The sequence below is a fragment of the Carassius auratus genome, chromosome 29, assembly GCF_003368295.1.
Source record: "Carassius auratus strain Wakin chromosome 29, ASM336829v1, whole genome shotgun sequence".
Classification (NCBI taxonomy): domain Eukaryota; kingdom Metazoa; phylum Chordata; class Actinopteri; order Cypriniformes; family Cyprinidae; genus Carassius; species Carassius auratus.
In genome coordinates this window covers 22,598,326-22,670,414 of record NC_039271.1, presented here as the reverse complement: position 1 = coordinate 22,670,414, position 72,089 = coordinate 22,598,326, and the positions used below count along the sequence as shown (strand labels likewise).

At 37.4% G+C, this 72,089-nt stretch overlaps 2 protein-coding genes and 1 long non-coding RNA gene across 6 annotated transcripts in view; 1 reads left to right on the top strand and 2 right to left on the bottom strand.

Moving 5' to 3' along the window:
• LOC113048419 (zinc finger protein 239-like) overlaps nt 1-10,179 on the top strand; it is a 10,198-nt gene extending 19 nt beyond the window's left edge. Inside the window, exons 1-3 of the mRNA XM_026210217.1 lie at nt 1-219; nt 7,571-7,768; nt 8,660-10,179. The exon at nt 1-219 is cut by the window's left edge and continues 19 nt beyond it. Of these exons, the coding sequence (XP_026066002.1) occupies nt 7,624-7,768; nt 8,660-9,507 (993 nt within the window). The 5' untranslated portion in view covers nt 1-219; nt 7,571-7,623 and the 3' untranslated portion in view covers nt 9,508-10,179. The remainder of the gene's footprint in view (nt 220-7,570; nt 7,769-8,659) is intronic.
• Nucleotides 10,180-36,314: 26,135 nt separating this feature from the next.
• LOC113048435 (uncharacterized) lies at nt 36,315-37,362 on the bottom strand. Its single transcript, XR_003276481.1, has 3 exons — nt 37,184-37,362; nt 37,047-37,106; nt 36,315-36,611 (listed from the first exon to the last, which is right to left on the bottom strand). It is a non-coding gene; the product is annotated as an uncharacterized LOC113048435 (long non-coding RNA).
• A 2,133-nt stretch (nt 37,363-39,495) lies between these two features.
• Nucleotides 39,496-67,297, bottom strand: LOC113048392 (NACHT, LRR and PYD domains-containing protein 3). Of its 4 annotated transcripts, none has more exons than XM_026210177.1 (10): nt 67,187-67,297; nt 65,346-65,519; nt 63,323-63,496; nt 51,347-53,215; nt 50,138-50,311; nt 44,832-45,002; nt 41,561-41,734; nt 40,852-41,025; nt 40,729-40,775; nt 39,496-40,634 (listed from the first exon to the last, which is right to left on the bottom strand). In XM_026210177.1, exons 2-10 carry the CDS (start codon nt 65,498-65,500, stop codon nt 40,066-40,068), a joined length of 3,507 nt encoding a protein of 1,168 aa, XP_026065962.1. In that variant the 5' UTR covers nt 65,501-65,519; nt 67,187-67,297; the 3' UTR covers nt 39,496-40,065. The 4 variants fall into 4 exon arrangements, with proteins under 4 accessions (XP_026065962.1, XP_026065963.1, XP_026065964.1 ...); XM_026210180.1 differs by having other exon boundaries at nt 40,373-40,634; nt 40,729-40,770; XM_026210178.1 differs by lacking the exon at nt 44,832-45,002.
• Between the last annotated feature and the right edge of the window lie 4,792 nt (nt 67,298-72,089).

Here is a 72,089-nt window from a genome sequence, read left to right as displayed (position 1 = left end):
CTCAAGCTCTACAGCTGCAGGCTTGGATTCAGTGAGAGCTGAGTAAATACCTCTTCATGAAGCCAAACACTCAGGAACTATCGCAATGTAAATGCCTTGCCACAAAACAATGGGCTTCAATATCCTCACGAAGCCAAACACTCATCATTTTCAGGAGGAACCGTGAACAAAGAGTCCTCAAGCTTTCGGACGCAGCCGCAGAGAGTCTTCTGAGGAGAGGTGAGCTGGTCTCTCATATTTAAACAACTGTAAAACACTTCACACAGTATTTTTGCGACATTAAACGAGTTTGTTTCTGTCATCTTTTCATCGAGTAAGCGGTTTATGCGTTTTCTGACTTAGACATTTAGCAGCAGGCAGTAAGTAGGTTTATGTGAGGAAACATGTCAAGTTAATTAAGAATTGACCGAGTTTATGTTTTTGTATGTTCGTGTAAATGATTGTTTCAATGTATGCAGTGATAATGTTCCTGATATTCTGCAAAATCCAGTGCAAAAACCATAAGCAGTGCCCAATCATTGTTTTAAATTATTTTAATTATTACAAGGTCGTAGGAAATGCAAAATGAAAACAACATTTGGGCAATTTTTTACATTTAAAAGCAAATTTCAACTGTGAGACGGTCCTTTAGGCATCATGTGGGTTTATAATAAGTCAAAGCATTCTCGGGGGTAAATATACAACTATGCACCTTGGCAGTAGTCATGGGCAAAAATATCAGTTTCATGGTATCCCACTATTGCAGGTAGCCTACAGCTCTAAAATGTGTTATTTTAAAATGTCTTGGGGAAAAAAAAAACTTCTATTTTGATCAGCAGTATTTGTAAAAAAAAATAATTCTGTTAATTCCCCCCCCCCCCCCCCCCTAAAATATCTACTGATTTGTGGACTTTTTGCAGCTTTTTTGATGTGGATGATTTGTTGCTAAAGCTACTGCTACCCTGAAAAGAAGAAAAATAAAGAAAGACATGTTAATTAAACCTAATTCAGTTTAATTTTTATTTATCTTTTAATTAAAGTACTCTTGCAAATACTTGTTTTGAGTATAAATATGTGTATAATTACATGTACCTCATTGGTGTAATTTAGTAATAGCCCAAATTGAAGCAAAAAAGGTATTTTTTTTTTTTTTTTAAACAAACTTAGTGAAGGTACACTAAATAAATATCAGTGCCGGCACTCTATAAATGTGAGAGATATTAAAGCCTTTTTTTTTTACCTTCTGCCAAAACAGATTATTTACAATTTCAGCTACTAAAATAGTTTTGTTTTGTATGAAATGGCAAAGTGATTATATTTTGTATCATTATTTTATTACATTTACATTTAATCATTTAGCAGATGCTTTTATCCAAAGCGACTTACAAATGAGAACAATAGACGGAGTCAGGTCAACAAGACAACAACAACAGAATACAAGTGCCATGACAAGTCTCAGTTAGTGTAGTACAGAACGCATAGCCAGGTGTATATAAATTTATTATTTTTTTTTATTAAATGAAAAAGACGGCACCACAAGGCGTCGTTCACTTGCAGAACGCAAACTTCTGGAGGGCACATAGGATTTAACCAGTGAGTTTAGGTAAGTTGGTGCCGTGCCAGTGGTCGTCTTGTAGGCAAGCATCAGTACCTTGAATTTGATGCGAGCAGCTACTGGTAGCCAGTGTAACCTGATGAGGAGAGGAGTAACATGAGCTTTTTTTGGCTCATTGAAGACAACCCTCGCTGCTGCATTCTGGATCAATTGCAGAGGCTTGACAGTACATGCAGGAAAGCCCACCAGGAGAGCATTACAATAGTCCAGTCTGGAGAGAACAAGAGCTTGGACAAGAAGTTGGGTTGCTTGCTCTGACAGGAAGGGTCTAATCTTCCTAATGTTGTATAAGGCAAACCTGCAGGACCGGGTCGTTGTAGCAATGTGGTCTGTGAAGCTTAACTGATGATCCATCACAACTCCTAGGTTTCTGGCTGTCCTCGAAGGAGTTATGGTTGACGAGCCCAGCTGTATAGAGAAGTTGTGATTAATCAATGGGTTAGCTGGAATCACCAGGAGTTCAGTCTTTGTAAGGTTAAGTTGAGTGGCCACTTTTGAAGCCAGATTGGTTGCTGTCCAGGAGGTTGTTCTGTACAAGGAACATATAAAGGTGGTTGAACACAGCCCGCTCAAGTGTCTTTGCAATGAATGGAAGGGATACCAGTCTGTAGTTTTCAAGAAGCGCTGGACTTAGAGATGGTTTCTTGAGCAGTGGGCTTACCCGAGCCTGCTTGAATGCTAAGGGAAATGTTCCAGATTGAAGAGAGGAGTTGATAATGTGAGTAAGGGAAGGTATGACTGAAGAGGAGATCGCTTGAAGGAGGTGAGTGGGGATAGGATCAAGTGGACAAGTAGTAGGATGATTGGACAGGAGAATTTTGGAGACGTCCATCTCTGAGAGTGGGGAGAAGGAGGATAAAGAGTGTGCATCAGTCATTGTGAAGTTTTCCTCAGTCTGTGGTGTGGAGAATTGTTCACTGATGGATCTTGTCTTATTTGTGAAGAAAGCTGCAAAGTCATCCGCTGTAAGAGTCGATGGACTCTTACAGCGGAGAAATGTTTATATAATTTTTATTCATTAAATATACGTTTTAGTTGATCAATTTAGCCTTATAAATGTGCGTTGTAAGACGCATACCCAATCGTTTGTGTGGAGGTGGAAACTGAAGCATGCTTTACGGACATAGAGGCATCAGTGAGATCACTTGTATTTGTAAACATTTTAAAATACGCTGTAATTTTTGCTCATAAAGGTAAGAATAATTCAGCATTCAGATCTGTTAAGGATCAACTTTTATTTGTGTGCACTCACAATAGCAACAAAATGTTGTGCTTTTATAAAATACAGAAAAAAAAACTAAACAAAAATAAAACTGAATGCTTTCTGCAATTTTGGTTTTGAGCAGGAGCGCTTCTGATAAACCGAAACTCAGATTGCCTCACTGACTTGACAAACATGTCATCTATAGAAAGCTTTAAATTATTACTCTAAAATGAAATTATCATTATAAAATCTGTAAAGATGCATTTCATTTAGAGTTTCCAATCAGGCATTATTACATATTATATATATATTAATACATTATTATTATTATTATTATTAGGTTATTTTATTATTAAATTATAATTTATGTACAATGCAATAATTTGGCCTTCACCTGACATAATATTGAACAAAGTTTGCTTTGTTGCTTGTGGGCTTGACTTTGTTTAAAACAGAAATATTTATTTAGATTTCTTTTTTATTTATAGAAATTTACCAACCCACCCCTCTGAACTTTTTTGGGGGCGCTATTTTCCACTAATACACTGCTGCTCGCATGCTCTGATGATAACAGCTTTGTAAGACTATGAGCCCTATCATACACCCAGCACAATGCGACGCAAGGCACAGCGCAAGTGTGTTTGCTAGTTTCAATCCGGCCCCGTTCGCATTTTTCCATCCAGCGCCATGTTGTTTAATTAGCAAATGCATTTTTGTGCATTCATTTGTGCGCCCATGGGGGTGCTGATCTAAAAAAGAGGTGTGTTCAGGTTATTTTAAGGACATAAATATAAAAATTTAATGATGGATAGTCATTGCGTGTATTAGAATTAGGCTTGCTACTTATTTGATTTGATTACTTATAATGATGAATAAAATTGGCTAATTAACTGAACAGTCGTGCCAATACAGACACACCTATCTTAACTCATTGCGCGGAGCTATTTAAAAGCCTGTACTGCTACTTGATCCCACACCTTCTTCACTTCAGGAAGCTTTGGTGGATTCCTGCTTGTCCCGTGGATGATCTACTTGCGTGCTTTAACTACGAGCATGAGCAGATCGGTTTCTTAACTTGAGAAGCATATTAACTTTGCTGTCAACAAATTCCGCCATGTAAATAGTGATCTGCCATGGCGCGAGCGCATCTTGCTCTTAAAGGGAATGGGAGATGACACACTTATTGGTTTATTGAACGTTACGCCCATACTTAAGAGAATAGGAACAACCCATTCAAAAAATGTGCCCCGGCGCACAGACTGGTTTTCCATTCTTCAAAATAGCAAAAGTGGATTTGGACATGCCCTGAGTGCACCTGCACAGTGCGCTTTACACTTTACGTTTTGATCGTTAAAATAGGACCCTCTGTTATTAGGAAAATTTGTAATAAGTAAAATCTGATCTGATTGCTATATTTTGATGTATTTTTCTGTTTAATTTTGTTACTTTCAATAAAACTTATTAAATTTGGATTTTTTTTTTTTAATTCAGTATCATTTAAAATTGAGTAAAATTTAAAACTCTTACAAAAGTACTTGGTAAAATTTAACATGATAATTTTTAACAAAGCATTTTCGGTCTTCAGCAAAGTGCATCCAGACTGTTTTCACTGCATCCCTAAAAATGATTTACAAAAATACAACACTATTTGTGAAGCCCAATTTTTACTTCTGAGTCGAACCTACACCGTAGCTAGAACCTAAGCTCGTAGTACGCATCGCCCATGCCGCAGTCTGACATGCACCTCTCCAAAAATCTAACAGTATGTCAATTCTACACGGACAGCAGGTGCTGTGATTGGTCCACCATGATACGCTTCTTCTTTGGCTTTTTTCATGGTACTACAGGTTACACAAGCAACATGCCCGTTGACACTGCAGACTAGTGTTTGCATGTGTACTGCACGTCGATGCTGACAATGACACACAAGTCAGTCCCTCCAGGAAAACGCGGATTATTTTTGTGATTTTGCGGCAGGTTTTCTTAAAAAATGTGATGGAATATGCAGGATATTTTTGCAATCTTATTCGATGAAATTGCGGGAACTTGCAAAAACTGCGGTTTGATGAAAAAGAGAAAAAAAGGTGACCCCCCCCCCCCCAACACCCTGTTCTCACTAGTCTACTACCTTACTGTAATGAGTCATTTCTTATGACTATCTATGATAAGCAAGCATACTAAATCACAGAATATTTAAGTAGGGATGCACCGAAATTAAATTCTTGGCCGAAGCCGAATAATAATGAAATGCTTGGCCGAAGGCCGAATACCGAACGCAGTGTTTAGCATTTTTTCCATTTATTTTGCCAATCTGTCACCTTTTTCAGTCCTTCTGAGTTTGCAGGTATGGACATGAGATGCAGCACTAAACAGTATCTCACTGTTGGTGCGTGTGCATGGAGCAGACAAGTACCTGCAGAATAGTTGGAAATTTTGTTGCAGTTTTCTGACAGTTGCTCATTTCAAAACGAACAATGTCTTCAAGATAATGAAATGGTTGAAACCCAGTGTAGGCCTACTATTTTACTACACTGAAAATAGTTAAATTTTCACAAAATACATATAAAATATAGGTAGTAACACTTTACAATGTTTGTTAACATTATTGCATTAACTAACAATGAGCAATACATTTGTTATGGTATTTATTAATCTTCGTTAATGTAAGATAATAAAAAAATATTTAGTTCATGTTAGTATAAGTGCATTAACAATTTTAACAAATAGGCCTACCACTTTTGATACTTTTTAATTCAGAAATTACAAATGTGATACTTTATTTTAATACTGTATTAGTAAATGTTAACATTAAGATTAATGAATGCTTTTAATAAGGGTTTTTCATTGTTAATGTTAAAAATAGAAACTACTTATAAAGTGTTACCATAATCCAAAATATAAATAAAATCTTAAATTAATTTCCCATACAAGGAGCCACTTCCCCCTTGTTGCTTTTTTTTCTTTTCTTTTTTTTTTTTTTTTTTGATGACGCGTCACGCATGCGGCGGACGGCGGTGCGACACTAGTGGCTGGTGTTGCCAGATTGGGTGTTTTTTCGCTACATATTAAGACCCGTTTACGGTGTGTTTTAGCCGGGTTTTCGCCTGGAAAGCTCTATAGAAATCTGGCACCCTATTGAACGAAGTTAACCTGAGAGAGCGTGCCGTTCACAGACACCAGAATGAACAAGTTGACAGTAACGTTCATCAGGCATTAATACAGCACGTTCAGTTCACGTTCGCCCAAAATATGAACGAGTTCATTCATGAACTATCGTTCAATGAATGCTTTCAGGCACAACACTGCCTATCTAACTGTTGAGCGGTCGAGCTTGTCCTCTGTCTTGTAAATGGGTTATTCTCTTGGAGGATCTCATCGAACATGTCAGACAGCGAGACTATGCGCGGCTCATCTGTAGTACGAGCCCGTTTACTCTCTGCTCTCTGTTTTCATCTACTGCGCTGTGCATCACCTGACCATCTCCATCACCTAGCGGCTTTCCCAAATCCAGAACAATGTCTGCAAACGGCCATTTTTGTCTCTTTATCTGACACTTTTTAAAGTGCTTCCACACCGCTGACAAGTTTGCTGCAGAAAGCGCGCGCCTCTCACTCTATGTGGGTTATTTGATTGCGTCATTAAAAACGTCATTGTTCGGCAACATTTATTCGGCCTTTTTACTTATTCGGCCGAACAACGAAAGTGTTTTTTTGGCTATTTTCGGCCGAATAATTTCGGTTGCCGAACATTCGATGCATCCCTATATTTAAGTTCTCATTCTGTTTTATTTCAGACCTTAATTAACACATGGCTCAAACTTGCAATACATTAAGTCAAACAAGTTCTGTAGCTTTACAAAAGGAATATTCAACAGCTTTTGTAAAAATAAATACAAATAAAATATACACACAAATATACAAATGCTGTTTTACAGGAATTGCAAAGTGCAATCTCTTACTGCAACGTAAACTATTTTACATACTAGTAATATACTTACAACTGTAAGGTTTTGGTACTATTCTGTAACAAAAAAGTACAATCTTACAACTGTTGAGGTGCATCAACTTCTGAATGAAACCACAACAGTCCACTGTGAAAATGAAAGTTAACTGCGTAGCCTTTAACACTGGCCTATCATTCGCCATCCTCATCCCTCTCTCAAAATAATTTGCCCCCACTGTCATGTAACACACCAGGTAACTGCTTCGCGTGGTCTTTGGCGCTTATTTTTGTTGGCAGATGAGAATGATTTGCGTCCTACACCGCGCGGTTCGCAGATGATGTTCACGTCGCGCAATTACGTCACTTCATAAGGTTCCCATTGGGAAATAATGGCGATTTACTTGTGTGAAGTAAACGTAACATTTTTCAAATTTCTGCTAAGATATATGTGACTTTTTTGCAACGAAAATTATTATGAAATCATGCTACCTCCGCAAATTTTGCTTCCTGAAATCGGCAATTTATGCGGCGAAAGTGCGCCGTATTTGAAAAAATGCGACCCCCGCATAAATATGCGGCCCTTGGCTGATTATGCATTAAATCACGCAATCGCTTAATCGCTTTTTCTGGAGGGACTGACAAGTATAAATAAAAACTGATGCATAGCCTATGGCATAAAGGCTACAGCGTAGGTCCAACACAGAAGTATAAATCAGCCTTAAGGAACTGGTAATTTAAAGATAGAATTTGGAGTGTGTAAATTTAAATCTAAAAATGTAAATGTGTAAATTAGTTTATAATAATAAGTAAACTGTTGTTTTTCCACACAGAAATTCATGTTCAGTGTAGCTCATCCCACAACAGTCACGCTATTCACCAATAAATGCTGGAATATTCCCATCAGTTTACAAGTGAAAAGGAACATCAAATCGTCAAGAAGACCGAGTTCATTAAAGAAGACCGAGAGAAGATGAGAGATTCAGAACCCTGCAGAATCAAACACACTGAAGATACTGGAGAACAAACAGGTAGGTGTTTATTTTTAAAAAAAATTATAAAATAGTTTCAGTAAAGACATTTATAACTAAAAATAAAAAGTCACAGACTCATCATTTTGATAAGCTTCTGCAGTGTCACAACATTTATTCCTGTACTGTGAGTTGCATAAATTTCAGGATCTTGTATTGGTGATGGGAGAGTCAGACCGCTGTTCAAAGTCTTCTACAGCCCAAAGATTCTCATGAGTGAAGTGACATACAGCCAAGTATGGTGACCCATTACTCAGAATTCATGCTCTGCATTTAACCCATCCAAAGTGCACACAAACACAACCTGAACACACACACTGTGAACACACCCGGAGCAGTGGATAGCCATTAACGCTGTGGGTTCGGTGCCTTTCTCAAGGGCACCTCAGTTGTGGTATTGCCAGCCCAAGACTCGAACCCACAACCTTAGGGTTAGGAGTCAAACTCTCTAACCAATAGGCCACAGCTTCCCAATCATTGGGTTAAAGGTCTGACTCTGGACTCTGTGGTGGCCAGTCCATGTGTGAAAATGTTTCATGCTCTATGAACCACTATTTCACAATTTGAGCTCGATGAATGCTGGCATTGTCATCTTGGAACATGCCCGTGCCATCAGGGAAGAAAGAATAATTGATGGAATAACCTGGTCATTCAGTATATTCAGGTAGTCTGACCTCATTGTTTGGGCACATAACATAATCATTCATGCAGTAGAAATTCAGTGGGAGGATCTTAACTATTTTCCTTATTTAAATCCAGGTGTGACTTTTTTTTTTTTTTTTGGTGGTGGTGGGGTGACGGGCAGTGTATCTATATATTGGGGTTCATTTTTATTTCCTTTCATATTTCTCTGTTTTGTGACTAATTAAAAATAAACCAATTTCATTACAGAGTTAAAAGAAGAAAATGTGGAGGATGAAGAATTGAATGAAGTTGAGGAGAGAAATCATGTCAAAAGTAGAGAAGGACCTTTGAGTGGCTCTCAAACTAAATGGAAAAGTTTAAAGAAAAGAACGAAGAAATCTTTCACCTGCACTCAGTGTGGAAAGAGTCTGACAAACAAAACAAGTCTTGAGCGTCATATAAGAGTTCATACTGGAGAGAAACCGTACACTTGTGATCAGTGTGGGAAGAATTTCACACAATTATCACACCTCAAAGTTCACATGAACATTCACACTGGAGAAAAACTGCACACATGTGATCAATGCAGCAAAACATTTTTTAGACTTTCAAACCTAAAGGAACACCTGAGAGTTCATACAAAGAACAGGCCACATTCATGTCATTTGTGTGGAAAGAGTTTTTCTTTTCTACAAAATTTGAAAATACACCAGAAAATACATACTGGTGTGAGAGAGTACATGTGCTTTGAGTGTGAAAAGACTTTTACTACATCGGACGGTTTAAAACTGCATGAAAGGATCCACACCGGAGAGAAACCTTACAAGTGTTCACGCTGTGACAAGAGATTCATTCATTCAGGACATCTGAAAGCACATGAGAGGATCCACACTGGAGAGAAACCCTACAAGTGTTCACACTGCAGCAAGGGATTCAGTCAGTCAGCAACTATGAAAGCACATGAAAGGATCCACACTGGAGAGAAACCTTATCAATGCACTGCATGTGGGAAGCGTTTCATTCAATCATCTGGTCTACACAGACATAGAAAAAATAATCACAGTAAAGGACAATTTATACTTCTGGGTCGAGCCTACACCATAGGCTATGTGTAGTATGGCATAGTCTGGTGTGCGCCTAACAGCGCGTCAAGTCTACACGGACCGCAAGTGGTGTGATTGGTTTGCTAGAACCCCGCTGCCTGAGTTTTGTGTATTTTTATGTGCACTTTAATACATTTTAATGTTATACCTTCTTATATAAATTAAAACAAAGCAAAGAACGAGTACCTTATCATGTATTATACTACATATACTAGCTGCATTTCCACTGTCGGACCAAAAGAGGGCATGCTAGTGTGTGCCAGAGACAGTTGCGTTTCCACTGTCACTTCCTGTGCTTTATCGTGCCACATCGGTGTTTCCTCGGGGCCAAAGGCCTGGGTTTTTTGGCCCGACCAAAACCTAGGGCCAAAGTGGACCAGCTGGGACTAGAGGAGTTGTGATGATCTCCACATCTAGTGTTTGAAATAACTTGATCTGATGTGGATTATAATCACCATAGAAGGCAGAAATATTTGTAAGTGATGCAAAAGATTATGCACATGGCTTGAATGTTACCATAGTAAACATGGTAAATTCAACCACTTGAAGAAATGAGACTTCAGCTTCTTACTCTCTATCACAATTGTGTATTTATCATATTTATCGTATTTAACATTTTATAGGTCATAAGTCTTGCCTTGAAAATTTAGCATTGTGTGTGTATAATATATATATATATATATATATATATATATATATATATATATATATATGTGTATATATATATTATTAGGGGTGACACGGTTCAACTTGTTCACTGTTCGGCTTGTTTTAGAGTCATGGTTTCGGTACAGTTCAGTATGTGCTATGTTTATGGAAAAACTACTTTCTAATTAAAAAAGTTTATTTATAGAGCACATTTCATACATAATAGTAATTCAAAGTACTTAACATAAAAGAAAGTAAAATAACTATTAAGAAAAATAACAAAAACTTTGGAAATTATTATTTAAAAATAATTTAAAACCATTAAAAATAGAAAATGATTTTACATTAAATACAGTGAATATGTAAAATACAGTGCAATCAGTTCAGACATCGCACAGTGCTCATTCAATGAATGCACAGCTAAACGGATGAGTTTTAAGTCTAGATTTAAATGTAACTAGTGTTTTAGCACATCTGACCTCTTCTGGAAGCTGATTCCAACTGCGGGTGGCATAGTTACTAAAGTAAAGTTGCATAAGTTTTTAGGTACAGAAATTGAATGAAGTAATCAAATGTAAAACAGCATTGCATGTTGGACTGTATGAATTCAAGCTTGTTCTTTATTAAAGTAACAAAAGCTTTTTAACCAAGAGCAGTGAGTGATTTCTATTTTGTTTCTGTATGACTAATATAAAGATATAGCAGGCCTACGTTCAGCCGGCTTTGTCTGCTGTAGGATACTTAAGACGAGCATTTTGATATAATTTTTGTCTAAATGTGTCCATTTAAACAATACTTCAGAGAGAGCTTATATTTGTGTGAGTTCTGAGGCGTGTGTTTGCGGCTTTGGATGAGCCCATGCACAAATCTTCTCACTGTGTTCTGGCTCTTAAATGTTTAAACTGAGAAAGCTTAAATGAGTTTAGTTTAAACATATTAACTTGTGTTGTACAGGTCTCATCTGTGAGCGTGCGATATCAGCACACGGGTGTTGACGGAATAAACCCTTACGAAAAATAACCATGGTTTTATTATAGTAAAACTGTAGTAACCCATGGTTTTTTGGCGTGTTAACTACCATTTGTATAACCACAGATTTACTACAAATACCATGGTTAAACTATGGTTAATTTAGCAAAACCATGGTTAATTTGTGGTTACCATGGTTTAACCATATTAACCATGTTTTTTTGGTTTTATTTGTAGTAAAACCATGGTTAATTTTCATAAGGGAATGACTGCTCATATTCCAACATTCATTGAGGCATTCACATTGAACAAGAGTGCATGGTTTGTCCAGGGTTTTTTTTTTTTTTTTCTCTCATCAATGATGTTATAATGTCTGGGAAGCCACAATGTGCATGCATCAACAGAAACATATGTTAGCTGAACCTTGTTTGTTTTACTATTTATAGCGAACCATATTACAGATGTTTTGTCAGATTTAAGTTGAACCGCGGTCCCAGCAGGTGCCGATCCAAACAGTTTTTTTTTTCAGCTCATATATATATATAATGCGAGACTCTTTTATCGGGCAATAAAAAAAATATCGCCGTTAATCTATTCTCAAAGTTGGGTTGGGAGCTGGGTCTATACTAAACAAGCCTTGATGAATTTCACCTTGATATTTTATATAACCGACTGGTTGAGGCCAGCCTAATGGACAGCGACACTGAACCGAGCTCTCTTCTGCAAAGTTCTCCTCAAAGTCCCTCCTGCACTTGAACGAACAAATACAAATCACAATTTGAAACAAACAACAAGATGTGAAAGAGCCCAATTCAGTACTCGCGGTGTTCTGGTGTTAAGGGCTCATGCAGAGAAAGGCGTCTCCAGACGCTAAAAATAAGCGTTTTCAAGTGTTTTGATCAAAACACTTGAACATCGAATTTGCTTATTTTTGCTCTAGTGCCGACAAATACATACGAAATACGTCAAAATATCCACCTTGGAAATTATGCTTTGGAAAAAATATTTCCCAGATAGTAAATTATTATTTTTTTTATTTCATTATAGAGAAATATTAACAACATAATTGTATAATTCATTGTAATATATTAAAATCCATTTCTGATACTAATACGTTCGTTTAATAATTCCTGAATAATCTTGTTCATAAAGAAATAAGCCATTTTTGTGTTTGATCAGTTACCTGTGTTGTCAGTGCGCAGCAGACACACCCACCTACATGATTTAAATATATCGCTTATCCTGTCCCAAAAGACCGTAAACACTGCAGATAACATCTGAAGTAAACATTACTTTATTACACATAACATAAAAACGAGTCGCGTTTGACTGATCAGCTTCAAATCGAGATATTTTAGGACAGCGGTTTGAATGTAACTCAATGGTGCTCTCTGCTGGTAGGGATTAGTAAGATGGCGGATCGAACACTTCCGGTGGCTTCACTTCCTGTTGGCAGTTTAGAACGTGATGAGCGATCCAGTTATATATATATATATATATATATATATATATATAGATCAGTGGATGTGTATTATGCGTTCATCGTCTCTTAAAGTGGCCGCGCCTAATTTAGCTACTGGCTGCTGTAATGTTAATGCAAGAAAATGAAAATCACTCACTGCTCTTGACTACTTTGTAGTTTTAACAGTCAAACCAAAAATTATTCAGACACCAGATATATTTTTTGATATATATAGCAAAACTGTAATAATGTGAGAAATGTTGAAGGTGTCTGAATAAATGTAGGTTTGATTTTATATACCATTTTTACATTGAAGACTATCCAGTGCTTTTTTACATTTAATTATTTATTTTCTGTACCTTGACACCTACAAACTTGAGGAAACCTTAAACATTGTGTAAATAGCACAAACAAATAAAAATAAACGAACATACAAATTAGACAATTTCAAACAGGACCCACTGGTACAACCTTCACCGGGTCCCCGCTTGTGCAATGTGGAATTAGTTTACAGCTTTTTCAAGCAGTTTGTGATGCATATATAATATATATATATATTAGTATAATAATATTTTTTGTTTGGGAGCTTTAATAAAAATATAGAAATTATAATTCTTTCTAAATGTGACGTATATAATTTTTTAATTGATTTAACATAGGCTACTTTGGCTACAAATAAACAGTAATAGCAGGCTTATTATCATAATACTTTATTTCTGTGTGACTAATTTTCAATTCGGATAAATTATTTTCAATGTATCACTTATAGTAAAACATTGATGCTTTTGTATTTAAATATACTTAAAAAAGCATGTAAACAAACGCGTGCTTTAATCATCTTCGTTTTGTGATTGCGCTAGTTCCAGTGACTTTCTACTTATTAGGTTTCTGGGAGATTGAAAAAAATGCAAATTTCTCATGTTCCGTTGTTGTCTCCTTGTGCTGTCTGCTTATGCAGTTTTAAATAATGATTTAATGATTTGATGTTAATTTGCTGCCATCACTGCTATAATGCTTCTCTAATGAGCCGCTTCTTCAGCTTTTGTCATGGTACTGCAAGTCGCACCAGCAACATGCCGTGGACACTGTAGACTAGCAGTTTGCATGTGTACTGCACGTCGGCAAGGACAGCGATGTAGAAGTATACATGAAAAACTGATGCATAGCCTACGGCGTATGTCCAGCACAGAAGTATAGTCAGCTTTAAGTATATCATCTTCAGATCCAGCACTTTCACACATATTTATTATACACATATATTTATTTTTGAGGGCAACATTGTGCATTATAACCAATCACAGAGAAAATGCAGAACTTACAGTTTTAGACTGAAGTCTTGGAGCGCTGTTTCTTTGCAGTAGGTGGACAACCAGAATGCATATTAACGCTGCAAGGCCACGGCGTTAACTGCAAGTCAGTTGCATGTTAAAGTTTTTTTCAAAACTACCGCCAAGTGGCGTAAATGGACAGTTTGCAAACTGACTGGAATTATATTTTGTTTTTTAAACGGATCAAATAATGAAATAAAGCTAAAATAACTAAATAATATAACATTATAACATCCTTAAAAATCATTAGAAATTTCATTTTTAGAAAGTTAATTTCAAAACATGAGTCCTTTAGGCTGCAGCACAAAGCATCAAAAATGTGTGCTCACTGATACCAGAAACATAATTATTTCAGTATGTTTGAAATTTTATGTTCATAACGAAGTCTATATTAAAATGAAAAAGGAAAATAAAATAATTGTAAAGTTTCAAAGTGGCTAGGGGTATGTTTGAAATGTTATGTTCAATACGAAGCCTATAGTAAAATGATAAAATAAAATAACTGGAAAGTTTCAAAGTGGCTAAGGGTATTGTGTGCTATAATTTCCTGTTTGGCTATAGCTAAATATGTTTAACAAAATAATATATAAAAATGATTAATACAGATGAGTATTCTGCAGTTTGCTAAGTTTTTTACCAAATTTTTTTAGAGCGTGCCTATTTTTCACTAAGCAACCAGTAGTGTGACTGAATTCCGTCCAGCAGGAGAGGGTTAGAGGATAGTTCTGTATATCTTCATTTTGGGGCTTAAAATAAATGTGTGAATCTCTTGCTCTTTCATATTGAGAATATCCTGGAGTAATTCATTTACTCAAACAACTGCTGTGAAGAGAGAACTGAAGATGAACTCGAGCAGAGCAGCTTGTGTTGTACTAACTGTTCTATGTGGACTCAGAGGGCTGCGCGGCACTCTGTATAGACCCCTTCACAGTTGACGTCACAGGAAAATTTGAAGTGCGCATATCAGGGTCAGAACGTTCAATCGTGTGTTAACATTAACCAGATATTTTGTGAAAATACCAACTTGTTAAGTCGTGGACTGTACAAATCGCACCAATTGTGGAGTCAAGTTTTTCAGGATTCCTGCTGGATCTCAACCTTCTCAAAAAAATAGACGACATCTGTGGCTGCAAGCTATTAAATGGGCCAATTGGGACAATGCTACGATTAAAGAGGCTTGTATTTGTAGTGCTCACTTCATATCAGGTAAGTCATTCTTTATCAACTCTTTCTGTTAGATTAAACTCCAAAGCCTGGATTGCATGAACCGTTTTCTGTACGCTAGCCTATAATGTTAAGCTATGCTTATTAATAGTTTTTTTATGTCATGGATCTGTGTCATGTTACAGACGCAGCCAGCCGCAGGCTAGCGCTAACTGTATGTGGTTGTACTGCATTATATCACTCAGGTAGGTGTAGCTGATATTGTCAGCTGTAGCCACACGATAAAACTGTTGTCATGTGACAAATTTCAGCCTTTCACACTGATGAGGTTGTACTTTATTCTTCAGTCTGTGAAATGTGTCCTCACTTTTAACCTGTAATTCTTGTGGTGAGAGTTCCTTGAGTTTTCCATCAAATAAAGCAGTCAAGGGCTTGGGTAAGTTTAAGTGATCCTCTGTATCAGTATCGGATGCTGTGTCTGTATCACTATTTTCTAAACTTGTACTGCAGCACCAGGGGCTATAATCTGCAACTCTTTGATGTCATCATCTGTCAACACTGTGAAAGAAAACTAGGCAATTTTAACGCTATGGGACATTAACAACAGTATTGTCACATTTCCACTACTTTTTTTGTTCGTGTCTATCGCTCCTTCAGTTTGTATAATAATATATCATTTTAAATGGTTTTTATAATCTAGATCCTCTTAATTCCAGAATTACACAGTCATGGTGTACAGTGTAAAATGGCTGTAGAAACAAACTTAATCCTTATGTGACATTACAATCTATGCTCTGTTTACTATTGTGGCTCTGGCGGTGGAACTAGATCTACTCCTGACTGTTTCTGGAGTTAGTTTTGTTAGTTTTTCTTGCGTGTAAACACTCGGCTTGCCCACCAGATAGCTCGGGATCAGGCAGACAATTGCCATTAACTAAAACAAGTTTGTTATGGTGCTGTCCCCATTCCTGTGGTGGCAAAGACAGTGCATAACTTGACACAATATGCCGGTTTATTAGTCGCGCCATTTTTTCTGACCCCATGCTGCGCGCGCACATTACCTAGCAAACGAATGTTTACAAACATTGAAGGGGTCTATTGTCACCTTTAGTATTATAATACTTTTCTGCGCCATCTCCCAGTGTCAATCAATTTGACACTGGCAGAATGAAGGGATGTGTTCTTAAATTGACCAAGTTTTTAAATTGACCAAACTGTTTTGATTTAATTGAAAAATCTTGTAAAGATTTTTTAATCCATATTAGTTTCCTATCATGTTTAAATGTATGTCCTCATATTAATGAACTGGTCATGTGGTATATGGTGGCAATGTCAAGTCATTGTTCTCTAAACCAGTGGTTCCCAAAGTGGGGGTCGCGGGACCCCGGCGCAGGGGGCGCTAGATGATTTCTATAAAAAAAAAAAGTGGAAAAAATATATAGCCCCTGTATGTTTTTGTTGCAATTAATTTGACACTTTTGCGCGTACGATCACACCGGTGTGATCAGTCTAGGCTGGTCCCTGGAGTGTACGATCACACCGGTCAGTGCATGATGTGAAATTCAAATGTGCTCTCGCACGTTGGCTGGCACTGAGCCAGAGACAGGCGCGCTCAGAGCTGTCATCACAGCTTTTCACTGTTTTCAACCACTTAATGTTTATTTTAGGTTTCAGACATACTAAAAAAAACTATACATTTAGAGTTTGTAAAATGCACATTGATGTCAAAGGAAGAGGCAATAATGATCATTTCCATTATAATTAGACAGGTTTTATTCATATCAGATACACATTGTTTAAGTAACTTTAAAGTTTACTTTATTATTCTCCCAGTTCACCAGACACTTACTTTTATGTATTTCGGGAGAATATATTTGACAATCAGAATATCATGTCATATCTAACAAATTTGTGAATATTTTGAATAAAAAAGGAAAAATGACATAAAAGCAGATCATCATTCATTCAGCTGTTGTTGCTGCAGTATGTCACGTGACAAGCAATGACATGTCAACATGGAAACCAAATGACACATCTAAATAAAGGTTGCCTCATGCTGGGGGGTCAGACAGAATATTTTAAACTTACGTGTGAAAGGGTTAATTCAATACTTGTTTAACCCCTTTCTAGGCACCTCCTTTTTTGGCATGGAGACAGAAATGACATACCCAAAATAAAAAGGTTTCTGCTCATGATTCTTTCTGACTAGATACATATTCAACATATGTTCACAAAGCTGACACTTTAAAGTTTACTGTTCAGGAATCAGAATCACTCAGACTGTTATGATAACAGAGATATATAAGCTCAAACATAAAAATAAAAATATTAAAAACATATTTTTTAAATGTATTTAAAAATGTGTTGATGTAAGATATGAGTTTAGAAATAGAGTGTAGCTAAAGCCACAAGTCTTTCAAAACTTCATTAGAAATTTCATAATCTAATCTGTAAAACTGCGAATTTTATGAAATATTTTCTAAGGCCATGTCATGTGTGTTTTTTAGAGAAGGCTAATCAGATTGATTTATGACACTTGTCATCTCTGTGAGATCTCACATGTAAACTCTCCAGTGTATTTTGTGTGTGTTTGGCTGTGAAAACTGCCCGATTAATCCCTATCTGTTATTCCATTGTTTTCACCAAACGAGTCTTTCACACCTCCGCCAGGTATGACACATTATCCGCATTATTCTTTTATCATTATTCTTTTGTGTTTATTCCACCTTTATTAGCCTTGATTGTGGTTTTTCAGGCTTTACAAAGACACAAAGCAGCGATCTCACTTCAGTCTCTCTTTGCATTTAGCCCTTATTTATCAAAAGTCTTACTATAAAAATACAACAAAACATTTTCCTACGACCTTACGTGAATTATTGTGACAAAAATGCATTATGAAGAAGAAAAGCACCTGCTATTAGTAGCATCGGAGCTAACGTTAGCATCAAGCTACATCAGACAATTTATAAAATTATTAGTACACTTTTACTCAAAACTCACTTTAAATGCCGATCGAGTGTTTATAATAACTTCCTTTAGCGATCAGGGGTGGAATTTGGTCGTTTACTGTTGTAAAAATATGTTATTTGTAGCCTTTTTCATCGCTGCACAAGTTAGCATTTCCCATGTACAATTTAGATTTTTTTTTATAAAAACGCCCCAGATCTCAATAAATTCTCATACCAAGCTTTACTATCATAATCGCGGGTTTATTATTCGGATATTTCGTGTGTACAGAGGTGTTTCAGTGTTGTTTTGGCCAGATAACTACCAGGAAGTGTGCAGGAAGCATGTGACACGATGTGGCGGTGTCCATATATGACACTCTAAGATGGACGTTTGAAAGACCCAATCAGAGTCTGAGTCACACACCGCACGAGCTGTGACTACTGCACGCACACACAGATCGCTGGGAGAGGCTGTTTATCATCTGATCGCGTAAATCCGTAGATAAATGAATAGAAATGACGATTCTGTCTGAAGAAATATGAAGTAAACATCTGTAAATATATCCATATATCTCCGCAGATATGCATCTTTTGTCTAAAAATCCTTATTGACGCTGTTCAGTGAGTCTATGTGAACACAAATAAACCGCTGCTGACGTGACTGAATATGAGTGAGTGGTGAATTTCTATTCAAAATATGGCATAATACGGATTTATTATTTTGCACTTCTGACATAAATCACTAAATATCTGTCACTGCAACAATGTTTTATCAAAATATTGGTCAAATATCGAAGCTAGAGTCTTTAAACTTTCAATTGATGCACAGTTTGTCCAGATGAAGTAAGACATGTTTAAGAGATGTTTAATGTGCTGTGAAAGTGAAACAATAATAAACTGGGGCCGTCGGCGATGTTTGCACGTAAAGGGGTTAAAGGTGTTTGCAGAAAAGTCTGATACAAAAAAAATATATAATTTTGTTTTTTTAATTCAGTTTGTAATTTTGTCCCAGACATTCTGAGATTACGTCAGCGTCAATCACAATCAAATTACGTATGTACATCACGCGAAGCAACACAACGTGTCCCACTGTTTGGTAAAGTTAAAGGTGTTTGGAGGCTACAAACATATAATACTGCTTTAAAATGACACAGTGGTTATCCAGCGGCTAATGCAGAATTGCAACTGATTTTACATGTAGAACTATAAAATATAACTTTGTTTGCTCTGAGACTGGGCATAAAATCGATTTGCTGTACATTTCACATGAAGGGAGGGGTTGTTGAGGTGGGGTGGGGGAGGTGCAAGGAAGCAGTGCATTTATCATGGGGGTCACGGGCTAAAAAGTTTGGGAACCCCTGCTCTAAACTGTAACACTTTTCTGTATACAGATTGAAACAACAATGAGCACAGAGGTGATTCAGTGGACAGTCGAAGATGTGGCTGATTGGTTGACTGCAAATGGTTTCCAGGATTTCATCCCTACATTTCAACGTTGATTTCACAGAAATGCCCATTCTCTTTAACTGTCCATTATACAGCAAAAAACATTTTCCCTAATTAAACAGATTTGATATATTGGACTTTATCACCAAAATGATACAAAATTTGAATAAATGTTTGGACTGAGCAGTTGTGGCAAAATAAGCAAAAATTTCAGTTCCTATAGATCGCATATTTATCGCAAACATTGGGATCTTCTTTCACTGGTCAGTGAAGAAGGGCAAGCTTGTGATAATGAGCACAGTAACTTGGAGGAACATATTGAGGACTTTCATAATTTTGAAGAGTAGTTGCCTACCACTGATGTGGTGGACATTACTAACGTTGCGAAGAGTTTAGAACAGAAGATTTACTGCAAAACCTCAAGCAAAATCTTTGTTCGTTTTAAAATTAAGAGAAAAGCACTGTATTGCTACCACAGTTCAGTCCAGTATTGTGGAAACCTCCAAGTCATCTTTCAAGAGTTCACCTTTCAAGTTTCAAGAGTGTGTGGGCAATGCTTAATCAAGAGGAAACTCCCTTCTTTCTTCTTTATCCAGTCTGTGTCTACATTTCTACATCAATGAATTTGAGATTGTTAACCCTTTAGGTTAACAAACTGACAGTTTTACATTTTAAACTTGGAAACATTGATAAATATAAATCAAAACTTGAGAATATTTACCTTTCATCTATAATCGGACATCGGTATATAGAAGAAGATCTTACCAACTATTAGTGTTGTCACGATACCAAAATTATTGTTTCGATACCGATACCTAGTCAAGAATTGCAATTTCGATACTTTTTTGATACTTTTCCTGTGAAGGGAAAGTACATTCTCAAATATCATTGACGTGCGTTATTTTAAAACCGGGAGAACATTCTAATCATATAACACACTAATAAATGAACATATGAACAGCAGATATATTAAACATTTGAACTAAATATGAAATATCAAAATATAAAAAATAAAATAGAGCAATGACATTCAAGGTAAAGAAAAATACATTTAGCAGCATTATCTCAGTTATCATTAGAAACATAAGACTAATAAATGTATCTTGATTCTGAACTTTGAATAAAAAATATGAACAGCGATTATATTAAACAATGTTTCTGAACTCAGAAGATTAAATGTCAAAAGATAAATAATATAAATTTAAGCAATGGCATTCAAGTAAAAAAAAAAAACTTATTCTGAATTTCTGTCAGTTGTGCAACCTTTTCTTTCAGAGGAGAAAAACTCAGCCAGTGAGCTTTAATGAGCGTCATCTTTATTGAGCCTCATCTTTTTCTACCAGCCATGGACCAGCAGCCACAGCATCACTTGTGCTCGCACGTGCAGCCTAATGATGCGCGGGTCGGGGTTTGTTTTTCAACCTGCGTTTATGAAATAATTTGGCCCGCCCCAGCCCGCAAATAAAGTAACATTTCTTTACCCACCCAGACCCGCGCATCGGGGACATCACGGAAGATACGTTGCTACTAGACTCATATTTCTCGTTCACTGTAGCTCCTCCCTCCACAGCAGCGCGCGAGCGGACTCAGCGGAGAAGCGCGAGCTTGGCGCTAATAGCAGCGCATGCACAGCTCGTGAACAGCTCTGTGAATTGTTTCATCCTGTCAAAGAGTTACTCAAGATGTGACGGAGCATGTGATTTGTTGAATGTAGTAAACGAATCCGCCCTTCACTGAACGAGATCGAGAGATCTTCTCATTCGTGAATGAATTGAACTGAAACATCTCGTTTATGAATGAAATGAATGGTATACAGGGTCAGTGAACCAAGCATGTAAATCTCGATCAGCAATCAGCAGATACAAAGCGCAGTTATAGGTGCCGTGAAGATACGCTCGTTTTCATATTTAGCATACATAACTTATTTAAACTATTTAATGCGATTATGCACACATTTAAGTAAAGCCAAATGAGTTTAGTAAAGCCACTAATGCAGTCATCTCGCTCGCTGTAGTGTTTTTTTGCTGCGTGTATAAGGAGAAAAAAACACAGATGTCCATAGGGGGGCACTGGAAGCGTGCGTTGCACACACCAACATGAAATACGTCTGTTACAAATCTGGAACGCAGTCATTCTTTGAAGTATCGATTCTAATAAATTTAGGTATCGTGACGTTTTTAATACTTTTGAAGTATCGGTGCACCGTGCAACACTACTTCCACTAAGTCAAATAATGAGAAAGAACCAAATTGCCTACCACAGCTATGCTGATGATACCCAGATTTACCTAGCCTTATCTCCAAATGACTACAGCCCCATTCAGTCCCTCCAGAAAAACGCGATTATGTGATCGCGTGATTTAATGCATAATCAGCCAAGGGCCGCATATTTATGCGGAGGTCGCATTTTTTTAAATACGCCGCACTTTCGCCGCATAAAATCCCGATTTCAGGAAGCAAAATATGCAGAGGTCACATGATTTCATAATCATAATAATTTCCATTGCAAAAAAGTCACATATATCTTAGCAGAAAGTTGAAAAATGTTGCGTTTACTTCACACAAGTCAATCGCCATTATTTCCCAATGGGAACCTTACGAAATGACCTAATTGCGCGACGTGAACATCATCTGTGAAGCCCGCGGTGAAACCAGGGTGAAGGACGCAAATCATTCTCATCTGCCAACAAAAATAAGCACAAAAGACCACGCGAAGCAGTTACCTGGTGTGTTACATGACAGTGGGGGCAAATTATTTTGAGAGAGGGATGAGGATGAGGATGGCGAATGATAGGCCAGTGTTAAAGGCTATGCAGTTAGCTTTCATTTTCACAGTGGACTGTTGTAGTTTCATTCAGAAGTTGATGCACCTCTACAGTTGTAAGATTGTACTTTTTTGTTACAGAATAGTACCAAAACCTTACAGTTGTAAGTATATTAGTAGTATGTAAAATAATTTACGTTGCGAAAAGAGATTGCACTTTGCAATTCCTGTAAAACAGCATTTGTATATTTGTGTGTATATTTTATTTGTATTCATTTTTACAGAAGTTGTTGAATATTCCTTTTGTAAAGCTAGAGAACTTGTTTGACTCAATGTTTTGTAAGTTTGAGCCATGTGTTAATTAAGGTCTGAAATAAAACATAATGAGAACTTAAATATTCTGTGATTTAGTATGCTTGCTTATCATAGGAAGTCATAAGAAATGACTCATTACAGTAAGGTAGTAGCCTAGTGATAACAGGGTGTTTGGGGGGGGGGGGTCACCTTTTTTTCTCTTTTTCATCAAACCGCAGTTTTTGCAAGTTCCCGCAATTTCATTGCATAAGATTGCAAAAATATCCCGCATATTCGATCGCATTTTTTTTAAAACCTGCCGCATAATCAAGGATTTTTGCCCGCAACAATCACAAAAAAAAATCTGCGTTTTTCTGGAGGGACTGCCCATTGACTCCCTCTGCCAATGCATTGATGAAATTAATTGTTGGATGTGCCAGAACTTTCTTCAGTTAAACAAGGAAAAAACTGAAGTCTTTGCATTTGGAAACAAAGTTGAAGTGTTCAAGGTGAATGCATACCTTGACTCTAGGGGTCAAACAACTAAAAATCAAGTCAGGAATCTTGGTGTGATTCTGGAGACAGACCTTAGTTTCAGTAGTCATGTCAAAGCAGTAACTAAATCAGCATACTATCATCTCAAAAACATTGCAAGAATTAGATGTTTTGTTTCCAGCCAAGACTTGGAGAAACTTGTTCATGCCTTTATCACCAGCAGGGTGGACTATTGTAATGGTCTCCTCACCGGCCTTCCCAAAAAGACCATTAGACAGCTGCAGCTCATCCAGAACGCTGCTGCCAGGATTCTGACTAGAACCAGAAAATCTGAGCATATCACACCAGTCCTCAGGTCCTTACACTGGCTTCCAGTTACATTTAGGATTGATTTTAAAGTACTTTTACTCGTATATAAGTCACCAAATGACCTAGGACCGAAATATATTTCAGATATGTTCACTGAATATAAACCTAACAGACCACTCAAATCATTAGGATCGAGTCAGTTAGAAATACCAAAGGTTCACACAAAACAAAGGGAGTCCGTCTTAAGTTACTATGCCGCCCGCAGTTGGAATCAGCTTCCAGAAGAGATCAGATGTGCTAAAACACAAAACGCATCTTTTTGGCTGTGCATTTATTAAATGAGCACTGTGCAACGTCCGAACAGATTGCACTATATTTTCACTTTTATTTTTATTTATTTTCTGTTATCATTTTCTAACTTTTTAGATGTTTTAATCATTTTAAAAGTTTTAAAATTGCTTGTTTTATTTTGTAATTTTTTTCTTCATGATTATTTTACTTTCTTTTATGTAAAGCACTTTGAATTACCATTGTGTATGCAATGTACTATATAAATAAACTTGCCTTGCCTTGCCTAAACTACATTTTACAAGATAAAATGTAAGGGCCAATGCATCTATGTTAGGTTTCAAATATGACAGGAAAGTCTTTACACACATCTTGGTAAGCCTCTTTCAGTAACAGAAAGTACAGAAACAGGCAGATTACCTTGTATTTATCTTTTAGGTTATTCCATTTTTTCTTTGCCTGTTTGGCAAGTTATGGCCAAACCAGAAGTGGAAACAAAATGCCTATAGGCAAAACAAAACCATAAAGAATGATTCCACTTCAATAACGTATTCATTTTTATGGATGAAGACTGTCCAAATCTAGCTCCAAACCTACAGACATACAGGGAATTATACAAGCACTCAAAATGAATACTCACTCCCATCCACTTTTGGAGGAAATGCGCCTCCTGGTGAAAAGCCTTTCGTTGGCCGCCTGCCACTCTATCAAGGCCCGAGTTTCCTCAGCAGTCCCTTGATAAGAAAATCATGCTTTATTTAAGTTAATGAAAAACAATACAATTATAAAATAATTTGTTAAAACATTTAAATAAAGAAAAACAAACTATTTGGTTAAAATGACAAGAGCACTCTAAAATAAGGTTTGCATTTGATATAAGTAGGCAAATGTTAGTTAGGAAACTTTTCCCTCAGGCAAAACAATTGCCCATTAGATATACCCAAAGCACAATATATCAAATGTTTATCCACTACAGAAACAACACAGGCAGCCCCATATTTTACAAAATGTTACAGGGCCTAGCTACTTTTTAGGAGGACTTGCCGAGGGTTTACTTACACCAGCTCCGGATTGCCTGGATTTTTCAACTCGTAACAAAATCGTCTGAGCAAATTTTCAAATAGTTGCTATAACCTTAAAATTCGACGGTAGCTTTGAAGTTTAAACAACATTCTGGCATCAAAACTCTTAGAACTACGTTACATTTTGTGATAAAACATCAATAGTATTTCGAAATGTATTACTTACTGTTGTGACTTTTCTCCTCCGCCATTGATGCTAACCAGGTTCGAACTGAATTCTGGGTTATGGCCCGTATCAAGTCCGCACAAGTCACCTCTCCATGCATCCTGGGTAAAAGGGGCGGATCAAGAACACATCTGGGGATTCCCAACCACATTCCTGGAGGCCCCCCAACACTGTACATTTTGCATCTCTCCTTTGTCTGACACACCCAGTTCAGGCCTTGGAGTGTGTTCTAATGAGCTGATGATCTGAATCAGGTGTGTTTGATTAAGGTGACATGGAAAACATGCAGTGTTGGGGGACATCAGTAACATGGTTGGGAACCACTGGTCTATAATATTTTGGATGATAGATCAAGGTTGTTAAAAATTTTGTTTTACAGACTTTCTATTGCTGAGTGAGGTCATCATTCAGATGTTAACTGAGTGACCATATTTGTCTGCTGCAAAGTGACCTTGTTTGTCTGCTGCAAACAGCTGAGGTGTGATGCATGGTCTGGAAAATGTCTGTCTCCTTTGATCCTCAGTTTTCTCCTTATACATTTCTTCCTACACAAGGCTTCCCTCTGTGGTATCTTAGCGGCAGACTTCTCTTGAAAGACATTTTGGCTGCTATTGACATCTGATTAGATTAAAGTAAACTTTGTTAATATGCAGTGTGCAAGTACAGAACTCATGAAATGTAGTTAAATGTAGCTAAATGAAATCATCACCATTTCATCTTCATCACTATCAGCCTCATCTGCTCTAGGATTTTTTATGTAGTTTCCTCACAATGTGCTACAATAAATCATGAATGATGAATATGATTTAATTAGAATTAGTAGCCTTGTCAAGTAACATATTTAATTTGAATATTTTACTATGACTATACATACTTTCCTAGAACTAAAGGACGAAGAGATATTAAGTTATATGCCCACACCTGAGTGAAATCAGCATTCAGTTGATGTTCAAAGATTACAAGGAAAAATAAGTCTCTCAAATGTTTATATAAAACATATATAAAGGCCATCAAGGATAAGAACATTAGCTTCACTAAGCTAGGTGAAGAAGAGTGTAAAAATTGCTTGAGGCAAGAAATCCATGTCAGAGCTAGGCACCAGAATGAAACTAGCATTCATGAACGTCTACGCTGTCAAAAGAAGAATGAACATGAGAGGAAAGCAGAAAGAGGAAGGCATCACTACATGCTGAATGCTCAAAGGGAAGAGTTTGGTGACCTCTCAGTTTGCAGTGTTGACCTCCAAAAATTAATTGTGCTGCCCCAAATGCCTGGGGTGAAGACTACAGCATCTCGGCATTCCATGAAACCTTCTTCCAAGAAGTATAAAATTTCAGTAAAATGGCACAAAGGCATTGCTGTAAGGAAGACAGCACTTATATAAGGACATGTAATTTACTGGGTGGACAATTGCACCGCACAGAACAAGAACTGGTGCCTCCTTACAACTTTAGTAACTGTGGTAAACGATCCCACGACCCCACTTGATGATATAACCTAAAAGTACTTTGTCTGCACTCATGAAGGTGTGCTTTGGTTCAGTTTCCATCATGGGGTGGAGAAAAAGATGAGGAAGCAGCATGGAGGTGTTGTCGTTGCATATTCCAACTCTGGGAAAGACAATGTGGTGGGAGATCCAGAGTAGAGACATCTTGGCATGGAGAATTAGCTAAAGACTCTAGCTTCAATATCTGACAACTGTTTTGGTAAAACATTGTTGCAGTATGAGTAATTGCAGTGCTTGCAGTGGCAAAACTCGGCCCTCGGTTGCTAGGGCATTGCTAGTGTGTGGTTAGGAAATGTCTATGGTGATTCATCATTGGTTGTTTGCTGCCCTGAGTCAAACAAGCCCACTCCCATGTCTATATGAAATTATGATCCAAAGATATCAATCTGGACCTTTATAAATGACAATCTATGGGACTGCACTAGGGTGCCCTAAATGGTTACTAGGGCATGTCTTGACAGCTTCAGAGTGACTCTGAAAGTCTGATTGGTTGGCTGAGGAAAATGAGCCGAGCCCCATGTTTCTATGAAACTGTCATGCAGAGTTATGTTTAATGCTAAATTCCTATATAAATTACAATAGTAGAAAAAAAAAATGTACGCTTCGATGCAGTTTCATGGGCTGTCCCTCACCATAGTATGTCTATGGGGCAATTTTAGGGGTACAACGCGGGGTATGTTTTCACACAGCCTTACAGATTCACATGTTTCTATGAAATTCTCTTTCAGTGCTACAACCCATCAAAATTGTATTTACCTCTTCAATATCAACCAATGGCTTTCTTTCAATTTGTTTTGAAGCATCTCATCCCATGACTCCTAAAATGGAAAGAAATAACACAATTAATGCTAAAACAAGTATCACCTGCAATATAACAATATCAAGGAAGTACTAAAAGGTTTTGAAAAAGAAAAACTCTGTCATTTTCTTACATATCCTCTTCCAGTCCTGTCTCTCAAAAACTGCTATTTCGTAACAAGGGCTGAACACACCTTGTTGTATTGTTCACTTGTTGGATACCTAAACAAAAATGTAATGAATAAATAAATAATCCTCCATCATGCTATGCTTACATATTTATAATTGCCATGTATATGTGCATATATGTGCACATTTGATCAAACAAGTGTTTGAATTATTTTTTATCTCCATTTGCTCCGTCCTGTTGAAGAAAAAAATCTCTGCTTTCCCCATTGGAAATTTTGGTAGTTGGTAATTGCTGGCCACCCTTTTTTGGCAATGTTCTGTGACTGACCCATGTGGAATGCCAAATGAAGTCCTATAGAAGATGAAGATTTCAGATAAGTGTTTTGTTATTTGTTTCCATGAGGTGCATCCTGTCATTTTACAAACACAAGTAGTTCAATGCTTTTTTTTAAGTTGGTGTAAATATTTGCATAAGTAGTAACATATCATACACTTTCCTTTTAAAACTCCTGTTAGCAGGCTGTCAACATACCTTTGGCCATAAAATACTCATGATTGGTGTGTGTGGTCTTAGAGGGCATCTTAGTCTTTAGGCTGTTCTGTAACCTCAAATTTAACTTGATCCTTCATCTTCAGAAATATTTTAGTAATCATTTTCAGTTAGATTCACAAAACTGTCCCCATCAATTTCATTCTCTGTAAAAAAAAAAACAATAAGAGTCAATAGGAGTACAACATTATCATTTCCACCTAATGGCAATATGAACTGAGTACTGGTGCAGATACACACTCTAATGTTTAGTAATCCAGTGTCGCAAAGGGATCAAGAGAGTTCCTTCCAGGTTTTATAAGTGTCCAGCCCATGGAAAGCTAACTCTTTCCCTAACTCAAGGGCACACCAAGATGTTTCCATAACTTTGTATGCACTGTCAAATGTGAATGGAGTGAGAATTTTACCAAACATGTACCACAAACCACTGTGTCCATATATTGTTTTGATCTTGAAAAATAATGGAATCTCTTCAGCGTGTACAGTGTCGATCAGTTTGCATTTGCCAGTTTTATAAGCTGTATTGTTAACTGTGATGGAATTTGTTTTTTTGTAATATTTCATCCGACAGAGGCTTTCCAACATGAGATTCTAAAGAGGCCAACACCAAAGAAGGCAGGGTGTTCGATGGGACATCACAAGATCCTGAGGCATGGCATATTTCATATCCAATGAGTTTGCTCTCATCACTGTCTCAGCTGATGTCTTCTAGCACGTGATTTGGTGATGTTTTTGAAGTTGAAAACAACAGTAGACACTTTCTTGAAATACTGATGCTTTTCTTCAAAGCAAATACAAGACAAATGAAGCAATGGCCAATATTTTAACATAAGTGAAGGATAGTGCACTAAAAAAATTGGGGACATGGTCACATCCACCACTTCTCGTAGTAAAATGTAGCAGTTCCAATACTCATTTGGTGGTATATAAGATCCCACTATTTGTGGTAGCAGTCGAAGCAATGTCCCAGTTTCAGAAGCTTTACCAGAGAGTTGACCTCTGCTTCGTAACATTTACTCCAACAAGATTTGTGGTTTAGATGTCTTGTCATTTACAGAATATGGAAAATTCTCAATTTCAAAGTTCACCTGAGTTAGGGTAAAGTGTTTATCCTCTTTCTTTGCACACCATAAACAGACCCATAATCAGGATTTTCACGGACAGTCTGGTTTCTATAGTTAGTACTGTTTCTTAGAGTAAATTCCTCTTCTTTGAATTTGGTAGTGATTTTGTCTTTTGTGGCCATGCAATATTGACATACTCTCCCATGTGAAAAAATTATTTTCAACCCAATCAAAGAGTAAGCTGAAAGATTGTCTGCTGATATGGTGACTACTGTGCCATAGAATCCTCTGTTTTTCCTATTACATGAGAGTCACTGCCTCTTGTTAAGACATGCTGAAAAAGATTGTAAGAGTTGGTAGTGTTGCACGGTGCACCGATACTTCAAAAGCATCGCGATTCTCGGAAATTAAAAACGTAACGATACCTAAATTTATTAGAATCTATACTTCAAAGAATGACTGCGTTCCAGATTTGTGACAGACGTATTTCATGTTGGTGTGTGCAACGCACGCTTCCAGTGCCCCCTTATGGACGTCTGTGTTTTTTTCTCCTTATACACGCAGCAAAAAAACACTACAGCGAGCGAGATGACTGCATTAGTGGCTTTACTAAACTCATTTGGCTTTACTTAAATGTGTGCATAATCGCATTAAATAGTTTAAATAAGTTCAGATGAACAAAGCACAAGGTTTTCTTGCACAATTAACATTTTAATTGTTTGGTCAGACAGTTCATATATAATATTCACATTAATCGGGGATTAAACATAGAGTTATGTTCTGTATGCTAAATATGAAAACGAGCGTATCTTCACGGCACCTATAACTGTGCTTTGTATCTGCTGATCGAGATTTACATGCTTGGCTCACTGACCCTGTATACCATTCATTTCATTCATAAACGAGATGTTTCAGTTCAATTCATTCACGAATGAGAAGATCTCTCGATCTCGTTCAGTGAAGGGCGGATTCGTTTACTACATTCAACAAATCACATGCTCCGTCACATCTTGAGTAACTCTTTGACAGGATGAAACAGTTCACAGAGCTGTTCACGAGCTGTGCATGCGCTGCTATTAGCGCCGAGCTCGCGCTTCTCCGCTGAGTCCGCTCGCGCGCTGCTGTGGAGGGAGGAGCTTCAGTGAACGAGAAATATGAGTCTAGTAGCAACGTATCTTCCGTGATGTCCCCGATGCGCGGGTCTGGGTGGGTAAAGAAATGTTACTTTATTTGCGGGCTGGGGCGGGCCAAATTATTTCATAAACGCGGGACCCGCGGGTTAAAAAACAAACCCCGACCCGCGCATCATTAGGCTGCACGTGCGAGCACAAGTGATACTGTGGCTGCTGGTCCATGGCTGGTAGAAAAAGATGACGCTCAATAAAGATGACGCTCATTAAAGCTCACTGGCTGAGTTTTTCTCCTCTGAAAGAAAAGGTTGCACAACTGACAAATATTCAGAATAAGTTACAATATCTGAGATATTGGTGCTAAGTTTTATTTGCTTTTTTTTTTTTTACTTGAATGCCATTGCTTAAATTGATATTATTTATCTTTTGACATTTAATCTTCTGAGTTCAGAAACATTGTTTAATATAATCACTGTTCATATTTTTTATTCAAAGTTCAGAATCAAGATAAATGTATTACTCTTATGTTTCTAATGATTACTGAGATAATGCTGCTAAATGTATTTTTTCTTTACCTTAATTGTCATTGCTCTATTTAATTTTTTATATTTTAATATTTCATATTTTGTTCAAATGTTTAATATATCTACTGTTCATATGTTCATTTATTAGTGTGTTATATGATTAGAATGTTGTCCCAGTTAAAATAACACACGTCAATGATATTTGAGAATGTATTTTCCCTTCACAGGAAAAGTATCGAAATCACAATTCTTGACTAGGTATCGGTATCGAAACAATAATTTTGGTATCGTGACAACGCTAAGTGGAAGCATTTACAAGCTAAACAAGAGCGGTGCAAGAATTGAGCCTTGTGGGACTCCGCATGTCATGGACGTCCACTTAGACTTATGCTCTTCTAGACTCACATAATAGCCTCTCCCTTCTAAGTATGATCTGAACCATTTGAGTACAATCCCAGAAAGCCCGACCCAGTTTTCCAGTCTCTCTAGTAGTATGTTATGATCGACAGTGTCAAACGTAGCACTGAGATCTAGCAATACCAGCATTGATATTTTGCCAGAGTCACAATTTAAGCGAATATCATTGATTATCTTAATGAGTGCTGTCTCTGTGCTGTGATGCGGTCGGAAACCAGATTGAAAATTGTCCAGGTATCCATTTGAGTTTAAGTATTTGTTCAGCTGATTAAAAACTACCTTTTCTATAATTTTGCCTATAAAAGGAAGATTAGATATTGGTCTAAAATTGCTCAAAATTGTGTTATCAAGATCTAGGTCAAGGTCTTTTTCAGGAGGGGCTTAACAACTGCAGTTTTTACTCTGTTTACATTCTTTACTCTGAGACTGTAAAAAGAATAGTTCACCCCAAAATGAACATTCTGTCATTCACCCACAAATTTAAGTTGTTTCACACCTGTGTACACTATTTATTCTTTGTTTTTTTACACAAAGGAAGAATATTTGTAACCTAACAGTTCTGGGGCAACACTGACTTGTGTAATTTTTTGGTGCCTCATACTGTTAGGTTACAAAAATTCTTAAGAATATCTTCCACTGTGTAGAGCAAAAATAAAAAATTTCTAAAAGTGTGGAACAACGTGAGGTGAGAACATGACTGCATTTTGCTTTATTTCAGGAGCTTAGGGACCCACCCACAGGAAAAGGGGTAGCGGCCGGTAGTGTGACTGCTGCCACCTGGTACACTGCAATGGATGCTGCACTCCAGGGGACTCTGTCCGTAGTTGTTGCATCAAACCTGACTGCCACTACAGGTGGCTCAGTCAGCACACCAGCTTCTATCCCTTCTGTGGAAGCCAGGAGTAGCCAGCAGTCAAGAAAGAGGCGACAGGAAGCCAGTCTTTTCTTGAGTTTCTAAAAGAACAGGCAGAGAGGGAAGAGGAGAGGGAGAGAGAAGCATTGGCGAGAGAAGAGGAGAGAGAGAGGGCAGCAAGAGCATACCTGTCTCTGTATGAAAAACTTGTTAATAAATTCTAAATTAATGTTGTATTTAATGATAAATGATTTTATATAAATGATTTAAATAAAAATAAAATAAAAAATGAATGTTTCAATTTCAACCCTGGCAAATCATTGTTGTAGTAACAGTGTATTCTTTATATGTACAACAAAAAGACAAATAATATAAAATAATGTAACATCCAATGTCTATAGTGGTATACAATTATTTACAATCATGCAGTTAAATCTCATGAAGAACATACCAACATTAAGAAAACATATAAATGTATCTATATCCATCTACATGCACATTTATTCATACCTATCTTTCTAATTAATGTCATAGCTAATATTTTAACTGTTTATGTTCCTCTTTTAATGAACATGACAACATCTGGAAAGGTTTGCTGTCTAGATGTAGTCATGTTCAGTTAGACACCCAGGCAGTTCCTCGGGAGAAGAAAGCTGAGATGGTTCCCTGATAGATCCCTCTCACCCACTTCTGCATTCTCACCATCCTCACTGTCTTCTTGTCCTTGGCTGTCCTCCTCCTCCTCCTGGTACATTGGTGATGTGCGCATCACAAGGGCATTGTGTACAGATCCTGGATTGCCAATATACACATCTATAAATGTGCCTTTAACATCACAGGTGCCCTGTAGAATGATGGAAGGGAAGATCTTTATAGTTATGCATCTTTTTTGTGGCATTGAAGAAGGAACAATCCTGATGTGGCACCCGTCAATGGCACCAGCAGCACAGCGGAATGCCCCATGGCCAGCAAGGCGAGCAAAGCCACCCCCCACCTCATCCATTTCCTCTGCTTTTGGAAAATGAATAATTTTGAGGATGGTCATCATCTCCACCACAACATTGTGAACAGTCCTACAAACTGTTGAAAGTGGCATGCTGAAGTTATCTGATGTGACCTTGTAGGATGCTCCACAGGCAAGCCAATAACAAGTAACAAGTACTTCAATTTCACGGCTCCATCCATGGGCTTTTTGACGGGGCAGCATCTGTACCAGCATGTTGATGCTGTTCCTGGAGAGCCTGAAAGCTGGCTTTAAATCCTCTCCAGAAAGAAGCTTGACCAGGATTGGTACCTTGTTCATTGATCTGTGAATACCTGCGAGTGGACTTTGTATATAGATAAAATATATAGATAATATATTAAGAACGTTTTTACTTTTGTTGTATTATGTATTTGTTATATTTATTGATTTTAAAGAGTTTTTACTATATGTACTGTTGTTGCATTATGTATTTATTATATTTTTGGATTTTTAAAATGTTTTTACTATATTTAATGTATTTATTAATATAGGCTATTTATGCAGTTGTTTTAAGGATTTTGTCTAAAATTTATACAAATCTGCCATAATTAAATTTCCCTCTAACATTTGCTCTTTTCGAGAAGTATTTCTTTATACTCTATTTCGGTTTCATTCATTTATTGATAAGCTCTAGCACAACATTCATCGCAGAGTCTAAAAGTTGTAGCCTATATGATTATTATAGACATTAAATTGTCCTGTTTGTGTTAATGCAGTAATATGATGTGCACCTAACTATATAAAGATGGTAAACAAACTATCAACTTATTTGAGCACCACAAAGACAAATAAAAGATGTGAAGTGTAAGCTAGTTAATTTAAATGTTATCAACTGTCAGACCTATTGTACTTGTCAGTTTATTTGGTACACTGAAAAATCTAATGTAGTCTCATGACATCCCTGCAATAGTTCACATAACTTTTTGTGAGTTAGTACTTTGTAGTCTGTTGATAGGGTGCCTATATGATACATTCTAATACATTTTTATTATTACTTTTCATTTGGATATACCTAACTTAAGTCCACATACGTTTATGGGCAGTTAATGAAGAAAGAATAATTAGAAAAACGTAAGGATTTACGTGATTTGAAGGATTTGTCTCCTCCGTTCAGCAGCCTCCTTTTCAGCATCTTGATATAAAATAGCAATTGCATTGGCAATTCTAAATTGTTCCATTTTGATTTACACTGATTTACAATTGATTTACACCTTTTAACCGTTTTTCCTGCTTTTTTTAGTGTGACTCTACCATTTTCATAGTCATGAAAATAAAGAAAACTCTTTGAATGAGAAGGTGTGTCCAAACTTTTGGTCTGTACTGTATATATATGAAGAGTTAATTAGCAAAAATATAATATATATATATGTGTGTTTGTGTGTGTGTGTGTGTGTGTATATATATACAGTATTGTTCAAAATAATAGCAGTACAATGTGACTAACCAGAATAATCAAGGTTTTTCGTATATTTTTTTATTGCTACGTGGCAAACAAGTTACCAGTAGGTTCAGTAGATTCTCAGAAAACAAATGAGACCCAGCATTCATGATATGCACGCTCTTAAGGCTGTGCAATTGGGCAATTAGTTGAATTAGTTGAAAGGGGTGTGTTCAAAAAAATAGCAGTGTGGCATTCAATCACTGAGGTCATCAATTTTGTGAAGAAACAGGTGTAAATCAGGTGGCCCCTATTTAAGGATGAAGCCAACACTTGTTGAACATGCATTTGAAAGCTGAGGAAAATGGGTCGTTCAAGACATTGTTCAGAAGAACAGCGTACTTTGATTAAAAAGTTGATTAGAGAGGGGAAAACCTATAAAGAGGTGCAAAAAATGATAGGCTGTTCAGCTAAAATGATCTCCAATGCCTTAAAATGGAGAGCAAAACCAGAGAGACGTGGAAGAAAACGGAAGACAACCATCAAAATGGATAGAAGAATAACCAGAATGGCAAAGGCTCAGCCAATGATCACCTCGAGGATGATCAAAGACAGTCTGGAGTTACCTGTAAGTACTGTGACAGTTAGAAGACGTCTGTGTGAAGCTAATCTATTTTCAAGAATCCCCCGCAAAGTCCCTCTGTTAAAAAAAAGGCATGTGCAGAAGAGGTTACAATTTGCCAAAGAACACATCAACTGGCCTAAAGAGAAATGGAGGAACATTTTGTGGACTGATGAGAGTAAAATTGTTCTTTTTGGGTCCAAGGGCCACAGGCAGTTTGTGAGACGACCCCCAAACTCTGAATTCAAGCCACAGTACAGAGTGAAGACAGTGAAGCATGGAGGTGCAAGCATCATGATATGGGCATGTTTCTCCTACTATGGTGTTGGGCCTATTTATCGCATACCAGGGATCATGGATCAGTTTGCATATGTTAAAATACTTGAAGAGGTCATGTTGCCCTATGCTGAAGAGGACATGCCCTTGAAATGGTTGTTTCAACAAGGCAATGACCCAAAACACACTAGTAAACGGGCAAAGTCTTGGTTCCAAACCAACAAAATTAATGTTATGGAGTGGCCAGCCCAATCTCCAGACCTTAATCCAATTGAGAACTTGTGGGGTGATATCAAAAATGCTGTTTCTGAAGCAAAACCAAGAAATGTGAATGAATTGTGGAATGTTGTTAAAGAATCATGGAGTGGAATAACAGCTGAGAGGTGCCACAAGTTGGTTGACTCCATGCCACACAGATGTCAAGCAGTTTTAAAAAACTGTGGTCATACAACTAAATATTAGTTTAGTGATTCACAGGATTGCTAAATCCCAGAAAAAAAAAAATGTTTGTACAAAATATTTTTGAGTTTGTACAGTCAAAGGTAGACACTGCTATTTTTTTGAACACACCCCTTTCAACTAATTGCCCAATTGCACAGCCTTAAGAGCGTGCATATCATGAATGCTGGGTCTTGTTTGTTTTCTGACAATCTACTGAACCTACTGGTAACTTGTTTGCCACGTAGCAATAAAAAATATACTAAAAACCTTGATTATTCTGGTTAGTCACATTGTACTGCTATTATTTTGAACAATACTGTATATATATATATATATATATATACAAATTTCCCAAGGCATCTAAAACCCATTTCACACTTGCCATACTCCTATAGGGTAAAAGCACTGACCAAACAAAACAAAGTTTGTGGCAGTGTGAAATGACCATAATGCTGTATGTTAGGTGTGAGAGTCATTAAACTTGGTTTTCTATAATACATCTATTCTTAAGTGCACCAGTGTGAATAATAATTTACCCCACATTTGTATATCCATAAAGTGATATCTTCATCATAGTCTTTCAGTCATTGTCTTTCAGTCTTTCAGGCATTCCTGATTTAAAATTAAGGAGCTGGAGCACTTCAGTCTGGTTCAGCAAAAAAAATAAAAATAAAAATCTCCTTGCACTGAGAATGAGCATTTGAATTTGAGCATTTGTACATGGAATGTTAATGGTATTCATACACCTGTTAAGTTGCTACTACTTACATGTTTAACTTTAAAATGATAAGCCGTATATGAGGTTGATGAATTATAGACGAAGGTTTTGATTTCCAGCCTGATATAATGTAATGATGCAGCATGCCCAAGTTTATTGACAAGACAAGATACAACAGGGATGGTGATGAATGAGAACAATCCAAATGGTAGGATAGGGCAGGCATCAGGAGAACATGAAGACGGCCGAGATCAGAGCTGGACAATGAATCCACTGGAGAACCGAGAAGATGAAGCAGCATTGTTCCAGTCTGACTGTCCAGTCTTGAGAATAGCAGCCAGGGAGGATCAGGATGCAGGACAGAAACGAACAACACATAAGACAAGAACAAATTCTAGAAAATAAATTACTGGAACTACAAACAGAGAAAATATTAAAACTAAATAGAAAGTAAGGCTTGAGGAAACTAAAGCAAAATTAAAGACTTTTATCTCGCAAATTTATATTTAATAAGCAAATCTTTAACTTGATTTTGGATTCTTATCCAATCTTATAAAATCATATATTATCTCTAGTTAGGAAATCTCTTAATTGCATCAAGGTCTGTTACCAAGCAACCAACTCTGTACCAGCTGCTAATGAAGTAAACAAAACTGATAAACAAAACTGGCGAGCTTTTAATTTTAGTGCTGCTGAACTCCAAGCTTTGATAAGTTTGGTAGAAAAGACAAAGCCCAAACTATTTGGAAAGCTTTCACCTTTTGTGCACTCACAAAGACAAAGACTGGTTGTGGGAAGAGTTGCCATGGCATCTCCATCTAAAATACATAAAATACATTTTCACTTTAGCAATTTTTTGTTGTCCAATTACTTAATGTCTATATAAATAGTATACCTGCTCTTCCAAATTCCAAAGAGATGCTCCTGATTTGACCTATATTTCTTATGTTCCTGGTTTATAATAGACATTGGCTCTTATTACAATATTATTGTTTGTATTGTACTGTATGATATATAAAGAAGGCGGTCAATCAATTAAATTTTTATATCCATATATCATACCTAGGGTTGGGTATCGATTGGGTTTTTATGATACCGGTGCCAAATCGATACTTTTAAAACAGTACCAGTGCCTGAACCGATACTTAAAAAAAACATGGATAACATTAAAAAACATAAAAAATATTTAAAATAAATAAACATAGCATTTACATCCTCCTCGGGTGCTCTCATTTCCTGATTCTGCTACCCTTATTCCCTTACGCTAATACAAAACAATATTAAATACTAAACGACACATAATATTTCTACTGTATTTCTGAATTGTGAATTCCCTGAGTGCTGTGTGTCACTGTCTCCAATCAGTTTTGAATGACTGTGATATGCCACATGCACTACAATATGTTTTATATTAAATATAAAAATTTCAAATGAAAATACCAACATGACCATTTAATAAAGTTTGCGCTCATATGTGTTAAGGGCTAGATTTTTGCTGGAGGAAACAGCACTGGTGTGATGAGTGTTGGGTTGCCACCTTTAAGCAAATTGATAAATTTCCCATTCAACCCTACATCTGGAGAGTCTTGTGTTTAAAGGCCAGATGTGAGCTTTAGGTGTTTTAAACTGCACAGGCTTGTTTACAGCAAGCAATGCTTGTGTGAAAGGGCTTTAACAGCACACGCTCTGGAGACGCCCTTATTATCGAAACAAAGAGCTGTAAAAAAAGAAAAGAAAAAGAACTTCACAAAATGTATTCAAACTGTATTCATGTAAAAGAACTGCACAGATACATTTATTATAATCTTAACCCTAATTTATCGATAAACACACACCTTGTTAAAACCCGTTAAATATGGCCTAGCAATGCCCCTGCTTCTAACATCCATTTCGGACAATGGTTAAATCTGTTTATTCAGCAGCCGCTGTTGCCATTTCCTGGGCTTCTTCTGCCAGGTGTATTTGGAGTGTGCCCTCTGGCCTTCAGATGGAGATTTACTACTGATCATAGAACCATGCTTCACTGAAAAATACACGACAATCGCAGATTCTGACTAATCACAATTTATCATCTTTGTGATTTAATTTCAGTTAATCTTGCAGCCCTAAATATTTAAAGATAAGATTTTTTTCTAAAGAGCCACAAATTGATAGAGAACTGAGTTTTTAATTTCTGAAAGAAATGTGAAAAGCCACAAAAGTAAGAGCAACTGATGGAACACAACATATGTTGGTGTCATTCATAACTCTCAATTCCATGTTTACATGTGCAAATAAATAAATTAAATAACATTGAATTTTGAATATAATTTTTTATGTAACACACTAAATTTAACATTATAATTATGTATACTTTACATTTTAATATCCTTCATTATTTTAGGGAGTAAATCTAATTAATTGTACTTTTTTGATTAAGGTAATGATTTAAAGTGCACTTAAAAAACATTTTAAAGTTAAAGAGGGGGCAGCACTAAACAGGACTTGCTCAAGAAGAATGTCTTCAAAGAAGTTTAGGGAGTGAATCTAGTTAATTGTACTTTTTTTGATTAAGGTAATGATTTAAAGTGCACTTAAAAACATTTTAAAGTTAAAGAGAGGGCAGCACTACACAGGACTTGCTCAAGAAGAATGTCTTCAAAGAAGTGTTTTTGGTTGTAAAGGAAAGTTATAACCTTGTTCTGCTTCACAAAGAACCCAGCATTAAGGAAACAGTGGAAGCAGTTTGTTTTTCCAGGCCAGAAACATATTTTCATTTGTGTTTGTTTGTTCCCACCACTGATGAATGTTCATAAAGAAGTCCCAGGTCGACACTAGATTTACAACATGTTTGATACTGAAAGATGGAGCAGCCCCAGTCATAAAAGAACCCAGTCATGAGTCGGGACCACAGGCGGTAAGTAAAACCGCATACAATTTCTGTGTTTTGTTGGCAATCACAGCTTAAGTGCATATAATGTAAACAAAAGGAACATGCTCATGACTATCCAGCTCAGCCCACAGCAAGCAAACTAGGAGCTTGGCAGTTTTTGGAGAGAATCGTAAAGGTTTATCTTAACTTTTAAAAATCAGATTAAACTCCTCAGAGATATGAAGGATGCAATACTACTCTAAAAGTACTCAAGATTAACATGAGAATGGCAGAAACTGTTTGTGTCATGGCCACTTTAAGTGTAGGGTTTTTCCACTATAGTGGATCAGGCTGTGTATATGCTGAAAATGACTTTAATGCATCTATTTCCATCTTACAACAAATTCAAGATTATTTATACAGATATTTTACATATATTTTCACAATACATATATTTTCAAAGCACATCTACAGGAAATACTTATTTTTGTGTTACAATTTAGGAAGAATTCTGTTACAAGCCTGTTACAAGTTACAGAGATGGGTGTGTCAAGGTAATGTCCATACGGTTCTCATACACAACTATAATCCAATAAACATTATGTGCTTTATTGACATCATGTAATCAGTTAAACAGACACCATAATTTACAATAACTATGACCTCATGACTTCAAGCAAGCATTGATATTACTTTCTGCTGACTCCTAGTTTAAGAAAAAATATTTGAAAGATGACTAATTTGTCTTATTTACAATTAGGCCTAAACATTTACTGTATTGTATATGCATGTGTGTGTGTGTGTACGTGCATGTTACAGCTTTTTTTACAGACCACAAAAATATATAAATACATAATTAAAAAACAATTTACTAATAACAAAAGTAAATGTTGCTCAACTACTTATACAATCCTCATAATTAACAGTCAAACCAAAGGTAAGCTGTCTCTGTTGTTACTTACTGGTTTTTCAACCTGACAGAGAGACAATGATTCAAAAACTGTAAATCCAGCATAGAGAGGTTCGATGAATGTGGAGGTGAATGTGTGTAAGTGTGTGAGTGAGTGTGAGTCTGAGACATTGTAGATGGACAGAGTTCCAGCCGACACATCCACATACACTCCTACTCTCTTAGAGGAGTGTAACGGGAAACGTAAGTCAATTGAACTAAGATTGTGCCAGACAGTATATCTATTATTAATACACATCAAACTCCAGGAGTTTTTATTGTATCCAAACTCACATGAACAACTTCCTCCTTTCCTTCTGATTCCTTTATATGTCACTGATATAATAGCATTTCCACTCCATTCAACCTCCCAGTAACAGCGTCCAGACAGGCTCTTTCTAGACAGAACCTGAGGACATCCATCAAATCTGTCTGGATGATCAGGATATGACTGATACTCTTCCACGTGTGCCACCTTTGTTTTATTCTCAGACAGAATGAGATGATTGTGTGCTGTATTTGGATCCAGTGTGAGATCATAGGCATCTGTACACAAGAAAAGAGTCATATGTAACAGTCACTAACGGTGTGTGTGTGAGCGTCTGTGTGTGTTTGTGTGTGGATGGGTGTGTAGACATACATTTGTGTAGTCCAGCTGTAATCCTCAACTCTCCTCCATGATCTACACTGTAAAACACACAGTGTCACATTCTGCAGATCACATACAACCAGTAAACATGCACACACAGCAGTGTCAACATACTTAAGTTTGTCCAATGAGCAGTTTGGATCTTCCAGTTTTTCAGAAAGCAGCTTCACTCCTAATTCTCCTGGGTGATTGTAGCTCAGATCCAGCTCTCTCAGGTGTGAGGGGTTTGAATTCAGAGCTAAATACACATAAAGAAAGCCTTCCTCTGTCACCATACAGCCAGACAGTCTACAACACAGACAACACCAGACAAGTTAGTCAATTAAAAGTACACAGTGTAATTTTGTTCAAAATGTACAAAATTTATAAAAATGAGCGGGTACTTCATCAATCCATTTTCCAAAACATTGTTTTACCTTACATTTCTATGGCATACCCATAATTAAGTTTTTATATTTAGACTGACCAAGCAGGACACAAACCACTGCAGAGTAGCTACTGCAGAGTAATTGCATGAATTGTCATATATATAAACAGAGCATAGTAGTTCCAGCTACAGTGTTCTTCTGCAAGATGCATGCTGTTTTATTTATTAACTGCAAGAGTGCCAAAAGTTACTTAGTGAATTTTAATTAGTGAGGTTTTGGTTATCTACAGGGTTTTTATATGATTTACACATAAGGTATAATTATTATAGACATTAACAATGCTTTAGATTAGAGCAAACACAACCAAGTACTGCCAAGACATTACAAGCATCGAAGGAGTAGGACACAATTGACGTTTAGTTTGATGAGAGCAAATCTTTATCTGTGGTAAATACCTCAGTATGTTCAGTTGACATAGTGAACTTTTCAGACTTCTTGACAGTAGCTTCACTCCTGAATCCTGCAGATCATTGTTACTCAGGTCAAGCTCTCTAAGACAGGAGTATGATGACTGTAGTGCTGAAGACAAACTTTCACAGCACTGACCAGTGATATTACAGGTGACCAACCTAAACAGAACAATAACACAGTAAGTCACAACACTTATAACTCCTGTCACAACACTTTTTAAATGACACATTCTGACTGGCATTTGCAATGATCTCTTCTGCCTTAAGGTCAAAAAAATATTTTAAAGGAGGAATTTTCCATGGAAATTGTTGTTCTTCCAAAATAAAAATTATATAGTTGTTAACTAATATAAATTATTTATGATTCCCTTTTTAGTCTGTGAGTCTGATGCTATGCCAGTACTTGACACTACAATAAGTGACATTCTCTTTCTGCCTATTCAAAGTCAATACTTGTGTTAAATGAAGCAACATGATGATGAAATTCCCTGCTCCAGGGTGGCTGATATTTTGCAGAAGCCGTATAGAGAAGAACAGAGGGCATTATTGTAGCTTCACTTCAACTGTGTTATTTTTGCCACTGCATCAGTGCAGGTAGTGCTGATACTGAACCAAAAGCTTCAGTATCTTCTCCACAAATGTGCAATAAAGAAAGGTTGGTTCCAGTCCAATCAGAGAAGGTAGTGTGCATGCATCCTGGCAGTTAGCTATCTTCTTGATTTGAAACTTGACTTGGTGGCTTTGTGAGTTTCACTTGTTAATCCACTGTCCTTTATTTGACAAAGTCCAAGAATGACATAGCTCTGCTAATGTGGATGTTCCAGTGGATGCCAGTTTATGCCTGTTATGGCCATTGCCACCCCATTTTGAGTGTTATGTATGAGACCTCTCCAGTGCTAGTTTAACTCAAGAGTACCTTAACATATGTGGTGATGCATTCCCTCCACTGCAGTAATGCGTGGGTTGCCTATGGTCAACCGCTGTTATGAGTCATCCAAAAATATTTTTAATGATATTCGGGTCGCAGTCAGTCGAGTCTTTTGAAATAAAGATGCAAATTAAACCTAAGTAATTTATATAGTACTAGACACAATTTTGAAATACATAGGCCTAGACTTTATTGGCTAAATAACTGGCGCGAATAGTGATCCATCTGTCCCGCTTTATGTTGTACTGTACAGCAATTTTACCCTCTGTCCCGCCTCATGCAAATTGAGCATCTGTCCCGTTTTTTCATTCGACCCTTCCTAATAAATACACGGATACGTCCATAAGTGTACTGTTAACTTATGTCCAATAGTTCAGAGGAGAGCAATAAAAGCGTTAGTGGATAGACTGAGTCGTACGTCAATCAAGCTGTTGACTGGTGCATGAATGCCTCTTCAACATTGTCAACAATCTCAAAATGTAGAGCGCGAGCTGTTCGGTCAGGTTAAGCAGCCATAGCCATGAAAAAGAGAACTTTTAATAGCGAGTATGTTGCGATCCCTTTTTTTTTGTTGATATCAGATGCCTTGCAGCGAATGTGTGAGAGAGTTTAGTCCCATCATGCACCAATTCCTCAATTGTCTGTGAGAAGCACAGAAGTGGAGATACTGGAGAGAGGGATTGTGTCCAGTAAGCGGGGCTCTGTCTCTGGTGTTTCCAGTGACTGTGATATGTTGTCCAGGCTTTCCTGGCTGTTTTCCAAGTCGTCCTTGGGTGCTAAATCTTGTAGCTGTTTTGATTTATCAAAGTCTGTCTGTGAGGAGCTCTGTGGGCAGGGCTCAGCTGGGATAGTGTCCGTCCGCAGTGCTTGTTTTTGCTGCATGGAGTTATCAGTGTCCTTGTGGGTTATGTCAACCACATGATGACTCCGACCCGGTGTGTGTGTGCTGAATGAATTGACACTCTGCTGAAGGATGACGGAGAGAAAAGTAGATATTGTCCTTAAGCACTCTAGCACCAAGTTTGTTGGGGTGGAAGCCATCCAGTTTAAAAAGTTGTCAATGGCCCCAGAAGATTTAAGTTGTCAATGAGATTCACACCTTTTATACTGCAAGAACTTTGTAGCCATGTGTTCAGCCCAAGCAACCATGAAAACATATTTGTTCCCCTTTCTGGGAGTGGTCCACTAATGAACGACTGAACTTTGAGTCTTCGAAGTGTTTCAAAGAGTTCACTGAAGTCCTTCTAAAGGAGCTCTGACTGCTCTTTCTGAAATATCATTCTTCCCCACATAGATAATGATTCGATTTACTGGACCAGGAAACGGGTCGTGTACAATATTTTCTTTTTCTTTTTGTGCGGTCTGAGTTGCGGGCGGGATAGTTGAAAACATTGGTCGGGTGCGAGTTGATTATACATTGACCCGTGCATCACTGCTCCACTGGTGACATAGTATAAATCCCTTGGTCAGCAGAATCCTAAGAGGCACAAGATGGCTAGGGCCCTCTCACTTTGCTAATGTCCCATTTTGGGACCTTCGACTGGTATTAACCACAGTATTGTTTTACCAATATTTTCTTATTTTTGCATACATTATTAACATTTCTTTAGACATCACAAGCTTGTATTGTAGCTAACTACTTTATCAAAAGATAGATTAACTCTAGTTGAACTACATGAAATTATGAGTATCTTGTAGCTAGGTGGTGTCCTTCAGGTGAGAAATAGCATAGTGAAGGTGATGGAGTAATATTGGTCCAGGTGAAGGGGTATAGTAAAGCAAACACACATTCTCTGGTTGAGTGTGTGAGGGGCTCCAATTTCCTTCAGCAGTGCTGCACTCATTGCCTGCATTTTTTTAACTTATGAAAACACTATCACCTCCAGGAAAAGAAGCAGGATAATTTGGACAGGGTCCTTGATCATTTCAGTCTGATCTTCATTTCAGATTGTAATTATTATTTCCATAAAGCAGTTTTGAAACAATTTTGAGAAATCAGCATTTGAAAACAATATTTGTGTCAGCCTTAACACATCCCATTTTATTTAAAAATGTAAAATATATAATGAATGTTTCAGTTGTATACAACAGCAATACAGTTGCCAGATATGAGATGAGATGCTGCATCAATAGCTGACATAATGGAAACTTTGCCCAGATGTGACCATCTCAAAACTCTGTATAACACTGTCAAATCAAAATGGTATAAGATAAACTTTTTTGGGGACATTAAATAATGATGCAAATACCAATAAATTCACTACCACAGACCTTAGTTAATCCTAATTCATTATTCATTTAAATAATCATGTGTCCATTAAGACAAACCTCAGTATGTTTAGTTGACAATGTGAACTCTTCAGTCCATCTGAAAGTAGCTTCACTCCCGAATCCTTCAGGTCATTGTTACTGAGGTCCAGTTCTCTCAAATGGGAGTTTGATTGGAGAGCTGAAGACAAACTTTCACAGCACTCACCAGTCAATCTACAGCCTGGCAATCTGAACAAAACATAAATGATTAAATAATTAAAACTAGAGCACATTTAATAATTGCCAGTTGTACAGCTATACAACTTGTATAAATATAAGCAGCATATATGAACAGTAATGCAATGTGTGTGTGTGTGTGTGTGAGAAGAAACAATAATTATAAGATTTCATTCTTACAGTAGCCATCATACAAAAAGGAAAACCAATAAATGTATTTTTCAAAAATAAAAAATAAATAAGGTGACTCTTTCTTTTCAAGAAATCACTTTCCAGGAGATTCAACATGACTAACAGCTGCACTATTTCAGCAAATATACTCTTGAGGTCATGTTGTACATTTTGTGTTTATTTTTATGACAAAGCTTTTATTACTGATTTATTAGAACATTGTAAGGCTTTAATCCAAAAACTAAAGGAGAAACTAAGATCAAGTATGTCTATTGAAAAAAAACCCTAACCCTTAAATTGTAATCCAATAGATGGAAAACACAACCTAATATAAACAAAGCAAAAGAGGCCATTCCATCTATATTTTTTAACCTCTCATCATCACTCCAACCATACCAAACTCTTCGTATTCATCCAATTTCTAGACCACTTCAACAAACCACACACAGCACGCGAAACAACAATGGCAACCCCTTAGAAACATATTGCCTACGGATGCAGTTTATGCAAGTGGTAGATGTTGAAAAAACGATTTTAGAACAATGCAACATTACAATCCATTACAGTCCTTGCGCTCAGGAAGTTTGGCGTGCCTTGCCTGGAACGGTACAAAGTCGTTAGTCATGGTATGAAATCGTGACTTACGAGCTCTAAAACCTGCCTGGAATGCAGTATTAGTTCAACTTGTCCATTGGCCAGTAAAGTCCACCAATCTGACACCGTGAGTGGCTCCCGTTTAAGCTACGTGGACCTTCCCGGTCAGTCAATTTGACCATCGTCCACTCTGTAATTGACCAATAGGGCTCACCTGCCCGATGCTGTGAGCTGCTCCCGTCAAGAAGCAGTGTGAGCTCTCCTGATCAGGCTTCCCAAATCACGCTTCTTCTCATCCATCGGCTAGTAGAGCCCATCTGCCTGATGCCATGAGCTGCTCCCGTCGGAGTTTGTGTGGGCTCTCCCGGCCAAAAGACTAGTTTCTTCCTGAAACACCAGCCCCACCAAATTTTCAGTGCTCATTATGGGGGGTTTATTTTCTTTTTTAAGGTTGGCTGTTCTTTGCTTTTTTGCTTTTGGGGGGTACTCTGGGTCCAGGCCACAATTCAGAGCTTGAAGCCCTCCTCTTGGACAGCTGCTTATTATATGTAAATATGAACTTGTGAAATTTTTGATTAACCAAATTCGGTAGGAGCACAATCAGTAATCAACCCAATTAACAAGAGGCATGTATATATAGACAGCAGACTTATTTATCTCTGTTCCTTGACACTTTTTCCAGCATCCTTCTGCCACCCCTTCTCTGCACTATTTCTGTTCTATACTGTAGAAGGGGTACTTAGAGCCCTCCCCTTGGACAGCACACAAAATACGGATAACCTTTATTCTGTTTATTATATATAGGTTTGAACTCATGGAATTATTAAAAAGGAACATATGATGCGATTTCAGTTTTTTTCTTGCAAAACCATACCATCAGAGATGCAGGCTTCTGAACTGGGCACTGATAACAACTTGGGTTGAAAGTGAAGTGAAAGTGACATTCAGCCAAGTTTGATGACCCATACTCAGAATTCGTGCTCTGCATTTAACCCATCCGAAGTGCACACACAGAGCAGTGGACACACACACACACACACACACACACTGTGAACACACACCCAGAGCAGTGGGCAGCCATTTATGCTGCGGGGCCCGGGGAGCAGTTGGGGGTTCGATGCCTTGCTCAAGGGCATCTAAGTCGTGGTATTGAAGGTGGAGAGAGAACTGTACATGCACTCCCCCCATCCACAATTCCTGCCGGCCCGAGATTCGAACTCACAACCTTTCCATTGCGAGTCCGAGTCGTTAACCGTCAGGCCACATGCCGTCCCAGTTTTCTAAAAAGAACTTCAAATTTTGATTTGTCTGACCACAGAACAGTTTTTCAGTTTGCCACAGTCCATTTTAAATGAGCCTGCACTTCTGGATCATGTTTTGATATGGCTTCTTTTTTGACCTATAGAGTTTTAGCCGGCAACGGCGAATGGCATGGTGGATTGTGTTCACCGACAGTGTTTTCTGGAAGTATTCCTGAACCCATGTTGTGATTTCCATTATAGTAGCATTCCTGTATGTGGTGCAGTGCCGTCTAAGGGCCCGAAGATCACGGGCATCCAGTATGGTTTTCCGGCCTTGACCCTTACGCACAGAGATTGTTCCAGATTCTCTGAATCTTTGGATGATATTATGCACTGTAGATGATAACTTCAAACTCTTTGCAATTTTTCCTTTCTGACATTGCTTCACCAATCCTCTGCCCATCTTGACTTCTGAGAGACACAGCCACTCTAAGAGGCTATTTTTATACCCAATCAGGTTGCCAAATGACCTAATAATTTGCAAATGCGTCCTCAAGCTGTTCCTTATATGTATTTAACTTTTCTGGCTTCTTATTGCTAGCTGGTGCAGGTGCAAGTTGGTCCAAATATTTTGGGTATTGCCCCAATTCTTAATGATTAAGTGTTTTGCAAATCCTTAATTAAACTCTTGAAAGATTTGAAATGCTAATGTGCTGTCATTGTTACACCATTGTGTTGCAATGCAATTATTGGACATGACAAAGTGACAGTTGCTCACCTTCAGTATAGGCATATAGTAAAATAAATTTCCACCAGACTCTACACATCCTTATCCTTTGAGAGTATATTAAAAAGTGGTTTGCTTTCACAGCACAGAAAACAGCCAATGATGATCATTATGTGTAACAAATGTGTTAAAAACCTATGTAGATTTCTGCAGAAAATCACACTGTAATTAATGTTGACTCATTTCGGACAGTTCAAAACCTGTTCTTTCCATCCGTAGATGACTACATTTGTACAACTTTTACATTCGCAACCAGCTATATTACACACTACATGAAAAGTTATATCTGTAAAAGCTTAATGGGCCACTTTAAAGTTAATATGTATAAAACATAATAAAGCTAATACAAATATAATACAGTAGGTGGCCAACCAGAGTGTGCTTTCTACCACACCCAACGCTGCTGCTGCACAGTGCATTTTCAGCTTTTGACCCCTGAGTGGTGCTTTAACCAGAAGTTATCAAACAAATGCATCAAAGCACATATTTGCAAATAGCCATCAGCTTTGCCTCGCCGATGTGTTATATTTGAAAATGAAATAAAAAGATAAAAAATAAAATTTTTATTAAAATGTAAATGTAGTTAAAACATAAAGTTAAAATATTTGTTATCAACAGATTTAAATTAAATCTAGCCATGATTTAGCGAAATCACTGAAACTGAAAAGAATAGACGTATTAATAAAACGTCCTCAAGTTTAAACCATACTGTATAAAAACATGGATGTAGTGACTGTGATGTCACCTGTGGATTCCTGAAAAGCGTTTTTGAAGCACAAAGTGAGCAGAGCAGGCTGTTGCCATCTTTGCAGTGCTTCACCAAAAAGGGCAAAAAGGTGGGAGCTGGAATGCCCACCTAGCTCAACAGCGGTGACAGCACCGGCAATCCACCTGTCACTCAAGTGGCCATTTAATCTTGATCAATAACAACTAATTATCAATGATTTGGAATGTCATTGGCATCAGATCACTGTAAAACATCAAATAGCCTTCAATTCACAGGTTATAATTGCTTTGTCTCGGTTGATGTCATGTGAAGATTTATTTTTAATGCAGATCCCATACTGTAATCTAGAAGAAATGTGCTATATTATTATACATATTCCAGTGTTGGTGTGAAAAATTATTAATGCACATGCATTAAAGGGAGGTGCCCTTGTGATAATATTTTCCCGATGATTAAATAACTTAAAATTGGGGTGCCTCACATACATGAAAAATAAATTAACAGAAAGCTTGAAATGTCTTTTAGACGAACCAATTCAAAATGAAAGCAAATATTCCCTTATTATGTAATCTGTGGAGGTTGCATTTCTCTCTCAATAATTGACAGACCTATTAATTATTTTTTGAGAATGGTCAACCCTTTTCCATTCTGCAGATATTTTTGCTTCTGGTTTGTGCATTGTAAATCACAGAAAGTCTCCAAAATATGCTGTCTCCCAAAAACTTGAGTTTAACATGTTCACGCAGACAGAGATGGCACAAAGCACATCAGGTTTATTTTCTCTATTTCACAGAAGCACAACGTTTTGTTGCTATTCATGTGAGTGTACACCAAAATAAGGGTACACCATTTACAGTTTCGAATGAAATATTAGTTTTATATGTATGAGCAAAAATGACGGCGTACTTCAATTTGTTTCCACTGTTATGAAGAACTGAATGAAGGAATTGCACTGGAGCCTCGTATTAACTTCCACTCTCCACACAAACACTTAGATATACACCTAACAGTGCACTTTTAAATGTTTAACCTAATATTAAGATGGTCCTGGTGGTAGTTTCTTGAACGATTTTAACATGTGACTGACTTGCAGTTAACACCGTGGCCCTGTGGTGGTAGAACACGTGGCGGTATTAGGCATTTTGGTTGGCCACCTACTGTATGTTCAATCTAGATATCAACTTTTCTTCCAAGGAGCTATGATATAGTGACACACCCCTCTATTACCAAACTTTGTTGTGTGCATTACAAACTTGGTTAAACCACTGTGGTTAAACTAAGTAAAATAAAAACACTACTTACAGTGCATTCTGACTAACATATTTTTTTACCTAACGTGTTCCCTGGGAATCGAACCCACAACATTGCGCTGCTAACGCAATGCTCTACAGCTTGAGCCACAGAAACACAGTGATTACATATAAAGGTAATCACTCAATAAAAAAATACCAAAAATGGTTAAGCAACCTCCGTTGCATCACTTGAGGTAGACCGGCTCATTCTTTTTTGCAAATGGTTCATGAAACAATCTGATCCAGAGCAACTCACTTACTCTGTGATTGGGTTCTGAGAATTTAATTCATCAACATATTTCAGCATATTGAATAAACCAATGTAAAGCTCAAACCTCAGTATGTTTAGTTGACAGTCTGAACTTTTCAGTCCAACAGACAGCAGCTTCAATCCTGAATCCTGCAGGTCATCATTATGCAGGTCCAGCTCTTTCAGATGTGAGTTTGACGATTGCAGAGCTGAAGACAAACTTTCACAGTGCTGATCAGAAAGATGACATCCAGCAAGTCTGTAACCAAGGATAACAATGCAGTGAAGGAGTGATAGGTGGCTAATGATCAATCTAATTGTCATCTGAAAACCTAAATCCTATCTAAAAGTCCATGACAAAAAAGCACAGTTCCCTGGCAACGGATCTTTTACAGGCTCATTGTGAATATGAAAGCCCACTATCATGTGCTGTGAGTATCATAGGTTAATTTTTTTTTTTTTGTTAAAGCACTTAAAAAAAAATTCTGATATTATTTCCAAAATATAAAGCCAAGTTTAAGAATCTGTAAGAATATCTAAGGAGCACTCAGTTTCTGAGTCAAGCTGTGCTAACTGGACTTTTCTTCCCGCATTTTTACTGGCAGACTGGCGGGGAGACTTATTGTGAAGTTGAAAGTCTTAAGATTATGTTAAATTGGCAGGTACACGTTAAACACATGTATAGACATTTCTTCATTCTCTTCTATGAATTATTTGTTACTTGCTCACTTTCCCAGTAAAGCTGTGTTAACTAGTATTTACCTCCCAGAGCTCGATGGCAGACTTGCGGGGTGACTCGTAAAGACAAAAAGCCGTATGAGTGCATTAAATTGTAAGGTCAACTTTAAAACACGTAATCACCTGTTTTATACTAATGTTATTTGCAAGGTATACATATGTTTGACTTAATAAATGTCTGTAAGAACATTGGGTTGGACTATATTTTTGTAATTTCATCAGGTTAATACTGGTGCTTCAGCTAGAGATTATGTATGTGGGGTATCTGGTGTTTGCAGTGAAAGAAGACTTTATGAATTGTTTAAATTGGGTTTCTATATTTAGTAATGGCATTCAGTCTTGCTACGTGACATGGTTTCTGGCATCATAATGATGGTATTAATTGGTGGATTAACACCTCTGAAGGCCTAGGTGTGAACGTGCAGCTCACTACTGATATATATATATATATGTGTGTGTGTGTGTGTGTGTGTGTGTAATACTTCTGTTTGCTTTTACTTACCTTTACATCTGTTTATAATTAAATAGAAATCTGTTTATTAAAAAAAAAACTCACATAGCTTTTTTGCAGTTAATTAGTGCTGGTATCAGTCTCCTTCTTCCCACATTTGATGTGTTGTATTTCATCAGATCCAATTCCTCTAGCACCTCCTCTGACATTTGAAGAATGTAGGCTATTGCTGAGCAGTGACCAGGGGAGAGTTTATTCTCTGAATGTTTGCCAGATTTGACAAACTCCTCAATCTCTTTGTACAACGTATTATCATTTACTTCAAGAAGACAGAGGAATAGACTGATGGATCTCTCAGCTAAGAGACCATAACTTTCTTTAATTTTGTCTTTAATGTACTGTGTGATTTCTCTGATAGTCTCTGAGCTGTTTTCTGTTTGTGCCAGTAAATCATCGAAGAGTCTTTGATTGGACTCCAGTGAGATACCCAACAGGAATCGCAGAAAAAGATCAAGGTACCCGTTTTTACTCTGGAGAGTTTTAGAAACTGCTGATTTTAGAAGCTCACACAAAGATAATGGCTTAGACGTGCACTTCTCATGTCTGCTATCCAGAAAAAACTGCAACGACTCCATTTTCTTCATTAGATAGGAGTAAAATACATAAAAAGCAGCTAAAAACTCCTGAAAGCTCCGATGTATGAAGCAATAGACCTTCCTGTGCTGAATCACAGATTCTTCCTTAAAGATTTCAGTGCAAATCCCAGAATACACTGAGGCGTCAGTGATGTCTATGCTGCTCTCAATCAGGTCCTCCTCATAGAACATCACATTGCCCTTCATCAGTTGTTTGAATGCCAGATCAGCAAGTTTCACAATCACTTCTCTATTGGACTGCACTAATTTCCCTGGATCTCTCTCTTCATACTTCTGATTTGTCATGCTTATCTGAATGAGCAGGAAGTGGATGTACATTTCAGTCAGAGTTTTAGGGATTTCTGCACTGTCTTTGTGTTTTATGATGTCTTGTAGCACAGTGGATGATATCCAGCAGAAGACGGGTATGTGACACATGATGTGGAGGCTTCTTGTTTTTCTGATGTGTGAGATGATTTTGCTGGCTTTATGCTCGTCACTAATTCTCTTCCTGAAATACTCCTCCTTCTGAAGCTCATTGAATCCCTGTATTTCTGTCAGACGGTTGATGTATTTGGAGGGGATCTGATTGGCTGCTGCTGGTCTGGAGGTGATCCAGATGAGAGCAGAGGGAAGCAGCTCTCCTTTCATCAGGTTTGATATCAACACACCCACTGATGAAGTCTCAGTCCCATCACAAACTTTCTGATCATCTGAAAACATCAGTGTGATTCTGCTTTCATCCAGACCATCAAAGATGAACACAACTTTACACTCCTCATAAATCTTGGAGTCCAGATCTTGAAGTTCAGGATGAAAGTCCAGCAGAAGTCTATTTAGACTGTACTGATGATCCCGGATCAAGTTCAGCTCTCGAAATGCAAGCACAAACATGAAATCTACATCCTGATTGGCTTTTCCCTCGGCCCAGTCCAGAATGAACTTCTGCACAGAGACCGTTTTTCCGATTCCAGCGATGCCTTTAGTAAGAACGGTCTTTATTCTGTCTTTCTCCTCAAATCCTGGTTCTGTTATGAGTTTAAAGATGTCATTGCAGCAAATTGCAGTGTCTTGTGAGTGTTGTGTTCTGGGAGTTTTCTCCATCTGTAAAACCTCATGATCTTCGTTCACTCCTTCTCTCTCTCCCTCTACGATGTAAAGCTGTGTGTAGATGCTGTTTAAGAGGGTTTGATTCTCTTGTTGTTTAATTCCTTCAAATAAACTCTCATACTTTTTCTTCATACTGGTTTTGTGTTGGTTTTTGACTCTCTGTAGTTTATTATCAACTGGTAGGTGACAATCCTGTTCTATCTCTCCAGTCTGTTCATCTCTATCCATACTGCAGAAACAAGAAGAAAAACACAAATAATGAATGAGGGCACAAGCAGCAAGATCTAGTGAAGCCATGAAATCAAAATTCATAGTGGTAAACCATACAAATGTAAAAATGTTTTGAAAAAGGACATGACTTAATGAAGCCTTTGCTGAAATCATGTGACTTGGTCAATTTTATAAAAGCTCTGTGTCATTTTTAAAGCTTTATGAAGCAGTGTTTTGAAGATTCCTTTCACTGTCACAAGGTGCATAACTTCCTCATTTGGCGATAAAACTGTACTAAGGTCATCAGTGACATTTATTGATTAAATGGATGTTAAGCTTAACATTAGACTCATCTGGAAAATTATCATTTGCTCTCGTAAAATAAAGTTAAGTTAAAATAAAAAAAACCTTCACATTAAGCATTAGGGAGTGATTTATTGTATGTGAATGAGGATCTGCTGACTAGGGCTAGGCATCGAGTTCGATACGTTTTAGGGACCGACCAAATTTGCATTGATACTATTGAAAAACGAAAAATGTCTCATAGTTCGGTACCAAATTTTGACACCTAAGGGGTTCATCTCATCAGTGTCGGTGAGGCAATAAGCCTGAAGCACTAGCTAGAAGTGGCATTGCGCAGATCAATCAGTGTTGGGCAAGTTACTTTTAAAAAGTAATTAGTTACAGTTACTAGTTACTTCTTCCAAAAAGTAACTAAATTAGTTACTCAGTTACAAATTTTAAAAGTAACTAGTTACTTAAGAAAGTAACTATTGCGTTACTTTCAAGTAAAATTTAATTTTAAATGCTCAAATGTGACCCCACCTCTACCCCTCTTTAAAGGAACTTAAAATACATGTGCATGTTCAATTATTTATGATAAATCGGAATATTATAATGAAATGGACACTTAATACAATACATTATTAACAGAAACATGAAACATTGTACACACATCTAAAAAAAAAATGTTGCTGTGGGACAAAGTGAGACTAGCCTCCAATCAAATGCCATGTATGTAGATATTATGTTTATATAGTGGATCAATGCAAATAACACGATAGATTTTTGGGAGCTTTTGATATTTCCTTTTATTGTTTCTTTAATTTCTTGAAGGAAAAAGTAATGTATATACTTCCATTTAGAGAAGGCTACTTTTGGATTATTTGGGCTCCTTGCCATACCTGTCTCTCGTTGACTGACTGGCTTGTGTTGTTCCTTGTGTGTCCTGTCCTGTCCGACTATGCGTTATGATGGGTTGTTCGCAATTCATGAGCGTTAGTGATGATGGATCGACTCGTTCGCGAATGAGCTTTTGAGGAGTCGTTCGCGATTCGCGAATGAGCCGACTCTAAGAGCCGGCTCTTTTAGTTGAACTTCGGGAGCTGGCTCGCATATCTGAAGAGCCGACTGTATTTTTTCAAATTTAGCCTATAGAAATTAAATAATTATGTAATAAAAATTGAAATATTATAGTCAAAGTCATTTAAAGAGCCGTTTGTGAGCCAAAGAGCCGGTTCTTTTCAGTGAGCTGAGTCAAAAGAGCCGAATTCCCATCACTACTATGCGTGCTTTCGAACACCCGCCCAACTCTACCTCTGATTGGCTTACAATGAAATTTTACTCTACCTCAGCCAATCGTCAGCATTTATGCGCTTGTCTCGTGCTCTGCCCACTAACCAAGGAAGAACAGTAAAAAAAGTATTTGCCTCTCGCTCAGAGATCTAGTTGGTCTGATGAAAAAAAAAAAAAAAAAAAAAAACAGCTTCATCATCAGTTATAGTAACGCGCCGCATTTTTTGGCAGTAACGGTAACGGCGTTATTAAGATGAGAAGAGTAATCAATTAGATTACTCGTTACTGGAAAAAGTAATGCCGTTATTAACGCCGTTATTTATAACGCCGTTATTCCCATCACTGAGATCAATCTATGTATGATACAAGAGAAAGTGATTTAAGAGGCTTTAGTGTGAATTAGTGATGCACGTGTCGTCTCATAACCCGCGGGTCAGGTTGGGGCGGGTTAAGAAATTGGCACTTTACTGCGGGGCGGGTTGGGGCGTGTCACTAAAAACAATATTTTTAAAAATCCATTTATGTTGCATGGAATTTAGTGGTGGAAATTTAGATTCTTTCAAGAGATTCATTGATTTTCAGTTCGTTCACTAAAATGATTAATTCACTGATTCGTTCAGTGACCATTTCTTCATATTACACAAATACGCCAGCAGTTGGCGAAAAAGAGTGTCTTATGTGTTATGTCTTAAGTCAACGAACATTACTTGTGACAAAAACTGATTTGGCTTTATTAAAGTGTGTACATGATCGCATTAAATAAATAGTCTAAATAACTTGTTCAGATTAACAAAGCACAAGGTTTTATCGGGGATTAAACGTGGAGTTATGTTCTGTATTCCAAATATGAAAACAAGCTTATGTGCACCAATAACTGCGCTTTGTATCTGCTGATTGCTGATCGAGATTTACATGCTTGGTCGATTGACCCTATATACTCTCATTCATGTCATTCACGAAAGTGATGTATCAGTTCATTCAACTCTTTCACCTACGAGAAGATTGTATTTGTTCAAACAACAAGTCACATGCTCCGTTACATCTTGAGTAACTCTTTTTGACAGGATGAAACCGTTCACTTCACAGAGCCGTTCACGAGCTGCGCATGCGCTGCTAATAGCACCGCGCTCGCGTGCTGCTGTGGGAGGAACTTCATTGAACGAGAAATGAGTCTTTTATTGTCTATGGTCAGTGGATTACGTAAACGAGAACGATTCGTTCACCTAAAAGATTTGTTCACGAACTAACCATCATAGGGCAATGACCTATAGCCTATATTGATAAGGTTACGATACGAAGGTCTAAGTAGCAACGTAACTTCCGTGATGTCCCCAATGTGCGGGGTGGGTCAGGGCGGGTCAAGAAATTATACTTTATTTGTGGGGGGGCTGGGACGGGCCAAATAATTTCATAAAAGCGGGACTTGCGGGTTGGAAAAAACCCCGACCCACGCATCACTAGTGTGAATGTGTCCCAGCTCCCCTTAAATGCACGGCTACATTTACACTGGTGTGTGTGTGTGTGTGTGTGTGTGAGTGTGTTTTTGAGTATGTGGGAGCTGTGTGGAGTTCTGATCAAATGCAGATGTCCTTTCATACTACATGGCCGAAAGCGCATAATGTGACCTTTCATCCAAACTGTACTATCATGCTACATAAAACAATAAATAAGATTTACATTCCACTTTCACTCAAAAGTCACTTTAAACCACCATTGAGTGTTTGTAATAACGTCCAATTGCTGTCTAATGTGTTTTGGCCAATGTTGCTGAGTCAGAGAAGTGATCATGGAAGAGGGAACACAGCCTGACAGCACTGGAAGCTGCTAATGCTCATCAGTAATTCAGTTGAAAATAAATAGAAATCATGATTCTGTCTGAGCTATGCATTTTAAATTGAACAGGCACTGGTGTAAATGTAGCCTAACCGATGTATAAACTGAAGACTATTTGAGGTTTATTAAAACTATTTGCACTGATTTATTGTATTGGTTACATTTATTCCTTTGTGCAGTGGCTCAGGAGATGAGTCTTTGAGTTTGTACAAACTAGCTAAAAAATATATTATGTAATCTTGTTAAAATCTTGTTATTTCATAAAATTGGCATAAAAAGTATGTTAATTGTAAAATTGTTAATAATTGTTCACGAACCGGTATCGAAGTCAAGGTACTGGTATTGGTATCAATATTGAAATGAATGATACCCAGCCCTACTGCTGACTAAATGAAATAGTGGGAATGATGATCAATTAAACAAGTTAATCTCATTCTCAAGGAGGACTGAATCGATAAATGATAAATATGATTAACAACAACACACTGCAAAGACACTAGGACGTTACTTATGTACTAGGATTATTTATGTGCCCCCGACATCTGAGCCATTGAAAGCATAGTGGATTACTTTTTATTTTTATTATTACAGATAACTGCACATTGCATGTTGTTATGCGTAAACTCGATGTGGTTTAAATTTAATAAAACATTAATTTTTTAGATGATCTCTCTTTGTCACTGATGTTTAAAGTATAATTCTATCTCTTGTCTCTAGTATGGGTAATTGTTTCACCTGGGGTTGGAGGTCCCTGGTCCATCACTAAATGTAGGGGGGTGTTTAATGGATTCATCACTCTTTATAGACACATCACTCTGATGATGCTTTCTGGTTCTTATAGTAAACAACATCCCCCTCCTCTCTATCTTCATATTTCTATCTGCAATTTATTGGGGGCAATGGTGTTTCATGTATTCAGAGTTGTTCACAGTGTTATAAAGATTGGATTTTCATGCTTAACATGGCCAAATAAAAAATATATAATTTAGAAGAATGACTGAGAATTTCTATGCCGAAAATCTTGCTTCCGGGTTGGTACAAGTTTTGGGCTTTTTTTTTTGAAAAAAAAATGACATAGACGAGATTGGAACTCCTTATATGAGCATCTCTCTCTGAAAAGTGCACCCGTGCACACGTTGACCAGAGGAGAGCAAGTCCGCCACATCAAGGCACTTCAAAATCGTCAGCAGTGCTGCATAGGATTTGTTTGAGAATGCCTCCAAATAAGTGCGTTTTTGGATGTGAGGGAAAGTTTACAGTGTTCAGCTTCCCCAAGAACCCAGCGTTACATGAACAGTGGATGTAGTTTGTTTTTCCGGGGCAGCAACAGAGTGTAGCATGTGCGTTTGGGTGTTCTGGTCATTTGAGTGACGAATGTTTTATAAACAAGGCCCAAGTCGATGCTAGATTTGCACATTGTTTGCTAATAAAACATGGAGCCATCCCTGTGATAAAAGACCCCATTCATGTAAGTACAATTGCATCAAATTTCTGTATTTTGTTGGAAATCAGCACATAAGTGAATATATGTTAATCGAAAAAACACGAAACATCAGTATTATAGCTCCACCCATGGCACGCCTCCAGGAGCGCGGCTTTTCCGGAAAAAAACAGAAAGCTGTATTTTTCTTTTATAAATATGATAAAACTAAAGAATTTTGGATATATGAAGGATGCAGTACTACTCAATAAGTACTTAAGATTAACATGATATTAGGTGAATCTGTGTATGTTATGTACCCTTTAATCATGACCTTTTAACCCTTTATAAGCACTGAGAATGTCTCAGGTTACACATGTAACCATGGTTCCCTGAGAATAGGGAACGAGGCGTTGCATCCTTTCGAGTGCGCTTTGGGAACACTGTCAGTGTGACCTGTGTCTTAAGCATGAATAAAATAACAACAATGAACTTGACACTGTCAGGCGGAAGTCTATGACGTAAGCAAATGAGCGACTGCAGATATAAAATGGCACCTGTAGAACACATCATCCAAGAACACAGCGTCTTGTTCCCTATTCTCAGGGAACCATGGTTACACGCGTAACCTGAGAAGTTCCCTTTTGAAAGGGAACTCCACGCTGCATCCTCTAGAGGGCGCTTTGTGAATGGTATACCAACGCCGCCATGCTGAGGGATAAGTGCCAAGGTAACTGTGTCCCCAAGTCAGGAATTGAGGAACAACATCCCTATCAGTGAAACCGCTAAGCTTTATGGCAGGCTCAAGCTCCAAACATCATAGACTAACTCCCCCTCAAGTCCGGAGCTCTAAGAGTGGAGGTCTCAGCATAATGACTCTAAACTGAGAGGAGACCTAGCTACACTCAACACCAGAGGTAGTTAGCGAGGCTCAAAATAAAAGAATCTACACTCCCTTTAACGCCTAGGTGAAGCTCGGCAGAGTCGAGGCCTCAGCATAACGACTCTATAAAATGAGAGGAGACTTAGCCAAACTCAGCGTCATAAGGCAGTTAGTGAGACTCAGAGTGTAAGAGCCTACACTTCCTTACCGGGGAGCAGTTGGGATTTCGGTGCCTTGCTCAAGCACCCAGTCACGGCATTGCCGAGACTCGAACCCACACCTTAGGGTTTAGGAGTCAAACTATCAAACCTTTAGGCCACAACTGCCCTTCTCTTACTGCCTAGGTGGAGCTCTGGGGAGTGGAGGCTTCAGCAGAAGGAGAGGAGACTTGGCTACAATCAGCGCCAGAGGCAGTAAGCAAGGCTTAAAGAAAGAGCCTACAAACTCATATCACTGCCGATGACGGAGCTCTAAAGAGCAGGGTGACTCTCTTAAATGAGAGGAAGCCTAACACTCAACCCTCTTAGAGAAACTCTTAAGAGTGGAGGCCTCAGCATGACGACTCTCTAGAACGAGAGGAGGCCTGACTACACTCAGCATCAAAGACAGTTTGCGAGGCTTCCCCAAAAGAAGAGGAGCCTACATGCCAATAGTATTGACAAAGCGGAGCATTGGAGAGTGGAGGCTTCGGCAGAATTACTCCCTTAAATGAGAAGAAGCCTATACACTCAATCCTAGTTTGAGCTCTCAAGAGTGGAGGCCTCAGCTTAAAGACTCGAGAGGAGAGCTAGCCACACTCAGCATCAAAGGCAGTTAGTGAGGCTTAAAATAGAAGAGCCTACACTCCTCTTACTGCCTAGGCATAGCTCTGGGGAGTGGAGGCTCCAGCAGATTGAGTCTCTTAAATGAGAGGAAACCTTTCACCACTCAGCCCTATCAGGGGAGCTCTTAAGAGTGGAGGTCTCAGCATTATGACTCTCTAAAGCAAGAGGAGACCTGGCTACACTCAGCGCTAAAAAGACAGTTAGCAAGGCTCACAAAAAGGAGCCTAAATACCAATAGTACTGTCTAAGCAAAGCTCTGGAGAGTGGAGGCTCCTGCAGGATGACTCTCTAAAATGAGAGGAAACCTAACAATGCTAAACCCTGGTAGGGGAGCTCTTAGGAGTCGAGGTCTCAGCACAACTACTCTCTAAACCGAGAGGAGACATGGCTACATTCAGCGCCAGAGGCAGTTAGTGAGGATCAAAGAAGGAACCTACAAATCATATCACTGCCCATGACAGAGCTCTGACGAGCAAGGGCTTCAGAGGGATGACTCTCATAAACGAGAGGAAGCCTAGCACTCAACCCTGTTGGAGAAACTCTTAAGAGTGGAGGCCTCAAAATGACGACTCTCTAGAATCAGAGGATGCCTGACAACACTCAGCGCTAAAGACAATTAACAAGGCTCACAAAAAAGGAGCATATAAACCAACAGTGCTGTCTAAGTGGAGTTACAAGAAGTGGAGGCTTCAGCAGGATAACTCTCTTAAATGAGAGGTAGCCTAACAACACCCAACCTGGTTGAGGAGCTCTTAAGAGTAGCAGTCTCAACATAACAACTCTCTGAAATGAGAGGAGACCTGACTACTAAACACTAGACACAATTAGTGAAGCACTCAATAGAGCTTACATACTAATAGTTCTGTCTAAGCAGAGCTCACTGCCAACGACTCAGCTAAAATAGAATCACATCTCGCAGCATGGCTCTCTCTCCATTAGGAGCCATATACACTCTGTTCAAACACTTAATCCCCTCAAGGATCAGGCAAGAACAGAAACTGTTGCAAATGCATCGCATTTAGATTGTTCAACTCCCCCAAAAGGTGAACACGCTTGTGCAAATGCTGGCAAAAAGCTTTTCAAAAGAGTTCAGAGCTCTGCTCTAGTAGTTCAGCGAATGCAACAGTGAGCACATCCTTCTCTTTTGTGAGTCAAAAACATGTGTGTGTCGTACACAAGGTCTCTTGAAGACAAAAAAAGAGGATAATGTGTTCTACAGGTGCCCTTTTATATCTGCAATCACTGATTTGCTTACATCATAGGCGTCCCCCTGCCAATGTCAAGTTCATTGTCATTATTTCATTCACGCTTCAGACACAGGTCACACTGACAGTGTTCCCAAAGCGCACTCTTGTCATGATTCTGCCTTCATGTCCTGACTTTTCTCTAGTCTTGAGGCAGGATCATGACAGACCCGTGTTTTGTGTACAAGCACATGGCCTTGTCTTTGGGCCATGTGCTTGTGTTGTCTCGTCCCCTTGCCCCGCCCCCCTTGTTATCCTAGTTTTGTCGTGATTGCCTTATCTGTGCCACCTGTTGTGTCTTAATTAGTTCTCCTATTTAGATCCCCTAGTGTGCGCTATCTTTTGTCGGTTCATTGTTATTGTTCCACATTGTGATATGTGTTTCTACATGTTCCTGTGATATATTGTTACTCGGTGTTGCTCTTGGAAGAAGACGTTGTGAGACCTGTTATTGTTTATTTGTAGTTAGTGTTCTTGTGTTTTGAGTCTTTTTTTATCGTGTCTACCCAGTCTTGTTAAGTTATTTAGTATCTGCCCTAGTCATTGTTTTCCCCCTCGTGGGTTTTGTTTTTCCCCTTTTTGTGATTAATAAACCCTGCATGTTGTGATTCCTGTCTGCACTTGAGTTCCTCCTTGCCAAACCCTGACAACTCTAGAGGATGCAGCGTGAAGTTCCCTTTCGAAAAGGAACATAAATGGTACAAAACAGAAAAATGCTGTTTAATATCAATAAAACATTAATTATTCTGTCTCTTATCTCTGGTACTGATGTAGCAACTGCTTGGGATCATGTACGATTGTTTGGGTTTATGGCTTAAAGACCCCTTTTAGTTTATTGACATTTGCATATAAATCACAGACATGGCCCCACATTCTACATTTATATAGGTGCTAAATTGGCAATGGTTTTCCCCCGCTATCAAGAAGATGCTAAACAGTTTCACTACTCTTGTCTCTCCATCAAACTTCAAACACATTCCCGAAGAGATTTAAGTGAAAGTGACATGACATACAGCTAAGTATGGTCACCTGTACTCTGAATTTGTGCTCTGCTTTTAACAAAGTGCACACACACAGCAGTGATCACACACACACTGTGAACACACACCCGGAGCAGTGGGCAGCCATTTATGCTGCGGCGCCCGGGGAGCAGTTGGGGGTTCAGTGCCTTGCTCAAGGGCACCTCAGTCATGGTATTGAGAGAGCACTGTACATGCACTCCCCCCACCTACAATTCCTGCCAGCCCAAGACACGAACTCACAACCCTTGGATTGCAAGTCCGACTCTCTAACCATTAGGCCACGACTTCCGTGAGATGTAAATGGCATAGCTGACCAGCAAATTACCCCAATGCTCACTACACATAACACACACACATAAAGACTTTTTTATTTATATTATAATTAATCAGTTACAAATGTATCTGGTATATGCATGTTTTGTTTGTATGTTTCCCTATTATAGTAGCCTAGTTGCTACTTGTTATTTGGATTAGTTGAGCTAAATGCTAATATTCATGTGTGTGCCTGAATATCTAGTCTAATATCTTCTCAATGTTCCCTTTTTGGTATCAAAATGATGTGCTCTTTATTCCTCAAATGATGTATACTATGTGATCATGAAATACATCATGCTATTTGTTCTATATTTTGGGTAAAAATGGCCATAAACATGCAAATGGACCATTAACGGTGACAAAGAAAACATCTCTAGCTCAAAAATGTATGCCTGGTATAGGTTATTCCACCCAAAAGGTGGGTGTGGATAGGAACTATCAAAAGTCATTAGCTCAGACTAATCTTTGTTAAAAAAAATTATATTTCTTCTTGAGATGGACACTATCCAAGACTCCTCAAAACTTTCCTCGATTTTCTGGCAGTTTTTATCTTCAGGTAAATTTATCGATCCGCTGTGGACTTTCCTATCTTCAGAGAACCACAGGAAAAGCTTCAACTCACTCATAAAGAATTAATCAAGAACCTCCGTTGTCTAACGCATCAGGACTCTTGTTCAGCAATGAAGCCAATGCAAGTAACCATTTACTATTTAGATGTGTGTTTCGGAGTCACTGAAGGTTGCTACCCTTGCTACAAGGTAAATTACTGCTATTTATGCATAAAGTAGGAAAACTATTGTTCCCTGGTCAGGAAAAAAATATTTCCTTGAATTGATAAATGATTATATTGTCTGCTCACTGGACGGACAGATCAAATTATTGTAATATTGATTCTACTACAGTTAATTATAAGATCTAATCTAAATATTTATTATTGATTATAACCAGTTATAATTAATCATAAATATTTCCTGTTTGAGCTAATTTGCTACAACTGGTAATTGTCTCACCTGGGGTTGGAGGTCCCTGGTCCATCACTGAATGTAATGGGGTGTTTCATGGATCCATCACTCTTTATAGACACACAACTGGGTTCTGAGGATGATGCTCTCTGGTTCTCGTGGTAAACAACATCCCCCTCCTCTCTATCTTCATAGAGACTCATTTGATCAGGCCGCGTTCTCCTGCAATTTAATCATGACCTTTTTTAACATTTTTACAACCACTGAGAACATGAATGGTGCAAAACAGAAAAATTCTGTTTAATATCAATAAAACATTAATTATTCTGTCTCTTATCTTTGGTACTGGTGTAGCAACTGCCCCAAATTCTACATTTATATGGGTGTTAAATTGCCAATGGTTTTCCCCCACTATCAAGAAGATGCTAAACAGTTTCACCACTCTCGTCTCTCCATCAAACTTCGAACACATTCCAAAAGAGATGTAAATGGCATAGCTGACCAGCAAATTACCCCAATGCACACTACACATAACATATATGTATTACTTAGATTATAATTAATCAGTTACAAATGTATCTGGTATATGCATGTATTGTTTGTATATTTCCCTATTATATTAGCCTAGTTGCTACTCATTATTTGGATTAGTTGCGCTCTAAATGTCAACATTTAGGTGTATGAATGTATCTCTTGTTTAATATCTTCTAAATGTTAGTTGCTACTCATTATTTGGATTAGGCCGGCGACACACTGGATGCGTGGCACAAGCGTCTCAGCTGCGTGGCGTGTCTGTTTTTAATTAGGCTCCCATGTTAACAGTTTAGAGCTTGCAGACTGCCTGCGTGAGACGCGCGGATGCGCGTGCATGCTAGAAATAGAACCGACGCCTATTTTTCACCCGACACGCGAGCGTGTTGGAAGCGTTTCCATGCAAAATATAATAGGAATATACATTTATGTAATTTTGTACACAAATACATATTAATTCATGAAGTTTTGATATTTGAAAGTCTATAGGTGGACATAAATTCAGATATAAATGTAATTTAAAAAATAAATAAATAATTATCGATTTTTAAATATTGCACCTGTCAAACATAGTCTATTTTGCCGAAAATACTGTTGACGGTGTCCTTTATCAGTAGGTGTGCAAAAAAAGTTGATATTGTTGTAATGAAGACAAGATCCTGGTCTGTCGGCGGCCTCCCTCTATGTCACCCACAGTAGCAACAGAGCGCCAGCGCCACGTCAGGCACGATTCTGGTGTGTAAACACACAGAAAACTCGAGGCAAGCCGCCACACTCCTGACATGCAGCAGAGACGCCGCGCAGCCAGTGTGTCACCGGCCTTAGTTGAGCTCTAAATGTCAATATTCAGGTTTATGAATGTATCTCTTGTTTAATCTTCTAAATGTTTCTTTTTTGGTATCAAAATGATGTGCTCTTTATTCCTCAAATAATGATGTATAATATGTGATCATGAAATGCATCATACTATTTGTACTATATTTTGGATAAAACTGTACCAATCCTCCAGACCAGACATAAACATGCAAATTGGCCATATAAAGGGAGACAAACAAAACTTCTATCATTAGCTCAGACTAATCTTTGCTAAAAAAAAAAAAAAAAAACAATTCTTCTTGAGACGGACACCGTCCAAGACTCGTTAAAAATCTCCTGAGTTTGATTTTCCGGCGGTTTTTCTCTTCAAGTAACTTTGTTAAAAAGCCAATGCAAGTAACTGTTTGGAACTATTTAGATTCCTGTTTAATGTTGATTCCGAGTCACTGAAGGTTGATACCCTTGCTACAAGGTAAATTACTGCTTGTACTGCATAAAGTAGGAAAGCTATTGTTCCTTGGCCAGGAAAATAGTCTTTCCTTGAATTGATAAATGATTATATTGTCTGCTCACTGGACGGACAGATCAAATAATTGTAAGATTAATTCTGCTACAGTTCATTCTAAGATGTAATCTAAATATTTATTATTGATTACAACCAGTTATAATTAATCATAAATATTTCCCGTTTGAGTTAATTTGCTACAACTGGTAATTGTCTCACCTGGGGTTGGAGGTCCCTGGTCCATCACTGAATGTAATGGGGTGTTTCATGGATCCATCACTCTTTATAGACACACAACTGGGTTCTGAGGATGATGCTCTCTGGTTCTCGCAGTAAACAACATCCCCCTCCTCTCTATCTTCATAGAGACTCATTTTATCAGGCTGCGTTCTCCTGCAATTTAATCATGACCTTTTTTAACACTTTACAACCACTGAGAACATAAACTATGCAAAACAGAAAATAATAAACAATTATGACACATGAAGAAATTCTGCCACTAAAATATCCCATATTATTTTGGAATAAGTTATGTCCTTTCATTTCATATTATTTTGGTTTTGTTATAGTCTCCAAATTAGAGCCGAAGTGTTAATGGAGTCTAGTCTTCATGTGCCAGAGAAACGAGTGTACTGCCATCTTTAAAATTCTTTAAACTACTGTTTTTGCAGTAACTCTTTAGCATCTCAGTTGAAGAGTAATAAGCTGGTGAAGTGGATTTACATTTTGTAGAGTTAATTAAAGTTATCATGAGCATTTTAATGTTCGAGGTAGATGTCATTACAAATGTCAGCAGACCGGGAGGTTTTTAATCCACTCTAATCAATGTCATTTTAACAAATAAACCCCATAAATTCAGTAAAAGTGAATCTGAACATAAGCCTTTGATCATTAAAGACACAGAGATACAAGAAGTGACATCTTACAGATACCTGGAGTTTTATATGGACAATGTTCTTTGTTGGAAAACACACAATGACACTCTGTGCACACGACTACAACAGAGGCTTTATTTTTTTTAAGAAGGCTGAGACTGTATGGGGTGGGTAGCGATATCTTTCATGTTTTTTTTACCAAGCCACGCTTGAAAGTCTTATTCGCTACGGAATCACAGTCTGGTTTGGAAACTTGTCTGTTCAACTGAAAAACAAATTGGCTCATATCCACAGAACAGCTAGGAGAATCTTAGGAATAAAACAATATGAGCCCATGCAGACTCTATATGAACAAGCAACAATGAGAAGAGCAATAAGTATCAGTACTCACACCAAATATCCTCTTTTTAGCAAATACCAGACACTGCCATCGGGAAAGAGACTAAGGCTGCCAATGTGTAAAACTAACAGACTGAAGCTTTCATTTGTTCCTGGCTCGATAAAAAAAAGCTGAATTCCACCAAAAAATAATGCTCATATAACATATTAGAACCTTGTGTTTTGCACAATATGTATTTTATATATTAGACTTATACATTGTTGTATTTTATTTTTATTTTTATTGTCTGTTCAGAACAACGCTGTAGCACTTTGCCCAAGACGAATTTCCCTTCCGGGACAAGTAAAGTTTATCCTATCCTAACCTAATAGGCCAGAGCTAATTTCATCTTAATTTGAATGAAATGCCCATAGAATATTATGCATTTCATTTCTGTGGTGCAAAAGAACCTAGAAATGCCATCGTTCAGTGTTTATTTTGTGACTAGTAATCTGATATATTGTTCTACGCACTACTCTGCAGCAGAGAAGACATAATGGTGTATCAGTAACCAAGAAAACAAAGGAATCGGCACCCATTTCCTCTGAAGGCCCCAACCAACCTCTTGATTCGACATGGGGGAAATACAAAATATAACAGACGTTGACCTCGATGACAATGTAAGAACCTGGATAGATTCATATTTCAAATGAATTTGTATTACATTACATGAGAAGTGTTATTTATACATGAACTGTGTCTCATGCCTCAAATAAACCTTAGTAAACTCTTGATTGAATTTGACCATAAATATAACACACACACACACACACATCTAATGTCAAGATATTTATATAACAACTTACCAGTAAATATGATAGAAATTGAAGGCCTAAGCTTCGGCTCGCAGCATTCTGAAATGGCGCCTTGTCAAAAGCAAGTTTCAAACTTTTGGTTTCGATTTCAAATGCGACTCTAAAGGATCAGACAGGAAGCATTGTTCCTACTGTGATTGGTGGAGCCCCAAAACAGAGGGCTGTGATTGGCCAAATATCTGTTTTATGTGTCTGTGTCACTCACCTCTTTCTCTCTCTCTCTTTTTTTAACACAGACATGAAAAGGTGTTTTTCCGGACTGTTCACGTCACCCCGTTTTCGTCAGTGTCCGTCGATGTAATCTGGTGTTTCTGATTTCTGGACACTGTCGAAAACGGACTTTTGTGTTTGTGGCAGTTTTCCTGTCCGCTCACTAACGCGATAAACTCCCAGACACGGACGGAAATGTTTACTCACACATCGGTAAATCCACGTACATCCCAGTGCAGGACAGTCTCAGCAAAATCAAATTTCCATAAACGGAGACTCGTGTCTCAGTAAACATCTATAAATTACCATACACTTAATGTTTTAAATGCTACGGGTCTTCTATACAAAAATGCGACATATGCGCTTATAAAAAAACTTTCATCAAAGCCACAAACACAGCAAGGCATCAACAAACGCTAGACTGCAAACATACAACAGGACTGCAAATATTATTCAACAAACTCAGCAGGACTCCCCAAACAGAAGTCACATAGATTGAAATATATGAATAAATAGATTTTCATATATTTAAATATCTTAAATTCAAATAGAAGAAAATAAATGTTATAAAATATATGTAAATATATTTGTATCTGAAATATTTGTATATACATCCTTTATATGTAAATATCAGACTATGTAAATATATTAATTTGCTATATATGTCCATATATTCATTTCTAATATTTTTTAACATATGACACTTATGTACATGTAAATATATTACATTTATATAAATGTAAATTTATTTTAAAACATTCCAGCATTTAATGAAATAAGCTTAAACATGTTTTCTAGAATATATTCCCGTTTACTCACACTTTATGTAAATAAATTGAATTTCCACACGTTTTATAAATTAAATAAATGTTTTTCTTTTATATAGATTATACTTTTAAAGTAAATAGAATACAAACAAAATTTGGACACTGAAAAATCTACAGACAATGTAACCTAAAAACAGTGACAATATAAATTGACTTAATGATGATTCACACTGGTGTACTTCTGAATATGTATTATATCAAGCCAAGTTTAATTAATCTCACAACTAACATACAGCATTATGGTCATTTTACACTGCCACCTTTTTTAAATTTTTTATATACTTTTTTTATTTTGGTCAGTGCGTTCACCCTGATAGGAGTATGGCAGTGTGAGTTGGCTTTTAGATGCTTTGGGGAAAACAATGATTTAACACACTGTGACGCACACTACCAATAAAAGGTTTTGGGATCAGAAAGATCTGTTATGTTCTTTTAAAGGAGCTTCTTATGCTCATTAAGGATGCATTTATTTGATCAAAAACAGGGAAAAAAATGTCATATTGTGAAATATTATTATGAAGTAGAACAAAGTTCTTCCATTTTAATATACATTAAAATCTAATTTATTCAACAACATAACTCCAGTCTTCAGTATCACATGATCCTTCAGAAATCATTCATTATCAGTGCTGGAAACTGTTGTGCTGTTCCATATTTTCTTTGGAACCTGTGATACTTTTTCAGGATTCTTTGATGAATAAAAAGTTCAAAGTAATTTAACTTTTTATTCATCAGAGAAACCATATACTCTACAGTTTGAAACTTTGTGGTCATTAATTAATTTATTTATTTTTTAAAGAAATTAAAACGTATTCAGCAATGATGTATTTAATTGATAAGAAGTGATAACAAATATGTATGTTGTTAGAAAAGATACATTAAAGAATCCTGAAAAAAGTATTGCAGTTTCCAAAAAATTCCAAAATATTTGGCAGCACAACTGTTTAATAATAATTCAGTATATTAGAATGATATCCGAAGGATATTGTGATACCTTATACTGGAGTAATGGCTGAATGAAATTAAGCTTTGCATCACAGAAATATATATTTCCAAGGATATTAAAATATAAATCATATATATTGGGGCAGTTGATTGAATGCTGCCTTGATGAGCAGCAGAGATTAACATTATTAAGCAATTAACATTATTTTCTTAAATAAGATCCATTCCCTATTCTTGCAGTATTCACATTTTCATGTCCCTGAGTAATATATGAACCTAAGTCTGAAGAGAAAGCATAATATGCGAGTAGACAGCCATCCTTGTGAGTGAGACATCTGGTGTGGAGGGTGGATCTGGAACTGACTTATGTCCAGGTTGTCACAAGATTTTCTGTCTTCATGAACAGCCCTGAAATACAATTCAAACATTAAAAATGATTGTTAAAAATGTATACTTATTTTGACCTTTTTGTGAAGTGTGCAGAAAATTATGCCAGACTGAAATTGAGTCTTTGGTGAAGAGTTTTCAAAAGTGCAAATAAGATTTTAAGTTTTAAACGCCTTTCAGGCGTGTTTGCGGTTTCAACGAGCAACAAGTCTACTTGAACAAATACTTTACTACATTTATGGGCGGTGTCCGGAAGAGATTAAATTAAGACAGGAGTAGGCCTTAATCTAGTATAGTTAATCATGGCTTAAAAAATGGCTTTCTGAAACACAGAGTAAGTACAGATTACTAACATCTGGAAAAGATAGAATGGAGAGTTAAGCTACTTGCAGTTGAGTTGCCATCCAATTTCCATGGTAAATCCCTCCACCCAATGAATAATGCATGCACCCATCCAACACATCGAAGCATTTACATAAAATTATGCAGCGTTTATATAAATAGTACGCAAGATCAGAAACTTGTCCTTAATAATATTCTTTAAGTGAATAGTAGGCCTAAACGGAATAAGGATACGAAAGAAGTATTGAGAATGCAAAACATTGTTTTAAGTCTTTAAAAGCAAAATCAGCCAGTAACACAAGCTCTCATGTCAGTGCACCAGCGCAAATTCAAACTTCAGCTGCCGGGGGAAAAATATTCGATTCATGGCTGTCAAGAATTGCGAGTCTCTTGTGAATCAGCTCTAAATGCGAGGCCTGGAATGTCAGTATGTGATATATTACTGATTATTACCTAACTACAACTGACTGCAACCTAACTGCATCTCAAGTGTATTGTCATGTACGGGACTCAGCGCACTTGCTTGGGATATTATCGTACCTGAGTCGTACACCTTAAGTTTCACTGAAATTTCCCATGTCAGATTTACTTTTACATTTACATTTAATCATTTAGCAGACGCTTTTATCCAAAGCAACTTACAAATGAGAACAATAGAAGCAGTCAGGTCAACAAGACAACAACAACAGTATACAAGTGCCATGACAAGTCTCAGTTAGTCTAGTATAGAACGCATAGCCAGGTTTTTTTTCTTTCTTCTTCTTTTTTTTTTCTTTTTTTTTATTAAATGAAAAAACAAGAAATGGAAAAGTGCTGGTGTTAGTTGGTTAAGTTGGAATAAATAAAGAGAAAGACAGTTTTTTTATTTTTAACTTTAATTATTGCCTGCCTTGAGCCAGGATGGTGGAGTGTGCCTTGGGTATTCTGGCTCCACAATGTACAGGCGAGTCCTTGGAGTGTCACCTGAATTTCGAAGTCGAAAGGCAGAATCACATTATTTACCTGGACCACATCACCCTAATTCAGCTTTTTTTTTTTGTAATTTGATGTGTGTTATCAACAGCAAACATGCCGACAGGTACACTACAGTATCCACAAAACATGATGAAGACATATCAGGTAACATGTCCCACATAGAAAAGTCAAATTTATAGCAAAAATTTAAGAAATGTATCATGATTGACATACTTACAAGGTTAAATCTGTCAATACTGTCAATACCATCTTTCTGTTAAGATACTTTTTTTGAACCATGGTGGACTGAATTTAAGCATTTTAGTGAGGTTATTGGGACAGCTAGCAACTGAGGAAAAACTACCTAGCTGCAGTGTACAATACATGTTTTGGCAGGAAAATACATGCCCTTACGTCAACTCCGTCAGACGTCAACTCCGTCAGGTTCTATGTCTGACGGAGTTGACCTGTAAGCTGACGGAGTTGACAAATCCACCAATAACCTGTGCGAATATAATATTATTTGTGAATATAGTGAAGGGTTAAACTGTTATTTCAGGGTTTTATTTACATATAAATGCTCATATATAGCGTGCATTACATCATTTAACCATACGCATCTGACTTGTAGATAATGGGCAGGCAGTGGTCTGCTTATTATTGTGTAACGTGTAACTTTGACAGGACTTTAATATATATATTTGTATATGTAGAGACAGAGATAGAGATATAAGAAGCCAGTGTAGGGCTGAGGGATATGGCCAAAAAAATGATCATGATACATTTTTTTATATCAGTCGATATCGATAATTATCACGATAAATGTTAAATCTTTATTTCAAGTTTAAAGGCAGATTTTTGCTCCTAAGTGAAAGTTGTAGAAAACAGAGCGTTAATTGTGGTTTTAAACTACTACTTGTTTTAACTACTTTAAACTACTCTTTATTGTCATTGTCAACATGTCATGACAAAAAGAGGTAAACATTTCACAAATCTGAGGTAAAACATTAAAAAAAATTGTCAACACCATCAGTTTTTCAGTCAACACCGTCAGTTTTTTCGTCAACAACGTCAGATCTTCGTGAACAGCATTGGATGTATGAATGTTTTTGTTTATTTTTTGGGGAAAAAAATATTCTTCCTTCAGTTTATGTTGTTTTTGTAATAAAGGACCATCTGATCTACATCCTCTTATGTTTTATCTATTTAAGGAATTTGTTTTTACAATA

What these genes read in the sequence shown, in the direction of transcription:
- LOC113048392 (XM_026210177.1), bottom strand. Translation starts at nt 65,500, where the DNA reads ATGAGTCTCTATGAAGATAGAGAGGAGGGGGATGTTGTTTACTGCGAG. An exon ending in ATTAACTGCAAAAAAGCTAT is followed by an intron (nt 50,312 to 51,346) that starts GTGAGTTTTTTT and finishes CCTTGGTTACAG; the next exon opens with ACTTGCTGGATGTCATCTTT. An exon ending in TGTCAACTAAACATACTGAG is followed by an intron (nt 41,735 to 44,831) that starts GTTTGTCTTAAT and finishes TGTTCTGTTTAG; the next exon opens with GTTGGTCACCTGTAATATCA.